The sequence below is a fragment of the Scyliorhinus torazame genome, chromosome 5, assembly GCF_047496885.1.
Source record: "Scyliorhinus torazame isolate Kashiwa2021f chromosome 5, sScyTor2.1, whole genome shotgun sequence".
NCBI lineage: Eukaryota > Metazoa > Chordata > Chondrichthyes > Carcharhiniformes > Scyliorhinidae > Scyliorhinus > Scyliorhinus torazame.
In genome coordinates this window covers 129,169,467-129,241,555 of record NC_092711.1, presented here as the reverse complement: position 1 = coordinate 129,241,555, position 72,089 = coordinate 129,169,467, and the positions used below count along the sequence as shown (strand labels likewise).

At 48.5% G+C, this 72,089-nt stretch overlaps 1 protein-coding gene across 1 annotated transcript; it reads left to right on the top strand.

The window, feature by feature from the left end:
- Positions 1-27,142: 27,142 nt before the first annotated feature.
- On the top strand, positions 27,143-68,938 carry LOC140417909 (uncharacterized). Its single transcript, XM_072501342.1, has 4 exons — positions 27,143-27,901; positions 32,559-34,129; positions 55,838-55,892; positions 61,821-68,938. Exons 2-4 carry the CDS (start codon positions 32,563-32,565, stop codon positions 63,193-63,195), a joined length of 2,997 nt encoding a protein of 998 aa, XP_072357443.1. The 5' UTR covers positions 27,143-27,901; positions 32,559-32,562; the 3' UTR covers positions 63,196-68,938.
- The last annotated feature ends 3,151 nt before the right edge of the window (positions 68,939-72,089 follow it).

Here is a 72,089-nt window from a genome sequence, read left to right as displayed (position 1 = left end):
TCCGACCTGATGAAGGTCCTGTCCTGGGCACTGTACTGTCTGCTCCTGGTGGCTTTGGGTTTGCAATCTGGGGTGAGATTCGCAAACAGGGAAGGTGGGTCGACCTTAAGGGTCGTGAGGCCGCAGACGGTGAGGGGGGGTAGGGGTCCGCCAAATTTTAAGGTTAGGCTTTGGAGGTGGCACTGAAAATCCAGGCCGAGTAACAGGGCAGCGCAGAGGTGGGGGAGGATGTAGAGCCGGAAGTTGCTGAACTCTATGCCTTGGACGGTGAGGGTCGCGATGCAGTACCCCCGGATTTCCATAGAATGGGATCCGGAGGCCAGGGAGATTTTCTGGGTGACGGGGTGTACCGGGAGGGTGCAGCGGCTTACAGTTGTAGGGTGGATGAAGCTCTCTGTGCTCCCTGAGTCAAAAATGCAGGTCATCTCGTGCCGATCGACCTTCACCATCATCGTCGCGGTCGCAAGGTTGCGGGGCCAGGACTGATCCAGGGTGATAGAGGCAAGCTGCGGCAGATGCTGGGACGTCCCGGGCTGGTGAGCGGTGGCGGAGGTACCGGCGGGCGATGAACGGCCAGCCGAACAGGGGTCCTAAATGGCGCCGAAGATGGCGGCGCTCACGGCGGGCGGCATCAAAGATGGCAGTGCCCACGGGCCGCACGTGGCTTGCAGTCAGGAAGATGGCGGCGCCCCTGGGTCGCACGTGGGGGGTGTAGAACCGCCAAGCCTGGAAACAGCGACGACCGACCGGGCCTGGCAAACAGCAGCGAAGTGTCCTTTCTTCCCACACCCGTTGCAGGTTGCGCTCCGCGCCGGGCAGCGCTGCCTGGGGTATTTGTTTTGCCCACAAAAATAACACTTGGGCCCCCCAGAGTTGGCTGGCTGCCGCGCAGCGCAGGCTTGCGGTGAGCTGGAGTCGGCAGCTGGTGGGGCCCACGATGCCCACGAGGGTGCCGCGCGGTCGGGGGCAGAGGACTGAACATTACGGGAGGCCACTTCTAACGAGTTAGCGAGCTGCCTAGTTCCCGCAAGATCGAGCGTACCCCCTTCCAGTAGCCGCTGGCGGACGTATGCAGACCTCATGCCCGTCACGTAAGCGTCTCATAGAGAACATAGAACATTACAGCGCAGTACAGGCCCTTCAGCCCTCGATGTTGCACCGACCTGTGAAACCACTCTAAAGCCCATCTACACTATTCCCTTATTGTCCATATGTCTATCCAATGACCATTTGAATGCGCTTAGTGTTGGCGAGTCCACTGCTGTTGCAGGCAGGACATTCCACGCCCTTACTACTCTCTGGGTAAAGAACCTACCTCTGACATCTGTCCTATATCTATCTCCCCTCAATTTAAAGCTATGTCCCCTCGTGCTAGACATCACCATCCGAGGAAAAAGACTCTCACTGTCCACCCTATCCAATCCTCTGATCATCTTGTATGCCTCAATTAAGTCACCTCTTAACCTTCTTCTCTCTAACGAAAACAGCCTCAAGTCCCTCAGCCTTTCCTCATAAGATCTTCCCTCCATACCAGGCAACATCCTGGTAAATCTCCTCTGCACCCTTTCCAATGCTTCCACATCCTTCCTATAATGCGGCGACCAGAACTGCACGCAATATTCCAAATGCGGCCGCACCAGAGTTTTGTACAGCTGCAACATGACCTCATAGCTCCGAAACTCAATCCCTCTACCAATAAAAGCTAACACACCGTACGCCTTCTTAACAACCCTCTCAACCTGGGTGGCAACTTTCAGGGCTCTATGTACATGGACACCGAGATCTCTCTGCTCATTCACACTGCCAAGAATCTTACCATTAGCCCAGTACTCTGTCTTCCTGTTATTCCTTCCAAAATGAATCACCTCACACTTTTCTGCATGAAACTCCATTTGCCACCTCTCAACCCAGCTCTGCAGCTTATCTATGTCCCTCTGTAACCTGCAACATCCTTCCGCACTGTCCACAACTCCACCGACTTTAGTGTCATTTGCAAATTTATTCACCCATCCTTTTACGCCCTCCTCCAGGTCATTTATAAAAATGACAAACAGCAGTGGCCCCAAAACAGATCCTTGTGGTACACCACTAGTAACAGAACTCCAGGCTGAACATTTCCCATCAACCACCACCCCCTCAATCTATAAAGTACACGATCTATAGCATTTCCAGTCAATATTTGGAAAGTTAAAGTCACCCATAACAACTACCCTGTTACTTTCGCTCCTATCCAGAATCATCTTTGCAATCCTTTCCTCTACACCTTATAGCGAGCCAATTTCTGATCCAAACTGTTAAATCACCCTGAATCCCATGCCTCCTTATTTTCTACAATAGCCTACTGTGGGGAACCTTATCAAACGCTTTACTGAAATCCATATACACCACATCAACTGCTTTACCCTCGTCCACCTGTTTGGTCACCTTCTCAAAGAACTCAATAAGGTTTGTGAGGCACGACCTACCCTTCACAAAACCGTGTTGACTATCCCTAATCAAATTATTCCTTTCTAGATGATTAGAAATCCTATCTTTTATAAACCTTTCCAAGACTTTGCCCACAACAGTAGTAAGGCTCACTTAGTTACCGGGGTTGTCTCTACTCCCCTTCTTGAACAAGGGGACAACATTTGCTATCCTCCAGTCTTCTGGCACTATTCCTGTAGACAAAGATGACTTAAAGATCAAAGCCAAAGGCTCAGCAATCTCCTTCCTAGCTTCCCAGAGAATCCTAGGATAAATCCCATCAGGACCAGGGGACTTATCTATTTTCACACTTTCCAGAATTGCTAACACCTCCTCCTTATGAACCTCAAGCCCTTCTAGTCTCGTAGCCTGAATCTCAGGATTCTCCTCGACAACACTGTCTTTTTCCTGTGTGAATACTGACGAAAAATATTCATTTGGCACCTCTCCTATCTCATCAGACTCCATGAACAACTTCCCACTACTGTCCTTGACTGGCCCCACTCTTACCCTAGTCATTCTTTTATTCCTGACATATCTATAGAAAGCTTTAGGGTTATTCTTTTTTTTTAAATTCTCCTCCTTTTTCACATTTTTTCCCACATTTACACCCATCAACAATAAACATTAATCAGCAAGATATGTCAATCCCCATAATAACAACGATCCCATCTGCCCACCAACCCCCAAACCTCAGCCCACATGTTTACATAAACAAATGACAAAAAGGAATCAGGGATTACCCAGAGTCACCCTTAATATACACAGCCCCCCTCCCCCCCTCCCCCACCCACTTGTACAATCTCTCATAAAACCCCTCAAAAACCTTGTTAATCAGCACTGGGGCCACCACCAACTTCCCTGCCCTACCCTTCACCTGAAGAATTTCCCTTGCTGCTGCCTCCCTCCGGAGCTGACCTGCTAACATACGCCTTATCTCCATGTTCAGAAACTGCACCCCTTGCTCGTCTCAGTTGGCGCACCGCCTTCCTGGTGGACAGTCGGTCGAAGCTCGCCTGTAGTTCCTTCCTCTTTTCCAGCTTTGCCGGGTCCCCATCCTCTGCATACCTCCTATCTACCTCCAACATCTCATCTATTACCCTCTGCCGCTCTAACCTCTCCACCTTATCCACCCTAGCCTTAAACGAAATTACCTCACCTCTCACCACCGCCTTTAGAGCCTTCCAGACGACTGCCTTCGACACCTAACCCATACAATTGAAACCTACATATTCCTTAATTACCGTTTCAATTTTCTCACAGAATACTTGGTTCCCCAAAAGCCCCACATCCAGTTTCCACCCCGGTCTCTGCGCTGCCCCCTTCTCTAGCACCATATCCACCCAATGTGGAGCGTGATCTGACACTGCAATTGCAGAGTATTTCGACACCTTGACTCCAGCCAGCAAAGCCTTCCCCACCACAAAAAAGTTGATCCGCGAGTATACCTTATGGACCGCTGAGAAAAACGAATACTCCCATTCCCTTGGGTGCAGGAACCTCCAAGGGTCCACCCCTCCCATTTCCACCATTAGCCCAGCCAGCGCCTTCGCCCCCCCCCCCCCGATGGGACCAGCGAGCGTGGTCGTGATCTGTCCAACCTTGGCTCCTGCACCAGGTTCCAGTCTCCCCCCTCACAATCAGCTAATGCGTGTCTAAGTCGGGAATAGCCCCAAACACCTTCCTCGCGAATCCCACATCGTCCCAACTGGGACCGTATACACTTAACAGCGCCACTAATCTCCCCTCCAATGCCCCTGTCACAATCACATATCTACCCCCCTGATCTGCCACCACCTTCTCCATCTGGAAGCGTACCCTTTTGCTGACCAGCACCGCTACCCCTCGAGCCCTTCCATCAAATCCAGAGTGAAACACTTGGCTAACCCAGCCCCTTTTAAGTCTCACCTGGTCCTTCACCCTCAAGTGAGTCTCCTGCAGCGTTGCTACATCGGCTTTCAAACTTTTAAGATGTGCAAGCACCCTTGACCTCTTGACCGGACCTCCTAGCCCTCTCACATTCCACGTGATTATCCTTACTGGGGATCTCTCACCCCCCCCACCTTTCTTATCCACCATGACCATACCACCGGGCCCTGCCCCATAAGCCTGACCCGCCCCTGTCCATTGTTAACATCGAACCCCTTCCCCCCTCCCAAGAACCCCCCCCTACAAAAACATCCCCCAACATCCCTCCCTCCACCCCCTCTTGCTCGCCTCGTAGGCCCATTGAAGCCTGCTATCCAGGCTCCAACATCCACAGTCCTCCTCTCACCTCACCCCCGTTCACTAACTGACTCGAGTTAGCTAGCGCGGGTGGCTCCCCCCGCCAAGACCTCTCGCCCCCTTCCGCCCAGTCCCAGAGAAAGAAACACCAAAACAAACCCAACAATCCAATCCCTACAATTCACTAACATAACATTGAACCGTCGCAACACAGAACGCCATTAACTTGAACTCTGTAACAATGCAAAGAGAAATAAATTTCAAATTTCAATACAAATCAGTAAAAAGAAAGTTGTAACATTTGTACTTTTTCCAGCCGCTCAAACACAGTCCACAGTCTCTCTTCCAGTTCCGCTCTTCACGTCTGTCCCAAGCCTTCTGCCCTCACGAACGCCTCAGCCACCTCCGCTGTCTCAAAATAAAAGTCTTTGGCTTTATATGTTACTCTCAACTTCGCCGGGTACACCACACCAAATCGCACCCCCTTCTTGTACAAAGCCGCCTTCACTCGCCCAAACGCCGCTCGTCTTTTTGCCAACTCCACCGTCCAGTCCTGGTAGATCCGAACCGCATTACCATCCCACAGCACCTCACGCTTCTGCTTCGCCCAGCTTAATACTTTCTCCTTCATGCAAAACTTATGGAAGCAGATAATTACTGCCCTTGGCGGCTCGTTCACTTTGGGCTTCGGCCTTAATGACCGATGAGCTCGGTCTAGCTCGTACAGGGTGGGGTTCTCACCCTCCCCCATCAGCTCCGCCAACTTCTTAGCAAAGTATTGCGTTGGCCTTGGGCCCTCTGCCCCTTTGGGCAAGCCCACAATTCTCAAATTGTGCCGCCTTGAGCGGTTTTCCAAGTCTTCCAGCTTTGCTCGGAGTCCTCTGTTAACCTCCACCACCCTCCGCAGCTCGTCCCCCATCGAGGTGACCTGGTCGCTGTGTCGTGTCACGGCCACCTCCACCTCCTTCATCTTCTCGCCCTGCTCCCTCACCTCGGCCAATGCCTTTGCCACCTCCACCCTGATCGGGCCGATTGCCTCCTCCAACAATGACCTCAACACGACCACCATCTCTTTCCTCAGGATCTCCATGTGCCTCATCAAGCGTTTTTCCAGCTCCACCACCATCACCTCGGTCATCTTCTCCACCGTAAGTAGTGCGGTCCCCCCTTGCAGTTCGGCTTCCATCATCCTGTCAACACTTTTGCTTTTGCTCATCTTCTCCTTCGGCGAACCCGCGTTTCCTCCTTTCTTTGACGCTGTTTTTCGCATCTTTTAGCGGCTTATTGTTTTTTATCTTCTTTCCTTTCTCCTCCCTCCCCCTTCACCCTCCTGCCCTTCATCAATCTGACATTCTTCTTTTTTGAGAACAAAAAAACTTTTACCAAACTTCCATAAATCTTCTTTCTTTCTCCTCTGCATTCACCTGGGACCGGGCTTCAACCTTCTTCTTCCTAGGTGGGAGCCATCCGACGTGGAGCACCCTCCCTACATGGCGCCCTGGCCTCGGGTCTGCCGCCTCGGCCTCCTCGTAGCTCCGCCCCCGTTGCTCTGACCTGCCGGGCCCGGCGCCTCAGCCTCCGCCGCCCGACACCCGCGCGGGTTCTTCGCCGGCTTTTAAACCGCTGGCTGCTCGTGGCGGCCCCAAAGGCCAACGATAGTCGGGGAGTGCGTGGGGTCTCGGGGATTTCCCCGAAATCGCTGCGAATCGCGGCCACCGGCAGGAGCTCTTTTTTTTGCGGCTGCCCTGCCCCACCGGAAGTCTCTTTAGGGTTATTCTTAATCCTACCTGCCAAAGACTTCTCATGTCCCCTCCTGGCTCTTCTTAGCTCTCTCGTTAGGTCCTTCCTAGCTAACTTGTAACTCTCGAGCGCCCTTACTGAACCTTCACGTCTCATCTTTACATAAGCCTCCTTCTTCCTCTTGACAAGTGATTCAACTACTTTAGTAAACCACGGTTCCCTCGCTCGACCACCTCCTCCCTGCCTGACAGGTACATACTTATCAAGGACACGCAGTAGCTGTTCCTTGAACAAGCTCCACATTTCCATTGTGCCCATCCCCTGCAGTTTTCCTCTCCATCCGATGCATCCTAAGTCTTGCCTCATCGCATCATAATTGCCTTTCCCCCAGATATAACTCTTGCCCTGCGGTATATACCTATCCCTTTCCATCGCTAAAGTAAACGTAACTGAAATTGTGGTCACTATCACCAAAGTGCTCACCTACCTCCAAATCTAACACCTGTCCTGGTTCATTACCCAGTACCAAATCCAATGTGGTCTCGCCTCAGGAAACCCTCCTGCACACATTGGACAAAAACGGACCCATCTAAAGTATTCAATCTATAGCGTTTCCAGTCAATATTTGGAAAGTTAAAGTCCCCCATAACAACTACCCTGTTACTTTCCCTCCTATCCAGAATCATCTTTGCAATCCTTTCCTCTACATCTCTGGAACTTTTCGAAGGCCTATAGAAAACTCCCAACAGGGTGACCTATCCTTTCCTGTTTCTAACCTCAGCCCATACTACCTCAGTAGACGAGACCTCATCAAATGTCCTTTCTGCCACCGTAATACTGTCCTTGACTAACAATGCCACCCTTCCCCCTCTTTTACCACCTTCCCTGAGCTTACTGAAATATCTAAACCCCGGCTCCTCCAACAACCATTCCTGTCCCTGCTCTATCCATGTCCACAACATCGAAGTCCCAGGTACCAGCCCATGCTGCAAGTTCGCCCACATTGTTCCGGATGCTCCTGGCGTTGACGTAGACACACTTTAAACCACCTTCCTGCCTGCCGGTACACTCCTGCAACCTTGAAACCTTACTCATGACCTCACTACTCTCAGCCTCCTGTATACTGGAGCTACAGTTCAGGTTCCCAAGCCCCTGCTGAACTAGTTTAAACCTTCCCGAAGAGCATTAGCAAATTTTCTCCCTCTGGTCCAGGTGTAGACCATCCCATTTGTAGAGGTCCCACCTACCCCAGAATGAGCCCCTATTATCCAGGTATCTGAAACCCTCCCTCCTGCACCATCCCTGTAGCCACGTATTCAACTGCTCTCTCTCCCTATTCCTCGTCTCACTAGCACGTGGCACGGGTAACAACCCAGAGATAATAACTCTGTTTGTTCCAGCTCTAGGTTTCCACCCTAGCTCCCTGAATTCCTGCCTTACATCCCTATCCCTTTTCCTACCTATGTCATTGGTGCCTATGTGGACCACGACTTGGGGCTGCTCCCCCTCCCCCTTAAGGATCCCGAAAACACGATCCGAGACATCTCTAATTAAAAGTTCTGTGTGCTGGACTGCCGAAACTGCCTGGCAGTCACAGTTCCTACCTAAGATGTGCAGGGCACGGCAGAAATCGTCCAGAGACTCCCCGGGGAGTTGCTGTCTCGTAGCCAGGTGGTGCCTGGCGTATACTTGATTTACTGGTCAAACGTAATGTCCCTTCAGGAGCTCCATCGCTTCGGAGTACGTGGCTCATCCCGGATGAGGGGAAAAATGTCAGGGCTCACCCGCGAATAGAAGATTTGGAGCTTCTGCGAGTCCGAGGGTTCGTCAGCGGCTGTTCTGAGATAGCTTTCGAAGCAGGCTAGCCAGTGGTCAAAGGTGGACATAGCGTTGGCTGCTTGAGGGCTCAGCTACAGGCGATCAGACTTGATGCGGAGATCCATCGTTTAAAACATCTTACTCAATAAATTGATGCACTATCAATTACCACAAAGACGAGAGTAGTGGGATAATCGAAGCTTTATTGAGCAAAGATGTTGTGCCTCCTGTAGCTGGAACCAGAATGGCTGCAGCACAGGAGAGCACACACATTTATACACCGCCTACTGGGCGGAGCCAACAGGCAGGGATTTACCCTGTACCTCTAATATACAGGCAGTGCCGTAATACATGTAATATACTACTACTGGTGACTACCACAAAAGAGTTATGTTTTTTCTCCTCAATTGGCAAAGTCTTGTATGAACGGAAGTAAATTTAGAAAAGTCACTTGCAAATTGCTGGCACAATGGAGGTGGCTAAACTGAGTGAAATTGCAGATAACACAATCGGAGCGAATCAGATGAAGCTGGACAAATCCCTGATGAATGGTTTCACTTCAGCACTCAGCACTGTTCAAAGTCCGATGAACTTTTAAGTCTTATCCCACTTTTTTAAGTGTGTCAATGGGAACTCTCTGGTCACTGAACATGGTGACCGATGCAGAGAATGGCTGCTGTCCAGTGTGAAACTGCTGGTGTTCCCCCAGCAGGCAGTTTGACTGAATCTGTTCCTTCCTGCACTGCCAGCAGGGGGAATTGGTCACTTTCTTCTTCAGAGTGGCCGCTGCTCCAGCTAGTCGGCTAACTGCGACATTCGCTCGCTTCCACGGAGTCGGTGAACGGTCCCTGGACAGTGTGAATTCTCTGGTGTGTCAGCAGATCGCCCGAGTTCACCAAGCTCTTTGGGCAGCCAAGCACAGCTAAACGGTCTCTCTCCAGTCTGTATCCGCTCGTGCTTCATCAGGAACTGGGAGATTTTGAAGCCCTTCCCATGGTCCGAACATTGAAACGGCCTCCTGTCAGTGCGAACTTAAAAGTGTGTGGTAATGGGGAGAAGGGCTGAGCGATTCCCTTCCCTCACGGGGCGCAGGTGAACAGCCTCTCTCCAGGATGAGCCTCCAGGGCACGCAGGTGAAGATGTCCCTTTCCACAGTCCACACATTTATGGTCCTTACTGTGCGTGTGTTTGTGGCAATTGAGCTTGGCCAGGTTGCTGAATCCCTTCCCACAGTCCTCACACTCGTACCATGTCCAAAGGCCGACAGTGCTCAGTTCCCGATGAACTCTTGTCAAATCTTGACCCGATGATTGGTCTGATTTCTATCTGCCAATGCCCAGCTGTAAAATATTAAAGAAATATTGGCATCGATTCAGTGCCCACCCACGAGGGAAGGACAGGGGGCTGGATTCTCCACTTTTGAGGCTATGTTCACACGCCAGCTTGGGGACAGTGGTGTTTTACGACAGAACAATCGGCCACCGATCCACCGTTTGGCTGGGGGCCAGCATCAAGGCAGTGTAGAGCACCCAGCTCTAGCTGCTGATACGGCCCGGAGAATTGTCGGGTCCATGGCCGCGGCCCGTGCAACATGGCGCCGGCTGCTTGCGTACCCGGCCTGCGAAATACTGGCTCGCGCGTCCCGGCCCACCCCCTAGAAAAAAGTCCCCCCTGCCCGCGGATTGGCCCTCCCCCGACAGTGACGGCACTGGACTGAGTCCGCAGCCGCCACGCCACGTTCCCGACGGATGAGACCACACGCGACCGACGCCGTCGGGAACTCGGCTGGTTGGGGCGGAGCATTGGGGGGGCGGGCCTCAGGCAATGTCCTGAGTCCATCGATACAGCGCAGGGCGTACTCTCTGAGTACACCACTTTGGACGGGGCAGAGCATCGCGCAAGCGACGCCGCCCCTAATTCGGTCGTGAACGGGGATTCTCAGGCCGATCGCCGAACACGATTTCAGCGTCGGCGACCGGAGAATCCAGCCCCAGGTTTGTGATACTGAAATTTTCCATCAAATATACAGCAGACACAAACAGGCCATTATGGTCATTCCGATGGTGCTCCTCAGCTTCCACCTGTCAGATATCTTTCTCTTCCCTTTCCCCTTCGTGGACCCATTGTGTGTTTACTTCTGAAAAGTCTCTACACCTTAATTCCTGATTGGATTCATCAGTAACTATCCTGGCCGGAACTCTCTCGCCGTTCCGATTCACTTTTCCCACCAGCAGCGCACCCCGGCTAGGTGGGGTGGCCTCAATGGGAAATCCCATTGAGGAGCAGTGGGAAGACAGCCGCCAGCGAATGGCACGGAGCTGGGGGAACGGAGAATCCAGGCCATTGTGTCTGCGGCTCATCCAGTTATGGACTCTCCCACATTTTTGCCACATCATTGGAACAAGTAAAAGTAAAGTCGCCATAGTGTCAGATGACCAGAGGCTGCCTTCTCCTTTGAAGGGGAGAGCTGACTGACTGGGTGGTATTCGTTTTCAGAAATAAATTTAAAGTATCCAATTATTCTTTTCCAATTAAGGGGAAATTTAGCGTGGTCAATTGACCTATCCTGGGCACTTCCGGTGGTGGCCATGAGGGAGTAGGTCGCACATTTGGTGGCTCCCGCTCGTGACGGACTTTTTGGACCTTTCTCCCCTGACTTTTTTCGGAATTTGGCTGAGGGGTCGGTGGTGGATGAGACTGTGAGGAGGAATCCTACCCAGTATATGGAGACACGGTACAGAAGTGGACGTAAGGGAAGGAAGAACCGAATCGAGCAGGCATGTGTAGATTCTGCAGCAAAGGAAAGCATGGCGGATCTGCAGTGTTCTGGCTTGGCGGCCCAGTGGACACCGGACCAGCTGGTGGAGTTCATTCGGGAAGGCTTTGCCAAGCAGAAAAAGGAAGCAGAAAAAGGACCCAATCAAGGAAGTGATCACTCGGGTGGAGCAGAGACTGGAGGCCCAAGATCGAGCAGTCCGAAAGGTGGAGGAAACAGTGGCTGAACAGGAGGAACACCTAACTGCGCTGGAGGCGCAGGTGGGGCTGATGAAAGAGCAACAGAAAAGTCTGCAAGACAAGGTGGAGGACCTAGAGAATAGGTCCCGTGGGCAGATCTTGAGATCGTTGGCCTCCCTGAGGGAACGGACACAAGGGCTTATGTGGCGAATATGCTCGAGACGTTAATGGGCGAGGGGTCGTTTTCTAGACCCCTGGAAGTGGACAGAGTGCACAAAACACTCACGAGGTTGCCGCGGGTGAATGAGCCACCGAGGGCGATGGTGGTACAAATGCACATATTCCTAGATAAGGAACAGACTTTGCGTTGGGCCAAGCAGACACGGAGCTGTAAGTGGGAGAATAACATTCTGTGCATTTGCCAAGATCTGGGTCCGGACCAGGCCAAGAAAAGGGCGGGAAATCGACGTTTTTCAAGAGGAAGTTGAAGTTTGGTCTACTTTATCAAGCTCGTTTATGGGTCACCTACGAAGAGCGGCAATTTTACTTTGAGTCGCCGGATGAAGCAATGGACTTTGTGAAAAGCAAGGGTCTAGATAGAGACTGAGGTGACTGATATTTGCTGTAGGGCCTCAGCTAAAATTTATTCTTACTTTTTCACTGTATGAGAAGTGCCCTTTGTAACGTTTTTTGGGCTGTTGCGATGTTTTGTGAGTTAACTTTATACTGGTGGGGGAAGAGTGTGTGAATATTTGATGTTATTTCTTTGGGTCTGTTGGGGTGGAAATGTGCCTTTTGAATAGGTATATCTGAGCGGGGGGAGGGAACAATAGGAGGTAAAATGTCTGCCGCCATGGGGGGGGGGGGGGGGGGGGGGGGAGTCAGCTGGGCGGGTTGGCTCACGGAAGCTCAGTGGGGGGTGAGCAGATGTTTTGTTTGTTGAAGGGGGTTGCATTTATTGTGCTGTTAACAGGCAGGGATGGGTGAAATTGCTCTGCTGGGGGAAGCCTCCCAACCAGACTGATCACGTGGAACGTCAGAGGGCTGAATGAGCTGGTTAAGAGGGCTCACATTTTCGCACATTTGAGAGGATTGAAGGCGGACGTGGTAATGCTACAGGAGACACACCTGAGGGTAACTGATCGGACCAGATTGAGGAAGGGACGGGTATTTCACTCGGGGCTGAATTCTAAGACTAGTGGGGCCGCGATCCTGATTAATAAGCGAGTGTCATTTGAGGCAGGGAGAATAGTTGCGGATGTAGGGGGTAGATATATCATGAAAATGAAATGAAAATCGCTTATTGTCACAAGTAGGCTTCAATGAAGTTACTGTGAAAAGCCCCTAGTCGCCACATTCCAGCGCCTGTTCGGGGAGGCTGGTACGGGAATCGAACCGTGCTACTGGCCTGCCTTGGTCTGCTTTAAAAGCCAGCGATTTAGCCGAGTGTGCTAAACCAGATGGTTAGCGGGAAGCTGGAAGGGTTGCCGGTGATGCTTGTGAATGTCTACGCACCAAACTGGGATGATGTGGAGTTTGTAAGACGGATGTTAGGAAAGGTCCCAGATCCGGATTCACACAAGCTGATCATGGGGGGGCGGGGGGACACTTCAATATGGACATTGACCAAACTAGTGTTCAACGCTAGGCAAGGTCGGGTTCAAGGACAGGCAGGGTGCCGGCAATGGCGAAGGACCTAAAGGGGTTCATGGAGCAAATGGGTGGGTTAGATCCATGGAGGTTTGGACAGCCAAGAGCGAAGGAGTTCTCCTTCTCACATGTACATAAAGTATACTCCCAGATCGACTTTTTAATTTTGAACAGGGCTTTACTGGCGGGCGTGGTTGACACCGAGTATTTGCCGATTGCTGTGATGGACCATGCCCCACATTGGGTGGACCTACAGGTGAGCAAGGAGGGTGGTCAGCGCCCGCAATGGAGATTGGATGTAGTGTTGCTATCTTTTAGTGGCTATCAATATGGCGGTTAATAAGGTCGCGTTCCTTAATCTTAATTATGAATATGCTTTTCAGAGTCAGCAGGTATCTCTTTATACCGCCACAAGGTTCAACCGAATATCGATCAAAGAGCCAATACACCAGTTAGTTAGTTAAAGTCAATGGTACTTTATTTACACACAGTATGGTTTACTCATGCACAATAACACTATAGGCTAAACTATGTCTATCACTAACACCTACACTTAACTTCAGGAGCCCGCCTAGGTCAGAGGAACAGTGGCCGTTGTTCGGATCTGAGGCTGTTGTGTTCGAAGAGGTAGCAGGAGTGTAGCTAAGGTTTGTCCGTCTGGTAGCGAGCGTTGAACTTGAACTTGCTTCTGGTGGTGCAGGTGGAGGGGTCTCTCCAGTTGAGAGCCGATTCCAAGAGAGCGAACACATGGCAGGGGGTTCCTGCTTATACTCGGGGTGGGTGGGGGGAGTTACGTGGGCCTTAAATTTGGTTCCAATCAATTGGGCAGCTTCTCAATCACCGCCATCGATCTGAACCAATAAAGGGGCGGGTGCCTTGATGGCTGGGCGTGTCCTAAGTGGCCGTTGGCCTTGCTTTATTTGTGTCTTCTTGCTGGGGTAGTGGCGCCGGAATGTCTGGGACGGTATCGGCTACCTGAGCACTAGTCTTTGTTCATCGGAGATGGGCCACAATGTGCAAATCGGCCAAGAGTTTCGGTTCCGTCTGCAGTCTGTCTTCTAAATACACATTCAGGCTCTGTGCCTGCTTGTTGCTTTGCATTGTCCATTTTTCCCTGTATGCTCTGCGAGTATCCATTTTATATGCTGAAAGTGGCTATCCCAGATGGCTACAGTAGGACTGTTAGCGGACGAGGGGGTGTGCAGGGGGGTGAGGGAATCCGAGAATTACCTGGAGATTAACGATACGGGAGAGGTCACAGCAGCAATGGTTTGGGACGCACTGAAGGCAGTGGTCAGAGGGGAGCTGATTTCGATTCAGGCCCATAGGGAGAAGGAAAAGAGGGCAGGGACGGATAGGTTGGTCGGGGAAATACTTCAGGTAGACAGGAGGTATGCGAAGGCCCTGGAGGTAGGATTACTGAAGGAAAAGGAGGCTACAGGTGGAATTTGGCGTGTTATCTACGGGGAAGGCGGTGGAGCAGTTCAGGGGGGTGTGGGGCGATATACGAGTATGGAGAGAAGGCTAGTAGAATGCTGGTGCACAAGCTCAGGAAAAGGGAGGCAGCTAGGGAGATCGAAAGAGTGGAGGACAGAGGAGGGAACACAATATTGGATCCAGCAGGGGTCACGGGGTGTTTAAGGAGTTTTACAGCAGGCTATACGAGTCAGAACCTCCAGCTGGAGTGGAAGGAATGAGGCAATTTCTGGGAGGGCTGTAGTTCCTGAAGGTGGACGAAGGGTTGGGAGAAGGGCTGGGAGCCACGATAGGGATTGAAGAAATAGCAGATGGACTGGAGGCCATGCAGTTGGGCAAGGCCACGTGGTACCCAGTGGAACTTTATAAAAGGTTCTCTGAGATGCTGGCCCACTGTTGGTGAGGTCGTTTAACAAGGTAAGGGAGCACAGTGTTCTTCCCCCGACAACGTCACAGGCCTCGATCTCACTGATCCTGAAGCAGGAGAAGGGTCTTACAGGCCGATCTCCCTGTTGAAAGTTGATGCCAAACTGTTAGTTAAAATCTTGTCCTCAAGGAGAGAAGACCGTGTCCCGGGGGTGATAGGGGAAGACCAGATGGGGTTTGTTAAGGGTAGGCAGCTAACGGCCAACGTTAGAAGGCTCTTGAATGTAAGCATAGTGCCCCCAGAGGGAAGTGAGGTAGAGGTAGTGGTCACAATGGACGCAGAGAAGGCTCTTGACTGGGTGGAATGGAACTATCTGTGGGAGGTGGGGCGGTTCGTTTTTAGTCAGGGTTTCATTGACTGGATCAGGCTGCTGTACCAGGCACCAGAGGCGAATGTTCAAACGAACCGGCTGAGGTCGGGCTATTTTAGACTGCACCGGGGGACTAGGCAGGGATGCCCCCCCCCCCTTTCTGTTGCTGTTCGCTCTGGCCATTGAGCCACTGGCTATGGCATTAAGAGCTTCCAGGGGCTGGTCTGGGGTGGGGTGCAACACAGGATCTCGCTATACGCCGCCAACCTGCTGCTGTATGTGTCCAACTCATTAGAGGGGATGGGAGAGATCATGAGGATTTTCGGGGAATTTGGCCGTTTTTCGGGGTACAAATTGAACATGGGGAAAAGCGAGATGTTTGCGATCCAGGCAAGGGGGCAGGAGAGGAGGCTGGGAGAGCTGCCGTTCAGAGCGGTGGGAGGTAGCTTCCGTTATTTAGGGATCCAGGTGGCACGAGACTGGGGGCTGTTACATAAACGAAACTTGACCCGGTTAGTGGAACAAATGAAAGAAGACTTCCGAAGGTGGGACATGCTCCCGTTATCACTGGCGAGGAGGGTACAGACAATGAAAATGACGGTCCTCGCGAGATTCCAGTTTGTTTTTCAGTGCCTCCCCATCTTTATCCCAAAGGCCTTTTTCAAGCGGGTAAATAAGGTGATCTCCGGTTTTGTTTGGGCGGGTAAAACCCCGCGAGTGAAGAAGGTGATGCTGGAGCGTGGTCGGGGGGGGGGGGGGGGGGGGGGCGGTGCTGCCGAACTTTAGCAACTATTACTGGGCGGCAAATATAGCCATGATTAGGAAGTGGGTAGTGGGGGAAGGGTCGGTGTGGGAGCGAATAGAGGCAGCATCTTGTAAGGACACAAGTTTCGGGGCATTGATCACGGCACCTCTGCCGTTCTCGCCGACCCGGTACTCCACGAGCCTGGTGGTAGCAGCGGCCCTGAGAGTCTGGAGGCAGTGGAGGAAACATGTGAGAGCGGAGGCAGCATCGGTTTGGGCTCCAATCTGTAGCAACCATCGGTTTGCCCCAGGGAGACTGGATGCAGGGTTTCGGGGATGGGAGGGTTCGGGAGGATGGGAGATTTGTTTATAGATGGGAGCTTCCCCTGTTTGAGGAAGTTAGAGGAGAAGTTTGAGTTGACGGGTGGGAATGAGTTTAGATATCTGCAGATTTGGGACTTCATGCGAAGGCAGGTTCCAACCTTCCTGCTCCTACTGCCACGTGGGATACAAGATAGGGTAATCTCTAGAACATGAGAGAGGGGAAGGTCTCAGATATCTATAAAGAACTCATGGAGTCAGAGGAAACGCAGACAGAGGAGCTAAAGCTCAAATGGGAGGATGAGTTAGGGGGAGAGATAGAGGCAGGTCTCTGGGCGGATACGTTACGCAGGGTCAACAAGTCCACGTCTTGCGCCAGGTTCAGCCTGATACAATTTAAGGTTGTTCACCGGGCACACATGACGGTGGCCCGGATGTGAAAGATTTTGGGATAGAAGACAGGTGTGCAAGGTGCGCGGGAGGGCCAGCGAACCATGTTCACATATTTTAGGCATGTTCAAAGCTTAGGGGATTCTGGCAGCTGTTTGCAGATGTCATGTCCACGGTGTTAAAAACAAGAGCGGCACCGAGTCCAGTGGTGGCGATTTTTGGAGTCTCGGAGGACCCGGGAGTCCAAGAGCCGAGAGAGGCCGATGTCTTGCCCTTTGCCTCCTTGGAAGCCCGGTGATACGGTTAGCTTGGAGAGACTCAAAGCCTCCAGACCTGGGTCAATGACATGGCTAGCTTCTTCAGTCTTGAAAAAATTAAGTTCACCCTAAGAGGGCCAATGCTAGGGTTCGTCCGGAGGTGGTAGCTGTTTGTCGACTTCTTTAGAGAAAATTAACTGTCAGCAAGTGGGGGCGGGGGGGGGGGGGGGGTTAGTCTAGATTACTGTTCTAGGAAGGTGGGACCTGTGAGGGAGGTAGTACATCTTTGCACTATGTTTATAGTTGTTTGTATATGGTTTACTGTTATTGTTATAAAATCACAAAAGCCTTCATAAAATATTTTACAAAAAAAAAATTGACCTACCCTGCACATCTTTGTGTTCTGGGGGTGAGACTGACCTAGACACGGGGAGAATGTGCAAACTCCACACAGACCGTGACCCAGGGCCGGGATCGAACCCGGGTACTCAGTGCCGTGAGGCAGCAGCACTAACCACTGCACCAACATGCTGCCCTTACTGGTTGTGATTTAACCTGAGGGTCACCGCACCCTCAGCGCACTGGTGCTCCAGTTTCCTCCCACAGTGTGCAGGTTCGATGGATTGGCCATGATCAATTGCCCCTTAGTGTCCAAAGATTAAGTGGAGTTACTGGGATGGGGCAGTGGATTAGATTTCAGTAAATTGATCTTTCAGAGGGTAGGTGCAGCTTGATGGGCCGAATGGCCTCGCTCTGCACTGTAGAGGGATTCTATGATTAAGGCAGGAAAGAGATGTTCACCCAGAGGTGGCTGGCGTCTGGAACAAACTTTCTGAGAGGGTGGTATAGAGGTTCGATCGAGCTATTCAAAAGAGGAATTCATAGAATCCCTCTGGGACAGAAGGAGGCCATTCAGCCCATCAGGTCCAAGAGCACCCTACTTAGGCCCCCCCCTATCCCCGTAACCCCCACCTAACCTTTCGGACACTAAGGGCAGCTGGTGGTATTTATATTCAACACATTTTTTTAAAATTGCAATATAAAGTCTCAATAATAGTGACCATAAATCCATCATGGATTGTTGTAAAGGCCCATGTGCTTCACTCATATCCTTTTGGGAAGGAAATCTGTTGTTGTTACCCAATCTGCCATACAGGTGACTCCAGAGTCAAAGCAACGTTGTTGACTGTTAACTGCCCTCTGAAACTGCCCAGCAAGTCACTCAGTTCAAGGGGCAATTTAAGGATGGGCAGCAAAAGCTGGCCTGGCTTGCAACACCCACATTCAAAGAATGAAAACTCGCTGTATGAAAGGGTGGGAGAGGCAGAAACTCTCACTGCATTTAAAAAGTACTTGGACACCAACTTAAGGAACCGTGGCTTGCAGGGCAGCTGGACGAATGCTGAAAGTTGGATTATTACGATCCCGGACTAGACCCCAACAGTTACTAGCATAACGGACAGAAGCCCGGATACTTTATTTAATTTGTGAGACTGTGAGGAAAGCAAACTTCGTTCCAGCAGTGATTCTACGCACAAACAGGGGTATGGTATATTAAAACACATTTATCACCATCAGTATTACTAGCTTTAGTATCATAAAGGCAATAACTTCCAATTACCAGTTAAATAATGCTCAATAATACAATGAAACACCAACTCCTAACTGCTATATGGGCGACACGGTAGCACAGTGGTTAGCACTGTTGCTTCCCAGGTTCGATTCCCGGCTTGTCTGTATGGAGTCTGCACGTTCTCCCTGAGTCTGCGTGGGTTTCCTCCGGGTGCTCCGGTTTCCTTCCACAGTCCAAAGAGGTGCAGGTTAGGTAGATTGGCTATGCTAAATTGCCTTTTGTGTCCAAAAAGGTTAGGTGGGGCTACTGGGTTATGGGGATAGCATGGAGGTGTGGGCTTAAGTAGAGTGCTCTTTCTAAGGGCAGGTGCAGACTCGATGGGCCAAATGGTCTCCTTCTGCACTGTAAATTCTATGATTCTATGCTCTCTTTATCTCCACTCACACAACACACATCTCAGGTCAGAATCCACTTTTAAATAAAGTTAGCAGAACCAGGAATATTTGCTGAACACAGATGTCTTGGATATGGGGAGGCGGTGGTGTAGTGGTATTGTCACTGGACCAGTAAACCAGAGACCCAGGGTAATGATCTGGGGACCCGGGTTCGAATCCCGCCACTGCAAATGGTGAAATTGGAATTTAATAAAAATCTGGAATCGAATGATGGCCATGAAACTATTGTAGTATAAACCCATCCTTTAGGGAAGGAAATCTGCCGTCCTTACCCAGTCTGGCCTACATGTGACTCCAGACCCACCGCAATGTGGTTGACTGCCCCTTCAAGGGCAATTTGGGATGGACAATAAATGCTGGCACAGCCTGCAATGCCATGCCATGTCAACAATAAAAAAATAAATAAATAAACCACTTTGAGAAAGAGAGATCCTTCAGGAACCAGCTTGCAGATTCTTGCCAGCCTCAGAGAAACCGCTTGTTTTCTGTTCACAGGCAAAATCATTAATTCACTGTTTTGAGAGAAACTGCTCCTGTTCGCAGACAGATCAAAACTCACTGGTTTCAGAGAAACGGCTGGTCTGTCCATATTCCAACCTTAAACTAAATTTGAAAACAGAAAACTCAACACCTGACTCATCCCATTAACTACAACATCGTATGAAAGCTAAGCACAATCGGTGGCACAGCGATCCCTCACAGCACCAGGGATCTGGGTTCGCTTCTGACCATGGGTGACTGTATGGAGTTTGCACGTTCTTGCATGGGTTTCCTCCGGGTGCTCTGGTTTCCTCCCACAGTCCAAAGATGTGCAGGTTAGGTGAATTGGCCATGATAAATTGTCCCTAGGTGAGGTGACAGGGATAGTGTGTAGTTTGGACCTAGGTAGGGTGCTCTTTCAGAGGGCCGGTGCAGACCCGATGCACCGAATGGCCTCCCTCTACACTTTAGGGATTCTATGAATGTTGTTACTTATTTAATCCCCAGGGAGCCTTCTTTATCATAGAATTTACAGTGCAGAAGGAGGCCATTCGGCCCAACGAGTCTGCACCAGTTCTTGGAAAGAGCACCCTACCCAAGGGCAACACCTCCACCCTATCCCCATAACCCAGTAATCCCACCCAACACTAAGGCCAATTTTGGACACTAAGGGCAATTTATCATGGCCAATCCACCTAACCTGCACATCTTTGGACTGTGGGAGGAAACCGGAGCACCCGGAGGAAACCCACGCACACACGGGGAGGATGTGCAGACTCCGCACAGACAGTGACCCAAGCCGGAATCGAACCTGCGACCCTGGAGCTGTGAAGCAATTGTGCTATCCACAATGCTACCATGTTTATATGAACAAAATTCCATGAGATCAACTTTTACGATGGTTTAATTGCACCTCTATCCACCAAAAAGTGGCTGCTACATTTCAAACCAGGATTTTAAAAACATGACTGCAGCAGTCACACACACACTAACCCAGGCTTTGAACCCTGACTGCACCAAATACATACAATACAATATATCTGAAATTCGCACATTCATCACAGGATTACGCTGGAGTAGATCCTCACTGATGTGCACAGACATGATAGATTAAATGGCTTCCTTTTGAGTAGCAAGTCTTTTTAACAAATTTATGCACAAGAACATAGTGGTAATGTCACTGGTCCAAGGTTATGCTCTGGGGACACGAGTTCAAATCCCACCAGGGCAGCTGGTAGAATTTAAATTCAATTCATAAAACCTGGGACAGAAAGCGAGTCTCAGTAATGATGGCCATAGCATAAGACTACCATTGATTGCTGTAAAAATCCAATCTGGTTCACTAATATCCTTTCGGCTAAATAATACTAGCCAAACTTCTGAAATGGTCCAGCAAGACTCAGTTCAAGGCAACAAATCCACAACATCCACATCCCCAGCACAAATACAGAAAGAAAAAGCACAAAGAGAATTACTCGATTGATCAGAAATGAAATGAAAATCACTTATTGTCACGAGTAGGCTTCAAATGAAGTTACTGTGAAAAGCCCCTAGTCGCCACATTCCGGCGCCTGTTCGGGGAGGCTGGTACGGGAATTGAACCTTGCTGCTGGCCTGCTTTAAAAGCCAGCGATTTAGCCCTGTGCCAAACCAGCCACTGGGAATTGGGAATCTGGACACTATTTGTAATATTTATTCTCCTCATGAGCTGTGAGTGTCACCGATCCCGAGTTACCCTTGAACTGAGTGCGGAGGGCTGCTCAGCGTCAGCCTCATTGCTGTGGGGTCTGGAGTCATATGGAGGCCAGACAGGGTAAGGACGGTGTCATAATATACACCAGTATATCATGGTGCAGACACACACCGATGGACACACAGTGGGATCAATCAACATACACAACACCGCAGCCAATCACCAGTGAGAGCACACGCACTATAAAGACAGGGGGTATCAGAGTTCCCGCTCATTCGAGCTGCAGCTAGCTAGGAGGACAGAGCTCACAGCCTGCAGCACAGACATTCACCATGTGCTGAGTGCATCGACTGGTTAGGACAAGGCAAAGGTCTTTAATTAAAGCTAGTATCGTATTAACCCACAGTCTGAGTATGTTTAAACAGTTAATGATTCAATAAAATAGTGTTGCACTATTTCAAGTGTTGGTGACCTGTATGTGTTCCACGGATCCAGAACACCCAACACAACAGACGGCAGATTTCCAACCCGAAAAGGGACATGAGTGAACCACATGGGGTCGTTACGACAATTGACGATGGTTTCATGGTCACCATTACTGAGCCTGTTGGCTGGACGGCTGGTTTGTGATGCAGAGCTAGGTCTGCGGTTTGACTTTCCAATTAAGGGGCAAATTAGCGTGACCAATCCACCTACCCTGCACATCTTTAGGTTGTTGTGGTGAGACAGTGTGCAAACCCCACACTGACAATGACCCGAGACCAAGATGGAACCCGGGTCCTCGGCACTGAGGCAGCAGTGCTAACTACGGCATCACCGTGCTGCCCGACTGGCTGAGGTTTTCCATGAAGGCACCCTGCAATCTCAAACTTGCCCCTTGCCCAAGGGTGTGGTGACCCTCGGGTTAAATCACCACCGGTCAAATCTTCCCCCACTCAAAGCGGAAGTCAGCCTCTGGTCATCGGAGACGGTGGCCACTCTTAATTACATTTAAAATTTCACCAGCCGTTCCAGCAGGATCGGAATATGCACGGGGCACAGCGTTATTCAACTTAGCCCAGGGGCGTATAGTCCTGCTGAGCAGCATAGCAGAGCTGATTGCAATGGTGGCCGTACCTATCAACAACAGCACAGTTGCTTCGCAGCTCCAGGGTCCCAGGTTCGATCACTGTCTGTGCAGAGTCCGCATGTTCTCCCAGTGTCTGCGTGGATTTCCTCCGGGTGCTCCGGCTTCCTGCCATTGTCCAAAGATGTGCAGGTTAGGTGGATTGACCATCATAAATTCCCCTTGGTGTCCAAAAAAGTAGAGGTTAAAAGGGCTGGTTTAGCACAGTGGGCTAAAAAACCTGGCTTGTAATGCAGAACAAGGCCAGCAGCGCAAGTTCAATTCCCGTACCAGCCTCCCCGAACAGACACCGGAATAAGAACATAAGAACTAGGAGCAGGAGTAGGCCATCTGGCCCCTCGAGCCTGCTCCACCATTCAATGAGATCATGGCTGATCTTTTGTGGACTCAGCTCCACTTTCCGGCCCGAATACCATAACCCTTAATTCCTTTATTCTTCAAAAACATTTAATGAAGGAGCCTCAACTGCTTCACTGGGCAAGGAATTCCATAGATTCACAACCCTTTGGGTGAAGAAGTTCCTCCTAAACTCAGTCCTAAATCTACTTCCCCTTATTTTCAGGCTATGCCCCCTAGTTCTGCTTTCACCCGCCAGTGGAAACCACCTGCCCGCATCTATCCTATCTATTCCCTTCATAATCTTATATGTTTCTATAAGATACCCCCTCATCCTTCTAAATTCCAATGAGTACAGTCCCAGTCTACTCAACCTCTCCTCGTAATCCAACCCCTTCAGCTCAGGCATTAACCTAGTGAATCTCCTCTGCACACCCTCCAGTGCCAGTACGTCCTTTCTCAAGTAAGGAGATCAAAACTGAACACAATACTCCAGGTGTGGCCTCACTAACACCTTATACAATTGCAGCAGAACCTCCCTAGTCTTAAACTCCATCCCTCTAGCAATGAAGGACAAAATTCCATTTGCCTTCTTAATCACCTGTTGCACCTGAAAACCAACTTTCTGCGACTCATGCACTTGCACACCCAGGTCTCTCTGCACAGCAGCATGTTTTAATATTTTATCATTTAAATAATAATCCCTTTTGCCATTATTCCTACCAAAATGGATAACCTCACATTTGTCAACATTGTATTCCATCTGCCAGACCCTAGCTCATTCACTTAGCCTATCCAAATCCCTCTGCAGACTTCCAGTATCCTCTGCACTTTTTGCTTTACCACTTATCTTAGTGTCGTCTGCAAACTTGGACACATTGCCCTTGGTCCCCAACTCCAAATCATCTATGTAAATTGTGAACAGTTGTGGGCCCAACACTGATCCCTGAGGGACACCACTAGCTACTGATTGCCAACCAGAGAAACACCCATTAATCCCCACTCTTTGCTTTCTATTAATTAACCAATCCTCTATCCATGCTACTACTTTCCCCTTAATGCCATGCATCTTTATCTTATGCAACAACCTTTTGTGTGGCACCTTGTCAAAGGCTTTCTGGAAATCCAGATATACCACATCCATTGGCTCCCCGTTATCTACCGCACTGTTAATGTCCTCAAAAAATTCCACTAAATTAGTTAGGCACGACCTGCCCTTTATGAACCCATGCTGCGTCTGTCCAATGGGACAATTTCCATCCAGATGCCTCGCTATTTCTTCCTTGATGATAGATTCCAGCATCTTCCCTACTACCGAAGTTAAGCTCACTGGCCTATAATTACCCGCTTTCTGCCTACCTCCTTTTTTAAACAGTGGTGTCACGTTTGCTAATTTCCAATCCGCCGGGACCACCCCAGAGTCTAGTGAATTTTGGTAAATTATCACTAGTGCATTTGCAATTTCCCTAGCCATCTCTTTTAGCACTCTGGGATGCATTCCATCCGGTCCAGGAGACTTGTCTACCTTTAGCCTCATTAGCTTGCCCATCACTACCTCCTTGGTGATATCAATCCTCTCAAGGTCCTCACCTGTCATAGCCTCATTTCCATCAGTCACTGGCATGTTATTTGTGTCTTCCACTGTGAAGACCGACCCAAAAAACCTGTTCAGTTCCTCAGCCATTTCCTCATCTCCCATTATTAAATCTCCCTTCTCATCTTCTAAAGGACCAATATTTACCTTAGCCACTCTTTTTTGTTTTATGTATTTGTAGAAACTTTTACTATATGTTTTTATATTCTGAGCAAGTTTACTCTCATAATCTATCTTACTCTTTATAGCTTTTTTAGTAGCTTTCTGTTGCCCCCTAAAGATTTCCCAGTCCTCGAGTCTCCCACTGATCTTTGCTACTTTGTATGTTTTTTCCTTCAATTTGATACTCTCCCTTATTTCCTCAGATATCCATGGTCGATTTTCCCTCTTTTTACCGTCCTTCCTTTTTATTGGTATAAACCTTTGCTGGGCACTGTGAAAAATCACTTGGAAGGTTCTCCACTGTTCCTCAACTGTTTCACCATAAAGTCTTTGCTCCCAGTCTACCTTAGCTAGTTCTTCTCTCATCCGATTGTAATCTCCTTTGTTTAAGCACAAAATACTATTGCTTGATTTTACCTTCTCACCCTCCATCTGTATTTTAAATTCCACCATATTGTGATCGCTCCTTCCGAGAGGATCCCTAACTATGAGATCCTGAATCAATCCTGTCTCATTACACAGGGCCAGATCTAGGACCGCTTGTTCCCTCGTAGGTTCCATTACATACTGTTCGAGGAAACTATCGCGGATACATTCTATAAACTCCTCCTCAAGGCTGCCTTGACCGACCTGGTTAAACCAATCAACATGTAGATTAAAATCCACCATGATAACTGCTGTACCATTTCTACATGCATCTGTTATTTCTTTGTTTATTGCCTGCCCCACCATAATGTTACTATTTGGTGGCCTATAGATTACTCCTATCAGTGACTTTTTCGCCTTACTATTCCTGATTTCCACCCAAATGGATTCAACCTTATCCTCCATAGCACCGATGTCATCCCTTACTGTTGCCCGGATGTCATCCTTAAATAACAGAGCTACACCACCTCCTTACCATCCACTCTGTCCTTCGGAAAAGTTTGATACCCTCGGATATTTAACTCCCAGTCGTGACCATCCTTTAACCATGTTTCAGTAATGGCCACTAAATCATAGTCATTCACGATGATTTGCGCCATCAACTCATTTACCTTATTCCGAATACTACGAGCATTCAGGTAAAGTACACTTATGTTGGCTTTTTTTTTACCTCTGTTCTTAATCTTAACACCTCGATCAGTAACCTCTCCTAAGTTATATTTCCTCTTAACCTTTCTCCTAATTTTCCTGGTCGGCGAACCCACATCTTCCTGTAACAACCTGCCGCGTCGCTTACCATTAATGTTTTCACATCCCGTTTTATTTCTTTTAGTATTCCTGGTCCTATTCACTGAGCTCCCCTCAGTCACTGTACCTTGTACTGTCGCCCTTTTTGATTTTTGACTATGGCTTCCCTGCCTTACACTTTCCCCCTTACTGCCTTTTGTTTCTGTCCCTGTTTTACTACCTTCCAACTTCCTGCATCGGTTCCCATCCCCCTGCCACATTAGTTTAAACTCTCCCCAACAGCTCTAGCAAACACCCCCCCCTAGGACATCGGTTCCAGTCCTGCCCAGGTGCAGACTGCCCGGTTTATACTGGTCCCACCTCCCCCAGAACCGGTTCCAATGTCCCAGGATTTTGAATCCCTCCCTCTTGCACCATCTCTCGAGCCACGTATTCATCCTCTCTATCCTGACATTCCTACTCTGACTAGCTCGTGGCACTGGTAGCAATCCTGAGATTACTACCTTTGAGGTCCTACTTTTTAGTTTAACTCCTAGCTCCCTAAATTCAGCTTGTAGGACCTCGTCCCACTTTTTACCTATATCGTTGGTGCCTATGTGCACCACGACAGCTGGCTGTTCACCCTCTTCCCCCCCCCCCCCCCCCAAGAATGTCCTGCAGACGCTCCGAGACATCCTTGACCCTTGCACCAGGGAGGCAACATACCATCCTGGAGTCTCGATTGCGTCCGCAGAACCACCTGTCTATTCCCCTTACAACTGAGTCCCCTATCACTATAGCCCTGCCATTCTTCTTCCTGCCCCGCTGCGCAGCAGAGCCAGCCACGGTGCCATGAACCTGGCTGCTGCTGCCTTCCCCTGGTGAGCCATCTCCCTCAACAGTATCCAAAGCGGTATATCTGTTTTGCAGGGAGATGACCGCAGAGGACACCTGCACTGCCTTCCTACTCTTGCTCTGTCTTTTGGTCACCCATTTACTATCTCCCTCAGTACCTTTCACCTGCGGTGTGACCAACTCACTGAATGTGCTATCTACAACTTCCTCAGCATCGCGGATGCTCCAAAGTGAGTCCATCCGCAGCTCCAGAGCCGTCAAGCGGTCTAACAGGAGCTGCAACTGGACACACTTCTTGCACGTGAAGGAGCCAGGGACAGTGGACGTGTCCCTGAGCTCCCACATCGCACACGAGGAGCATGACACGGGTCTGAGATCTCCTGCCATGTCTTAAACCTTCGGTTAACTTGAACAATTTCAATTTCCCCCCCCCAAAATTTAACTAAATAAATAAACAATGAAGAAAAAAATAAATAAATATACCAATGAAAAGAAACAGAAAAACAGAAACACTACTTACCAGGGATAAAACGCACTTCCTCCCCACCCAGCTTCGAATTCCCACCTCAATTCAAATTCCCACTCACTCTTTGCTGTCTCACTCCTGGCCGTCTTCTCTGTCTCACTGGGAGAACTCGAGTGGAATGTGGCGACTCGGGGCTTTTCACAGTAACTTCATTGAAGCCTACTTGTGACAATAAGCGATTATTATTAAAAGTTAGGTAGGGTGAAGGTGTGGGCTTAAGTAGGGTGCTCTTTCCAAGGGCCAGTACAGACTCGATGGACTGAATGGTCTCCTTCTACACTGTAAATTCTATGGTACCCTGCAAGAAGGAAAGCGCCCCTCAGCGCAGCCCCGCCCCCTCACGGGGCCACGTCACCGCCAGCTCCCCACAAAGCGGCTCCGCATCACGCATGCGCCGCCCAGCAAAGCGCCTGGCAACTGCGCATGCCCGCCTAACCCACCATCGGGCACCTGGCGCGCTTGCGCAAGAGTCGCGGGGGCGACCGTTGGGATACCGCTATCAGCGGCCGGCCGGCGGAAGGTGAGTCTCGATGTGGCTCCGATAACGCGTGCAGGAATCGTATGGAATAACTAAGAGAAAATGGGAAGAGGAGCCTCTAACTGGTCTCCTCCTCCTCAACCCCAGGCTTCTGAGTGGGGCGGCGCCTTCTGTCCGTTTGCGGTCGGATACGTAACTGGCACCACGCCGATGATTGACGGAGGCCTCGGCCAATAGAAGGAGCGACCGACTCTCGGAGGACCCGGGCAGACTCTTGGTCCTCCAACCAATAGAAGCGCGGGGGAGAGGCTGGGAGCCTTGCGCGTCCGCCGGCGGCCCGGCTGGGTGTCACGTAACCGCTGCCGCACCAATGATTGACGGGGTCCACGACGAATAGGAAGGAAGGGCGGCCGCTTGATCCTCCAACCAATAGAGGCGCGGGGGAGGAGCTGTCAGCACGTAACCGCCACCGCACCGATGATTGACGGGGTTCACGATCCATAGAAAGAAGTGGTGTCCAGAAGGACCTGGGCGGCCGCGTGATCTTCCAACGAATAGAAGCGCGAGGGAAGGGCGGGGCTTCCAGAGCCAGCTGCTGCTCAGACAACAACAACTTTGCATCTTCAGAGCGCCTGTTATTGAGGAAACCCATCCAGACAGTGCTGTGAAGCAAACTTTGACACCCTGCCATGTGAGGAAATATTTATAATAATTTTTATTATTGTCACAAGTAGGCTGACATTAGCACTACAATGAGCATAGAACATACAGTGCAGAAGGCCATTCGGCCCATCGAGTCTGCACTGACCCACTTAAGCCCTCACTTCCACCCTATCCCCGTAACCCAATAACCCCTCCTCACCTTTTTTGGACACTAAGGGCAATTTAGCATGGCCTATTCACCTAACCTGAACATCTTTGGACTTGTGGGAGGAAACCGGAGCACCCGGAGGAAACTCACGCAGACACGGGGAGAACGTGCAGACTCCGCACAGACAGTAACCCAAACTAAATCCCCTCATTGTCACATTCCAACGCCTGTTTGGGTACACAGAGGGAGAATTCATAATGTGCAATTCACCTAACAGCACGTCTTTCAGGACTTGTGGGAGGAAACCCACGCACTCATGGGGAAAATATGCAGACTCCGCACAGACAGTGACCCGAGCTGGGAAGCAATCCTGGGACCCTGGTACTGTGAAGCAACCGTGCTGACCACTGATACTTTAACTCGAAGCTTGTTCGAATAGGTGAAGATTCGGCAGTGTCATACGGAAAGAAAGCAATTATTATTTATCATTCTTTTTAGTTCCGGAGGGGTAGGGTTGAGTGGCTGAGGCTCAGCATTTCTTGCCCTATCCAGAATTGCCCCTCGAGACAAAGAACAATACAGCCCAGGAATAGGTCCTTCGGACCTCCAAGCCTGCGCCGACCATGGTACCTGCCTGAACTAAAACCATATGCACTTACGGAGTCCGTATCCTTCCATTACCACCCTATTCATATATTTGTCTAGATGCCCCTTAAAAGCCGCTATCGTACCTGCTCCCACCACCTCCCCAGGCAGCGCGTTCCATATATTTACCACCCTCTGTGTAAAATAATGTGCCTCGTACACCTGTTCTAAACTTCTCCCACGCACTTTAAACCCATGTCCCTTAGTACTTGACTGTCGTACCATAGGAAAGAGCATCTGAGTATCCACTCCATCCATGCCACTCATAATCTTGTAGACCTCTATCAGGTCGCCTCTCAACCTCCGTCGTTCCAGTGAGAACAGACCTGAGTTTATCTAACCTCTCCTCATAGCTCTCCCCTAGCACCCTGTGTTACTGACTGTATCTCTAATGATATTAATGATGTTAATAACACAATCAGAATCAGACAGAAATAATGCAGCCGGCAATAATATATCCAGCTCATAAGCAGTTCTTATCAGTAGCCCCAACATCCTGTGCTCAGACAATCCATGGTACAAAGAGGAACCAGCTTCAATGTCCTGCGCCCAGACAAACAATGATACAGGCATAAACCACTGAGATAAGTGAAGATGGGTGTAGGAGAGACCAAGAGTTAGCGGACACACAAATCCTGGAGAACAACAGATGGCCAGGGAACAGGATGGGGGTAAATCGTGAGCTGATCACGCAGTCATCAAGCTGCCTGAAGTACGATTCATTGGTCAAGGTAAAATCGACAGCTGCAAGGATTGGATCAAGTCCAACTGGGGTGGGCTACTGATTTTTGGAAATTGTATAACTGTTGCACCTGAAACAATGTAATGTAAAGTGGTTTGGCATTTATCCAAATCGCTCTCCCTCGTACATTGACCAAGTTTGGAAAATAAAGCCGCCTTAACCAGAGTTGGTGTGTCCGCAGGTCTTTGTGTTTAGCTGAGTCGTAACTAAGAGGGAGGAACCCCACGTAAAGGGTACTCAATACTCAGTCCCTGAAAACGCTCCTACAGACTATTAACAGGGTTGATGTAGAGAGGATGTTTCCTCTTGTGGGAGATTCTAGAACCAGGGGTCGCTATTTAAAAATAAGGGGGGTCACCCCTAAGACGGAGATGGGGAGAGATCTTTCCGTTAGAGGGAGGCAAGTCTCTGGAATTTTCTTCCTCAAAAGGCAGCGGAGGTGGAATCTTTGGATATTTTTATGGCAAAGCTGGACAGGTTCTTGATTAACGAGTGGGGGGTGAAAGGTTATCGGGGCTATGCCCTTATGGGTTGAGGTCGCCAGCAGATCAGCCATGATGTTATTGAATGAAGGAGAAGGCTAGAGGGCCCGCATGGCCTTCTCCTGCACCTTGTTCCTATGTTTAATTCATAATATGTTCCGGACTTGGCATTTTTTCCGGTGAATGTCACGTTGACGTCTCAGTCCCCCCCAGCCACTGCTGGCTCCCCATCGGTCAACAGGATGAATCATTTATTCTTTCTGGGGATGTGGGCGTTGTTAGCTGGGTCAGTATTTGTTGCCCTTTCCGAATTGCCCCTTTAATTGAGCATCTCGATTGGCCACTTCAGAGGGCATACATAGAAAATAGAAGCAGGGGGAGGCCATTCGGCCCTTCGAATCTGCTCTACCATTCATTATGATCATGGCCGATCATCAAGTTAAGTACCCTGATCCCGCCTTCCCCCCCCATATCTCTTGATCCCTTTAGTCCCAAGAGCTATATCTAATTCTTTCTTGAAACTGCACAACTTTTTGGCCTCAACTACTTACTGTGGTCGTGAATTCCACAGATTGACCATTCTCTGGGTGAAGAAATTTCTCCTCACCTCAGTCCTAAAAGGTTTACCCCTTATCCTCAAACTATGACCTCTAGTTCTGGGCTCCTCCGCCATCGGGAACATTCTGAATCTACCCTGTCTAAACCTGTTAGAATTCTGTAAGTTTCGATGAGATCCCCTCTCACTCTTCTAAACTCCAATGAATATAATCCTAACCGACTTAGTGTCTCCTCATATGACAGTCCCGCCATCCCAGGAATCAGTCTGGTAAACCTTTGCTGCCTCCATAGCAACAACATCCTTCCTCAGATAAGGACACCAAAACTGCACACAATACTCCAACAATGCCCTATACAATTGCAGTAAAACATCTCTATTCCTACACTCAAATCCTCTCGCTATGAAGGCCAAAATACCATTTGCCGTCTTTACTGCCTGCTGTACCTGTGCGCTTACTTTCAGCGACTGATGCACGAGGTCACCAAGGTCTCGCTGAGTATCCACCTCTCTCAATTTACCCCCCTTTGGATAATAATCTGCCTTTCTAATTTGTGCTGCTGAAGGGCAGTTAAGAGTTGACCACATTGCTGTCGGTCTGGAATCATATGTAGGCCAGACCAGGTAAGGACAATAGGTTCCCTTCCCCAAAGCACATTAGTGAACCAGATGGGTTTTTACAACATTCAATAATGGTTACACAGTCCACCGTCACCATCTCGGAGACTCTCTTTTCAATTAAAGTTTGCCAGCTTCCATGATGGGATTTGAACCCGTGCCCCCACATCATTAGCCTGGGCCTCTGGATTATGAATGGAAGGTCTGTTGTGGGGTTTTATCAGTGCTTGGACCACCGCTTTCCTCATTCCTGTTGGTGACCTGCTCTAAGTTGTGGGGGCCACAATTTAAACATTTGCAAATGAAATAGAGCAGATATCGGAATACTAGAGGAGCAGGTGTCGGTAACTCAGCCCCTCGATCCCATTCCGCCATCCAATATGATCATGGCTGATCTCCTCTCAGCCTCAACTCCACTTTCCTGCCCGTCCTCCATTCAGACCCTGTGATCAGTCAGATCACAGCAAAATAATCATCATCCCTTTTCGATCGTGATCTTTAACAGACACCAGATTTACAGAGACATCTTCATCCCTTAAACCTAGCGACCCAGGGGAGACTGGCTTTTGGAGGTGGCATGGTGGCACAGTGGTTAGCGCTAGGGACTCGGGTTCAATTCCATCCTGGTTTAGCACCGGTCTAAATCGCTGGCTTTGAAAGCAGACCAAGGCAGACCAGCAGCACGGTTCAATTCCCGTACCAGCCTCCCCGAACAGGGCGACTAGGGCCTTTTCACAGTAACTTAATTTGAAGCCTACTTGTGACAATAAGCGATTTTCATTTCATGTCATATTTTTCATCCTTGGGTCGCTGTCTGGGTGGAGTTTACACGTTCTCCCCGTGTCTGCGTGGGTTTCCTCCGGGCGCTCTGGTTTCCTCCCACAGTCCAAAGATGTGCAGGTTTGGTGGGGTTATGGGGATAAGGTGGGGGAGTGAGCCTGGGTAGGGTGCTCTATCAAAGGGTCGGTGCAGCCTTAATAGGCCGAATGGCCTCCTTCTGCACTGGAGGCATTATATGGTTCTACTGAGCGCGTGTAATGTAAACCAATCAGGACAGGCTGTGGGACAGTGAGTGAGAGTTTTTTTTTCCTAATCTTTATTAGTGTCACAAGTAGGCTTACATTAACACTGCAATGAAGTTACTGTGAAAAGCCCCTAGTTGCCACATTCCGGCGCTTGTTCGGGTACACTGAGGGAGAATTCAGAATGTCCAAATTAACTAATAACTTTTGGGACTTGTGGGAGGAAACCGGAGCCCCCGGAGGAAACCCACGCAATCACGGGAGAACGTACGGACTCCTGGGCTGGCTGGCATTGGGGGGTGGTGGAGGCAGCTAGGCATTAGTTGGGTTGGTGAGTGACCATGTGTCATGCTGCCCTCAATTAGTTGCACTTTCTGTTCTTGCTGATCCATTTAACCAACTTGTTCAACAGTTGGTAGCCCCCAAAATATCTTCCTCTATCATATCCCTTTTCCTGTGGTCATTTTTGCAGAGTCATGGAAATGGATCCATTACAGACGGGAAACTCTGACCAGTTGTCACGTCGGGATCTGCCAGAGTCGCTCAATTCGTTTGGACCTGGATATTACTGGCCCCTGCATGTGGAAGGAGAAGGCAGCATTCGGCAGGCTGGCAAACCGTACCATTGTCCTCTGCGTGGACCCGCCTTCAGCCGATCACCTGACCTCGAGAGGCACGTGCACTGCCACAGGGAGGGGGGCCTGAGTAAAGGTGGGGGGGACTGCGAGATGGGGTTCAGCTCCCCGACTGTGTTGGACCTCCATCGACACCCTTACAGTGGGGGGAACCGCTTCACCTGTGCTGTGTGTGGAAAGGGATTTGTGTGCATCTCCCACCTACAAACACACCGGCTCGTTCACACCGAGGAGAGGCCGTGTATGTGCTCCGACTGTGGGAAGAGCTTCAAAAGTCCCCGGGATCTGACTGCGCACCAGCTCGTGCACACGGAGGAGAGGCCGTTTGAATGCTCCATCTGCAGGAAGAGCTTCAAAAGGTCCCAGAATCTGAGGGAGCACCTGCGAGTGCACACCGGGATGAGGCCGTTTATCTGCTCCGAGTGTGGCAAGGGGTTCACCCGGTCCTCCAACCTTCTGGCCCACCAGCTCCTGCACTCCGGCGAGCGGCCGTTCACCTGCCCTGTGTGCGGCAAAGGGTTTGCTCGGTCCTCTAATCTGCTGACCCACCAGCAGGTCCACAGCGACGAGCGGCCCTTTATCTGCTCCGACTGCGGCAAGTGTTACAAACTCTACCAGGAGCTGAGGAGGCACCAGCGGCTCCACACCGGGGAGAACCTGTTCCCCTGCCCCGAGTGCGGGATGGAGTTCACCCGCTCCTCACACCTGCTCCGACATCAGCAAGTCCACACCGGGGAGAGGCCGTTCACCTGCCCAGTGTGCGGGAAGGGCTTCTCTCAGACGTCCCACCTGCTGAGACACCAGCCCATTCACAGCCCAGGACCCCTCAGAAGTCCCGACTGCGGGAAGAGCTGCCAGGAGGCCCAAGCGCTGCCGGATCGGCGGCCGGAGGGAGCCAGAAGGAAGCCGTTCTCCTGCTCGCTGTGCGGGAAGGGATTCACTCGCTCTTCCAATCTGCTGGCCCATCAGCTCGTTCACACGGATGAGAGGCCGTTCCCCTGCCCCGACTGCGGCAAGAGCTTTAAGACCCGGCGGGATCTGAAGAGACACCAGCGGCTGCACAATGGAGTGAGGCTACCCGCCTGTTCCCTGTGCGGCAAGCGCTTCGCTTACACGTCCCACCTGCTGGTGCACCAGCGCGTTCACGCCGGAGAGAGGCCCTGCAGCTGCTCAGTGTGTGGGAGGGAGTTCAGCCAATCACCCACTCTGCACAAACACCAACGCCTCCACATTGGGGAGAGGCCATTCATCTGCTCGGTGTGCGGGAAGGGCTTCACCCGCTCCTTCAACCTGCTGACCCACCAGCAAATCCACACTGGAGAGAGGCCGTTCACCTGCTCCGCTTGTGGAAAGGGATTCACTCGGTCGTCCCATCTGCTGAAACACCAGCGAGTTCACAACGCTGCGTAACGCACGGTTCTGCAGTTAGGGTGGAGGGTGGATCAGAGAAACGTTGCATCCATTTTGAACTGATATTTAATCTTCCAAACTGTGTTCCCTCAATTTGACTATTGTGGCGTTGCAAATCGCTGGAACCCCCACTATCAACATCTTGGGGGTTACCATTGACCAGAAACTGAATTGGACCCAGCCAGATAAATACTGTGGCTACAAGAGCGGGTCAAAGGCTGGGAATCCTGTGGGGAGTAACTCGTGCCCTGACTCCCAAGAGCCTGTCCATTCTCTACAGGGCACAATTCAGGAATGCAATGGAATACTCTCCACTTGTAATATCCCTAGAGTGCAAAGGATGCCATTCAGCCCATCGAGTTTGCACCGACCCTCTAAAAGAGCACTCTAACGAAGCCCACTTCCCCGCCCTATCCTCGTAACCCGTAACCTAACCTTTACATCTTTGGACACTAAGGAGCAATTTAGCATGGCCAATCTACCTAACCTGCATATCTCTGGACTGCAGAGGAAACTAGAGCACCCGGAGTTAACCCATGCAGTCATGGGGAGATCTTGGTGCAATAACCATCACTAGGGAGAAGGTTTTGAATAAATTAATGGGACTAAAGGCAGACAAGTCTCCAGGAATGGTGGGCTGCACACTAGGGTATTAAAGGAGGAGGCAGCAGAGATAGCGGATGCATTGGTAAGATATTTAAAAATTCCTTTGATTCTGAAAAGGTCCCAGTGGATTGGAAACACGCTAATGTGACGCCCCTATTTTAAAAGAGTGAGAGGCAAAAAGTAGGAAACTATAGACTGGTTAGCTTGGTCTCTGTTCCAACAGCTTGGAAGCTGTTGGAATCAATTATTAAGGAGGAGATGACTGAATATTTGGAAAAACAAAGCTCCATCCACCATTGTCAGCAAGGTTTTATGAAGGGTAAATCTTGCTTGACAGAATTGCTTGGGAGTTCTTTGACGATGTAACCAGTAAGGTGGATAATGGGGAACCTGTGGATGTGGTACATCTAGACTTCCAGAAGGTGTTTGACAAGGTGCTGCACCAAAGACTGATCCAGCAGGCAAGATCGCAGGGGATTGGGGATAGAATATTGGATTGGATTGAGGTTTGGCTGACTGACAGAAAACAGAGGATCGGGTTAAATCAGTCTTTCTCTGGCTGGCGAACTGTAACTAGTGGAGTGCTGCAGGGTTCAGCGCTCGGACCTGAACTGTTTACAATCTATATAAACTATCCGCAAGCAGGGAGAGTGTAACATAGCAAAATTTGCGGATGATTCTAAAATAGCTGTGAAAGCAGGCAGTGAAGAGGAGATACAGATTTTACAGACGGATGTAGAGAGGGATTTTACAGACTGATATAGAGAGGCGAGAAGATTGGGCCAAAATTTGGCAGATGGAGTTTAATGTGAATAAGTGTGAGGTCATCCATTTTGGCAAATTATTATCTAAATGGAAAGCAGATTCAAAATGCGTCTGGGCAGAGGGATCTAAGTGTCTTTGTTGATAAATTGCAAAAGGTCGATATGCAGGTACAGCATGTAACTAAAAAGGCAAATGGAATTTTAGCATTTATTGCAAAAGGACTGGAGTATAAAAGTAGAGAAGTATTGTTGCAATTGTGTAGGGTGTTGGTGAGACCACATCTGGAGTATTGTGTCCAGTTTTGGTCTCCTTATTTGAGGAAGGATGTGATAGCATTGGAGGCAGTTCAGAGGAGGTTCACCAGATTGATTCCAGGGATGTAGGGGTTGACGTATGAAGAAAGATTAACCAGTTTGGGCTTATACTCACTGGAGTTTAGAAGGTTGAGAGGGGATCCGATCAAAGTATAAAAGATATTAAGAGGGATTGATAAAGTAAACGTAGACCAAATGTTCCCCCTTGTGGGGCAATCTAGAAAGAGAGGTCACGGATATAAGATGAGAGGCGGTAGATTTAAAACTGAGATGAGGAGGAACTACTTCTTGCAGAGGGTGATGAATTTGTGGAACTCACTACCCCATAGTGCGGTGGAATCGGAGTCGTTAAATTGTTTCAAGAAGGAGATAGATATATTTCTGATAAAAGAAACGGATTAAAGGGATATGGGGAGCAAGCAAGGAGGTGGATTTGAGACCAGGAAGAGATCAGCCATGATCTGATTGAATGGCGGAGCAGACTCGGAAGAGCTGAATTACCTACTTCTCCTAATTCCTCTGTTCTCCATAACCCTTCAACCCATTACCAATTTAAAAATCTATCTCCTCAAATTTACTCAATGTCCTGGTATCTACCGTACTTTGGGGTCGCGAATCCCACATATTCACGACCTTTTGGGAGAAATAATTTCTCCCCATTTCTGTTTTAAATCTGCTACCCCTTCTCCTAAAACTATAACCTCCCGTTCTTCATTGTCGCTCCTTACTGGGGCTATTGGTACCGTTTAGCTGTTCCCTGGCAGCCTTCAAGCCTCCCTCATCCACATCTCAATGTAATCCACCCATTCAATTTTTCCTCATCCTCTTCTGTTTTGAACCCTTCAGCTGGGGCCGAGATAAGGTCAGCGGGTCTTTGTTTCCAGTGTCCGTACTCTACTCTCTTTATATATTTCTCGCTCTCAGTGCACTTAACCGTAACCCACTCATTTGTTTTTCTGTCCCCTCAGTTAATTCCGAGCATCCTCCTCCAAACCCGCATATCAAACCCTGTTACCCTTCTTTCAGCCACAGAGAGCGACACTTCACACTTGTGACTGTGCTGGACAATTATTCAGCACCGTGCTAACACCTTTGGGCTTCCGGATGCAATTGAAGTCACAAATCGATTATGTGGTACTTTATCAAATGCCTCGTCCACTAGCACACATCAACCACACTGTCCTTATCAACCTTTTCCTTTTATCAGCAAAGAACTCAATTGTTAGTCGAACACAATTTTTCTTCGTCAGATCCTTCCATTTATTTATGTTTTCCCACCAGCAGTAGGCTGATTGGCCTTGAAGTTTGAACCCCCTCTTCATAGAATTTTTTTACAGTGTAGAAGGAGGCCATTCGGTCCATTGAATCTGCACCGACTCTTGGAAAGAGCACCCCACCCAAGCCCAACTCTCCAACCCATCCCAGCAACCCCACCTAATCTTTTGGACACCAAATCATGGCCAATCCACCTAACCCACTCATCTTTGGACTTGTGGGAGGAAACCGGAGCACCCGGAGGAAACCCAAGCAGACACAGGGAGAAAGTGCAAACGCCGCAGAGACAGTGACCCGAGGCCGGAATTGAACCGTGACCCTGGAGCTGTGAGGCAGCAGTGCTAACCACTCTGCCCCCTCTTTTTAAGAATGTAAGAAATAGGACCTACCCTGCCGTTCTGTATGATCATGCCTTATCCTCAGCGTCAAATCAGTTTTCCTTCCCCTCCCCGTATCCCTGAATTCTCTAAGAGACCAAGAATCTGTCTGTCTCCGCCTTCAATATATTCACCAACGGAGCATTTGCAACCCTCTGGGGAATTGCAACGGTTCACCATCCTTGCACGGCACGGTAGCATAGTGATTGCTGCTGTTACTTCACAGTGCCAGGGTCCCAGGTTCAATTCCCGGCTTGGGTCACTGTCTGTGTCATTCTCCCCATGTCTGCGTGGGTTTCCTCCGGGTGCTCCGGCTTCCTCCCACAAGACCCGAAAGACGGGCTTTTATGTGAATTGGACATTCTGAATTCACCCTCTGTGTACCCGAGCAGGCGCCGGAGTGTGGCGACTAGGGGCTTTTCACAGTAACTTCATTGCAGTGTTAATGTAAGCCTACTTGTGACAATAATAAAGATTGTTATAAATGATGGACCCTTTAACCAGCGATCATACTTTTGTGTTCAAGATTCCTCCCCCAATGGAAACTACCTGTCTCTCCCCTGTCAAGCGCCTTCAAGATGTGGAGATGCCTGTGTTGGACTGGGGTGAGCACAGTACGAAGTCTTACACCAGGTCAAAGTCCAACAGGTTTGTTTTGAATCACTAGCTTTCGGAGCGCAGCTCCTTCATCAGGTGAATGGTGTTTGAAAGCTAGTGATTCGAAACAAACCTGTTGGACTTTAACCTGGTGTTGTAAAGCTCTTTCAAGATCCTGTATGTTTTAATGAGTTCAAGTCTGATGCTTCTGGACTGCAGAGGACATTTTGCTCAACCTCTCAGCAAAGGACGACCATCTTCTCGCGCCCCAGCCTTGAGAACGGTCGCTGTACTGACTTGAATGCAGGCATATCCTTCCTTCAATAAGGAGCTGGTATTCCACTGCAGTACTTGAGTGGCTTCACTATAGCCTTGTACAATTCTAGAAAGTCTTCTTTTTTCTTGTGTTCCAATTCCCTCGCAATAAAGGCCAAAGGGCCATTTGGATGCCCAAATTGCTTGCTGTATTTCTGTGTTCCTTGTACGATTACACCCAAAACATCAACGTTTTCAAGTATCACGCCTTTTAAAAAATATTCTGCTTTTCTATTCCCCCTGCCAGTTCCCCACATTATACTCCATTTTCCATCTTTTTCTGACTCACTCACTTGTCCAGGGGAAGAATTTTTCATTGCTCAGGAGGGCATGCGCCCACTGGGAGGACGTCTAGTGTGCGACCCAATGTCATCGTACCCGAGATTTGAAAGCGTACTTGCTGACAATCAAGGAGACAGACAGCTTAGCCCATGAAGGGGCCAATTAAACACGGGTTTTACGTGACCACTCTGCTTTTATGCTTGTTGGCTGGCCAGACAGCCTTTAACGTTTTAGATTCTACCTCGATCTGGGGCGGGATGACATACAAAGGTGTGTGGGGACTGAGGTTTGTGTTTGAATGAGCTGCCGGGACACGCACTGCAGAGATTTCCGACACAGTGCAGAGGAGATTTACTAGAATAATACCAGGAATGAGGAAGTATTTTTTAAATCTTTATTGTCACAAGTAGGCTGACAGTAACACTGCAATGGAGTTACTGTGAAAAGCCCCTAGTCGCCACATTCCGGCGCCTGTTCGGGTCACAGCGGGAGAATTCAGAATGTCCAAATTACCTAACCGCCCGTCTTTCGGGACTTGCGGGAGGAAACAGTAGTACCCAGAGGAAACCCACGCAGGCACGGGGAGAATGTGCAGACTCTGCACAGCGACCCAAGCTGGGAATCGACCCTGGGACCCTGGAGCTGTGAAGCCATAGTGCTAACCACTATGTTACCGTGCTGCCCTTTAGATACAAGGAACGATTGGCGAAATTGGACTTGTTCTCCTTGGAGCAGAGAAGATTAAGAGGCGACCTTATTGAGGTGTTCAAAATTCTGAACCTTTTTGACAGGATAAAGAAGAATATTATGTTTCCACTAGTTGGCATGTCAGTGACTACGGGTCACAATTTCAAGATGGTCAGCAAGAGAGCTAGAAGTGAGATGAGGAGAAACTTCTTTACTCAGAAAGTTGGGATTTGGGATGCATTGCCTGGGAGAGTGCTGGAGGTGGATTCCAGAGGAGGTTTCAAAAGAGAGCCGGATATATACTTGAAAGTGATGAATTTAGAGGTATGGAGATAGAGCTGGAGAATGGGACTGGCCACGTCGCTCTTTTGGGAGCCGGTGCAGACACGATGGGCCAAATGGCTTCCTTCTGTGCTGTAAATAACAAAGAAACAAACAAAAAAATATTTTTGACAGGTCTTCAGCTCTCTGAGACAACTCCCTCCTGAAGGAACACATTAGAAGTGCCAGCCCGCACCCTTCTTTTTTCTCACTGCCTACCCTCCCAGGGCAGCTCTGAGCCTTTCCCAGTGCATGTTTCACATTGACTGCCCATTAATTGGCCATCCAGCGTGAAAAATCCAGCCTCATATCTCTGCAACCTCTTTTTGTCCTCCTCACAGCTTGCATTTCCATCTAGCTTCGTATCTTCAAGAAACTTGGATGAAGCGACAAAGAATAACGTATCCAATTCATTTATATAGATTGTAAATAACTTTGGCCCAGCACTGATCCTTACTAGTCGGCACAGTAGCACAGTGGTTAGCACTGTTGCTTCACAACGCCATGGTCCCATGGTCTTGGGGGTTACCATTGATCAGAAACTGAACTGGACTAGCCATATTAGTGGCTACCAGAGCAGGGCAGAGGCTAGGAATCCTACGGAGAGTAACTCCCCTCCCGACTCCCCAAACGTGTCCACCATCTACAGGACACAAGTCAGGAGTGTAATGGAATACTCTCCATTTGCCTGGATGAGTACGGCTCCAACAACAGTCAAGCTCAACACCACCCAGGAGAAAGTAGCCCGCTTGATTGCTCCCCCTTCCACAAACATTCAAACCCTCCACCGCCGACGAACTGTGGCAGCCGTGTGCACCATCTACAAGGTGCACTGCAGGAACTCACCAAGGTTCCTCAGACAGCACCTTGCAAACCTACAACCACTACCATCTAGAAGTACAAGAGTAGGAGATACTGGAGGACACCATGACCTGGATGTTCCCCTCCCAGTCACTCACCATCCTGACTTGAAAATATATCGCTGTTCCTTCACTGTCGTTGGGGCAAAAATCCTGCAATTCCTGTCCTAACAGCTCTATGTGTGCAGCTGCACATCCGGGACTGCAGCAGTTGAAAAAGACAGCTCACCACCACCTTCTGAAGGGAAACTAGGGAAGAGCAATAAATACTGACCAGCCAGCCTTACCCACATCCTGTTGGGCAGGTAGCACAGTGTTAGCACTGTTGCTTCACAGCACCAGGGACTTGGGTTCGATTCCCGGCTTGGATCACTGTCTGTGTGAAGTCTGCATGTTCTCCCTGTGTCTGTGTGGGTTTCCTCCGGGTGCTCCGGTTTCCTCCCACAAGTCCCAAAAGACCCGCTGTTAGGTGAATTGGACATTCTGAATTCTCGCTCTGTGACCTGAACAGGCTCTGGAATGTGGCGACTAGGGGCTTTTCACAGTAATCTCATTGCAGTGTTAATGAAAGCCTACTTGTGACAATAAAGATTAATATTAAATGAATAAAAAAACAAAAGAACGCTCACCAGCTACTGGAAATAGAACAAAAAGAATGAAAATCTGTACCTCCTTCCCCCTCTGCACCAAATTCCCAACTTAGCTCTCAGTTCACAAAGCCTATGCTTCCCCACTGTGTGGTAGCAAAACTTGTCACTGTCTGTGTGGAGTCTGCATGTTCTCCTTGTGTCTATGTGGGTTTCCTCCGGATGCTCCAGTTTCCTCCCACAAGTCCTGAAAGAAGCGCTTGTTAGGTAATTTGGGCATTCTGAATTCTTCCTCCGTGTACCTGAACAGGTGCCGGAATGTAGCGAATAGGGACTTTTCAGAGTAACTTTATTGTAGTGCTAATGTAAGCCTACTTGAGACAATAAAGATTATTATTATTTTAAAGTTCTCAGTCAAAGTCTGTCTGTTGAGCTAAATTGCAGCTAAAGAGATCCCACTTATCCTGAATCCCCGACTGATCAAAAATGCTTTGTTTCAAGATTTATAAAGATGAAGCTGCAGTGAGATCCGGTTAGCCAAGCGTCGCGTTTGTTACCTAACCAATCAAATCCGGATATGCTTTTACCAAAGGATCCAGTAGGGCTGGATGCCAGAGACATGCCATAGAATCCCTACAGTGCAGGAGACCATTCAGTCCATTGAGTCTGTACCAACCCTCTGAAAGAGCACCCTACCTAGGCCATCCCCGTAACCCCATCTAAGCTGCACATCTTTGGACACTTAAGGGGCAATTTTGCATAAGAACTAGGAGCAGGAGTAGGCCATATGCCCTTTGAGCCTGCTCTGCCATTCAATAAGATCATGGCTGATCTTCTAGTGGACTCAGCGCCAATTACCCGCCAGCTCACTGTAACCTTTTATTCCTTTACTGTTCAAAAATCTATCTTAGCCTTAAAAAACATTTAACGAGGTAGCCTCAGTTGTTTCACTGGGCAGATTCACAACCCTTTGGGTGAAGAAGTTCCTCCTCAACTCAGTCCTAAATCTGCTCCCCCTTATTTTGAGGCTATGCCCCCTAGTTCTAGTTTCACTCGCCAGTGTGAACAACCTTCCTGTTTGTATCTTAGCTATTCCCTTCATAATTTTATATGTTTCTCCCCCCCTCATTCTTCTAAATTTCAATGCGTATAGTCCCAGTCTCCCCTCATAAGCTAATCCCCTCAACTCCGGAATCAACCTAGTGAATCTCTTCTGCACCCCCTCCAGTGTCTGCTCATCCTTTCTCAAGTAAGGAGACCAAAACTGGACACAGTACTCCAGGTGTGGCCTCACCAGTGCCCTATACAGCTGCAACACAACCTCCCTGGTTTTAAACTCCATCCCTCTAGCAATGAAGGACAAAATTCGTTTTGCCTTCTTAATTACAGGCTGCACCTGAAAACCAACCTTTTGTGATTCATGCACAAGGACACCCAGGTCCCTCTGCACAGCAGCATGCTGCAATTTTTAAATAATAGCTGTCATTCCGACCGAAATGAATGACCTCACATTTATCAATATTGAACTCCACCTGACAGACCCATGCCCATTCACTTAAACTATCTATATCTCTCTGCATACTTTCAGTGTCCTCTGCACATTTGGCTCTACCACTTATCTTAATGTCATCTAGAAACTTTGACACATTACACATGGACCCAACTCCAAATCATATATGTAAGTTGTAAACAATTACGGTCCCAATACTGATCCCTGAGGTACACCACTAGCCACTGATCGCCAACCAGAAAAACACCCATTTATCCCCACTCTTTGCTGTTAGTTAACCTTTCCACTGTACTTCGGTACATGTGACAATAAATCAAATCAAATCAAACTAATCCTCTATCCACGCTAATACATTACCCGTAACGCCGTGCACCTTTATCTTATGCAGCAGCCTTTTGTGTGTCATCTTGTCGAATGCCTTCTGGAAATCCAGATACACCACATCCACCAGTTCCCTGTTGTCCACCATGCTCGTAATATCCTCAAAAGAATTCCACTAAATTATGACCTGCCTTTCATGAACCCCTGCTGCGTGTGCCCAATGGGACAATTTCTATCCAGATGACTCGCTATCTCTTCCTCAATGATAGATTCAAGCATTTCCCCACAACAGAAGAAGCTAACCGGCCTATAGTTACCCGCCTTTTGTCTACCTCCTTTTTTAAACAGTGGCGTCACATTTGCTTTTTTCCAATCTGCCGGAACTGCCCCAGAGACCAGCGAATTTTGGTAAATTATCACAAGCGCATTTGCTATTTCCCCCACCACCTCTTTTCGTACCCTGAAATTAGCACGGCCAATCCACCTAACCTGCACATCTTTGGACTGTGGGAGGAAACCGGAGCAGACACAGGGAGAACGTGCAAACTCCACATAGTCACCCAGGGCTAGAATCGAACCCGGTTCCCTGGAGCTGTGAGGCAGCAGTACTAACCACTTGCCACCGTGCAGTCAGAAGTGAGGACGTAACATACAGATGAGAAATCAGTCAGCATTGTGTGTTTGCCCGCATGATTATGAGCAAAATTGCTATGTCTGGATTGTAATGCATCATCGAGACTTGAGGGGATCTCTTCTGATTAAAAAAGATGCACAAAAGGATTGAAAGTTGTCGTGTCAACCAGACTGGAAACTAGAGAAGGAAGTAGATAATTTGTATTTGACTTGCTCGTCACCATCTTGCTCGAAAGGAACAATCGGGCCACTGATGGCATAAAGGATGAGAACGATTGGTGTGAGCCCTTACATTTGACGGGAAAAGGAGCAAAGGCAAGACAGAAGCAGCAACTTGACCAACTAACTGACTGCATTGAGTTATGGAGGAGATACCGCCAATGTGATTGTCAGTGAATTGAACCCTCAGCCACGATATTGTCAACTATTCCTCCGATGTCTGAATTCTAAAATTCAAACAATAAACTGAATTTATAAACGATACAGAGTCACAGATAATTTTGTAATCCTAGAGAAAAGGACTTGTAAAAGCACTGGGCGTGGATTTAACTAATGAATGAAAATCGCTTATTGTCACGAGTAGGCTTCAATGAAGTTACTGTGAAAAGCCCCTAGTCGCCACATTCCGGTGCCTGTTCGGGGAGGCTGTTACGAGAGCCATGCTGCTGGCCTGCCTTGGTCTGCTTTAAAAGCCAGCGATTTAGCCCAGTGAGCTAAACCAGCCCTGGGTGACTATGTGGAGTTTGCACGTTCTCCCTGTGTCTGCTCCGGTTTCCTCCCACAGTCCAAAGATGTGCAGGTTAGGTGGATTGGCCGTGCTAATTCCAGGGTACGAAAAGAGGTGGTGGGGGAAATAGCAACTATTTGTCATTGGTGTAACATTCTCCAACCTCTGGCATCACTGCCCTTTCTAAGGAGGATGGGAGACTTGTGTCACCTGCAGCGAGTCCAACAGAGACTGCCAGGCCAGAGTGGGGCTACTGAGCTTCGTCAGGCAACAACCAAGGTGTGAGCCATCATGTTAAGGAATGCTGCCCTGTAACTTGTACCCAAAGATGGTTAATGTCATCCTTAAAAGGATTACAATCTACATTACCTTCAATTTACAGCCTTTACCCCCACTGTTAACCATTCTGTATGCCACAGAAAAAAGAGGCCCTGTACTGACCCCTGCCAGAAACTGCATTCTGGTCACAAAAGCTCCCCTCGACCATTATCACGTCCACGGATCAATTTTTGGAGCCCCCTTGGCATTTTCCCTCGAACCCCATGGGCTTTTATTTTTCTGACCAAGTGGGGCTTTTTCAATAGGTCTTGCTAAAATTCATTTGTGCTGCAGCAAACACGCTGCCCTCATCAAACCTTGTTACTTCCTCAAAAATTCCAATTACTGTCGTCCAACACAGCCTCCTTTCCACCAAATCCATGCTGACTGTCCTTCATTAGTCTTGCCATTTCAAACCAGCAGCTTGCTCTCATGCCCACACCTCCGCCCTCCTAGTTAGGCGTGTTTCTGCCCTCGGGACTCAACATTGAGTTCAACAACTTTAAACTGTGATCTTTCTGCTCCAACTTGATGCTCTTTTAAAATCCAAAATCTTTTTTGCCCCAACACAACCCCCCCCCCCCCCCGCAACTGCTCAGTTCACAGGGTTATCAGAAAAAAATGAAAATGAAAATGAAATGAAATGAATGAAAATCGCTTATTGTCACAAGTAGGCTTCAAATGAAGTTACTGTGAAAAGCTCCTAGTTGCCACATTCCAGCGCCTGTTCAGGGAGGCTGTTACGGAAATTGAACCATGCTGCTGGCCTGCCTTGGTCTGCTTTCAAAGCCAGCGATTTAGCCCTGTGCTAAACAGCCCCTAACACTATCTGTCACTTGTTCTTCTGTTTTGCTTTAACTGAGCACTGTGCTGCAGCACCCTGGGCTAGTGTGCGGTCAATTCCAGCCCCACGTGCCCCAGAGTCACAACACAAAGTGAAGTAACCAATAGTTTTTACAAAAAAAACCCCAAAATCTTTGGCCCTTGGCTGTCCGTTAATTACAGTCACCAGGTTTGTAAGTTTAAACACAATTATTGTTTATTTATAACTAGAACAAATCTGAAATAGGCAGTGAATACAGTTGATCAAATGTCCTTTAACAGCAGATCCCCTTAACTGCCCCATCCTCTACCCACATTCAAGACAGACAAACACAAAACAATTGACTTTTAACTCCAGATTTTTACTGAATTCAAATTCCACTATCTGCCATGGTACAATTCGAACCAGGTCTCCGGATTACTAGTCCAGTGATAATGCCACAATGCCACTGCCTTCTCACCAGTATTTTCTAGCTTTGTTTTTTTTCCAGAATATTGACCCATAATGACTTACTTCCCCATCTTCTGAGGCAAGATCCTTTCTCACTTTGGTCCTTCGCGATCAGGATTGCTCGTCCTCCTTTTCCATTCTGTTTGCCTTTTCCAAATGTTGTTCACCCTGGAATATGTCATCATTGGGGGTATCCTTCCAAGGGGCTGTTGAGCACAGGGCTAAATCGCTGGCTTTGAAAGCAGACCAAGGCAGGCCAGCAGCATGGTTCAATTCCCGTACCAGCCTCCCCGAACAGGCGCCGGAATGTGGCGACTAGGGGCTTTTCAGAGTAACTTCATTTGAAGCCTACTTGTGACAATAAGCGATTTTCATTTCATCTACAAAAGATCATGGATATGCAGGAGCAAGGCAGCCATTGTGGATGGGGAGTCTCCATTTAGCATCTGATTGCTAAAAGAGGCCAATCCTTGAGAGGCCACACATGCACAGTGGTTAGCACTGTGGCTTCTCAGCGCCAGGGTCCCAAGTTCGATTCCCGGCTTGGGTCACCGTCTGTGCGGAGTCTGCATGTTCTCTCCGTGTCTGCGTGGGTTTCCTCCCTCTAGTCCAGAAAGACATGCTGTTAGGTAATTTGGACATTCTGAATTCTCCCTCTGTGTACCCGAACAGGCACCGGAATGTGGTGACTAGGGGATTTTCACAGTAACTTCATTGCAGTGTTAATGTAAGCCTACTTGTGACAATAAAGATTACTATTATTATTATGAAGCTACCAATTGTGGTTGTGGGTTGTTGTTTCTGGCATTGGAGCCCGTTGCCAAGCTCCAGTAGCCACTGGTCATCACAGTGGAATATTTAAGACTCGTGTGTCTCGGAACTTTGTATGGAGTGAAGTACTGTTTATGAATTTTTAAATTAGCCACTTTAAAATAGTTCAATTTGAATTTTTGTTAGACAATTAACAATTAAGGTAATTGGGGAACTGGAAGGCAGCTACTTGCATGGAACTACACTTAACTGAGGTTTATGACTTCAATGGCAGCTCTGGGTCTGGAGTCAGGAGTTGTCTGCTTTGAAGGAATAGTTAGAAGTGTTGAGTTGAACAGTTTGAACTTAGGATGACACCTTATATTTAAACAAACTATGCATTGCTTTCATTGATCTGTCCGAGAGGGAACCTTTTACATTCTGACATAATTGTAGGAAGTATGTTTAACATTTGTTCTTGTTTGATTTTAGTGTTTGTAGAGATGAGTTGGAGTATATTGATGTAAATGTTTACGATAGATGTTCTGTTGAAAAGATGATGTGACATTGGTTATTCGTTGGTAATTTCTATCTAAAGGACCTGGATGTGTATGTGCGTAGATCATTGAAGGAGAGCGCAGTATTCTGGGCCAGGGTTTGGAAAACTCCAAAGTATATCATGGAGTTCACCTGACCTACAACTGTTTATTCATTTTGGTTCCGATGAGCACAAGGGCCTGCCTTTCAGGTGTTATTCAACAGAGGCCTTAAGCACGTTTAATCAAAAACAAAGTTTATTCTACGAATTTAGTTAACATTTTCATAAACACATACAGTAAGCATTTTTATCGACTACCAACATAAATACCCCACGGAGCTACAGTACTCTATGTATAACCCTCAGTAAGTTTCCCCCTTAAGCTGTTCCAATTTAATAACAATTCGGCACTCAAGACCTGGTATGTATACTCGTTTCCTTTTTAAAACAGCAGGTTTCAATTCCTACCAGAAAGCAATTATTTATTTTCAAGTTATCAAGCAGTCTGGAAACAGCTTTTAAACTGAAGGTAGAGAGACACTCCAAGACACTTGTCTGTCTGAATACAGCAGCCAAAGGGGCTGTTTAGTACAGGGCTAAATCGCTGGCTTTGAAGGCAGGCCAGCAGCACGGTTCAATTCCTGTAACAGCCTCCCTGAACAGGCGCCAGAATGTGGCGACTAGGGGCTTTTCACAGTAACTTCATTTGAAGCCTACTTGTAACAATAAGCGATTTCCATTTCATTTCATTTCAAATGTGAAAACAAAAGCAAAATACTCAGAGCCACCAAATCAAGCCCAAACCAAAAACAAAAGTAAAACTCAGAGCCACAGCCCAGCTCCACCCACACAATGACATCACTGAAGCCATGTGATAAGACAAAACACTTCTTAAAGGGACACTCCCATGACAAGCAGTTAAAAAAGCAGACAGTAATCTGGGCTTTATTAACGGGGCACAGAGTAGAGGAGTTATGTTATGTTCCTGTACAGAGACAATTATTGAGTTGGCGACTAAAGAACATCTAGTTCAAGACTGGTTAATTTTATTATCGTATAATAATTGTATATAGGAAACTAATGCTATAAAACTGGAATTAATACAAACATGACTGACTATGATGATTTCTCCACAAGATACCGCCCCCCAGGCTCCAGTGTCATGTGCTACTACTTGCCCAACACCGACTGGTCAGAGGCTATACATATTTACACATACTCTTTGTCATAATATACACATCAGTATATGATGGTGCAGAGACACACACTGACTGACACACTGCAAAACCAATCAACACACATAACACGGCAGCCAATCACCAGTTAGGGCACGGTCACTATAAAGACAGAGGGCACCAGTTGTATAGAACCTTAGTTAGGCCACACTTGGAGTATAGTGTTCAATTCTGGTCGCCACACTACCAGAAGGATGTGAAGGCTTTAGAGAGGGTGCAGAAGAGATTTACCAGAATGTTGCCTGGTATGGAGGGCATAAGCTATGAGGAGCGATTGAATAAACTCGGTTTGTTCTCACTGGAACGAAGGAGGTTGAGGGGCGACCTGATAGAGGTATACAAAATTATGAGGGGCATAGACAGAGTGGATAGTCAGAGGCTTTTCCCCAGGGTAGAGGGGTCAATTACTAGGGGGCATAGGTTTAAGGTGAGAGGGGCAAGGTTTAGAGTAGATGTACGAGGCAAGTTTTTTACGCAGAGGGTAGTGGGTGCCTGGAACTCACTACCGGAGGAGGTAGTGGAAGCAGGGACGATAGGGACATTCAAGGGGCATCTTGACAAATATATGAATAGGATGGGAATAGAAGGATACGGACCCAGGAAGTGTAGAAGATTGTAGTTTAGTCGGGCAGTATGGTCGGCACGGGCTTGGAGGGCCGAAGGGCCTGTTCCTGTGCTGTACATTTCTTTGTTCAGTTTTCTCGCTCATTCGGGATGCAGCCTCTGAGACAGACAGAGCCCGCAGTCAGTAGCACAAACATCCACCATGTGCTAGCAGTATAGGCTGGTCAGGTTAGGCATAGGTCTTCAGTCAATCTAACATAGTGTCGACCCACAGTGCAAGTATGTTTAACTGCTCTTAGGTAAATAAAATAGAGTTGTACTATTACAAGTGTTGGTAGTCTGTCTATGTTACTGCTAAGGTAAATGCAGTCTCCACAGATCCAGAACATCCAACACATCACTCTTGTTAATGCACATCACTAAATCCCCTTTCCTTGAGATTTTGAAAAAAACAAATAATACATTATTTCAGTAAATATTACATTTGAAATGCATAACAATGTACTTTGCATCATGTATAAAGAACAAAGAACAGTACAGCATAGAAACAGGCTCTTCGGCCCTCAAAGCCTGCGCCAATTACGTGTCCTATCTAGACCAACCGCTTGTATCCTTCTATACCCTGTCTGTCCATGTGCCTATCCAGATAAGTCTTAAAGGTCGCTAATGTATCTGCCTCAACCACCTCACTTGGCAGTGCATTCCAGGCCACCACCACCCTCTGTGTAAAAAACTTACCCCACACATCTCCACTGAACCTAATCTCCCTCACCTTGAACTTGTGCCCCCTTGTAATTATCATTTCCGCCCTGGGAAAAAGCCTCCAACTGTTCACCCTATCTATAACCCTCATAATTTTAAAACTTTATCAGGTCGCCCCTCAGCCTCTGTCTTTCTCGGGAGAACAATCCCAGTTTATTCAATCGCTCCTCACAGCTAACACCCTCCATACCAGGCAACATCCTGGTAAAACTTTTACTATACACTCTCCAAAGCCTACATGTCCTCCTGGTAGTATGGTGACCAGAATTGGGCACAGTATTAATAATTTGTCCGAGTCAATGTTCTGAATACCTGTAACATAATTTGCAAACTTATATACTCGATGCCCCGCCTGATGAAGACAAGCATGTCATATGCTTTCATTATCACCATTTCCACCTGCGTTACAGTTATATTGTCCATTCACAGATCCAACCGTTCTGGTATCTTTCTGTTTCTCGTTGATCGTCTCAACTTTGGTAAATCTTGTGAATCTGTGTGAAAGTTCTGAACCTCTGTAGGTACATCTACTATGATTGTATCATTGTTCTGAACACCATTCTGCACATTGGCATTTAACTCGTTCACTGCATGTGTCAGTTTCGATGAATGTACACACCCTCGTCTTGCTGTTCAGCAACAGGTTGTTTCACTTTTAGGAGTGTTCGTCTATTCCTCCTTAAAACCTGTCCTTGCTCAGTTCTCACAATGTGGGACCTTGGCCTGTTTTCTGCAATATCTTAGCATGTTTTGGCCAGCCAGCAGGATCCTCCACTCTCACCATGTCATTTGGTTTCAAAGGTTGTAGACTTGCCATAATATTCCTTTTGCTTCTTCTTCTGAGATTCCATTTGATCTCTTTTCGTCTCATTCAGTCTTTGCTTGGTATGGCATGGCAGAGATTTTCATCGTTTCCGAATCATCATCATTGCTGCTGGCGATAAACTTAATGGAGATGCTCGATAGCTTAGCAATGCTAAATATGGATAATCTTTGCTGTCCATAGCCTTCTTCAGTAATCGCTTGACTATCTGAACCCTTTATTCTGCTTTGCCATTTGATTGCGATATAATGGACTTGACGTTACATGCTTAAAATCATATTGCCGTGCAAATTCCTTCCATTCTTTGCTGGTAAAGCATAGTCTATTATCACTCATTACTACCTTATCCTATGTCATGCAAATGTTGCTTTTGTATGCATTATTAATAATAATAATTTTTATTATTGTCACAAGTAGGCTTACATTAACACTGCAATGAAGTTACTGTGAAAATCCCCCAGTCACCACATTCCGGAGTCTGTTCGGGTCACAGAGGGAGAATTCAGAATGTCCAATTCACCCAACAGCACGTCTTTGGGACTTGTGGGAGGAAACCGGAGCACCCGGAGGAAACCCACGCAGACACTGGGATAACGTGCAGACTCCACACAGACTACTCTACAAGCCGGGAATCGAACCTGGGACCCTGGAGCTGTGAAGCAACAGTAGTACCCACTGTGCTACCGTGCTGCCCACAATTTGCTGATGAGCTAGATAATTGCGCTACCCTCTGGATAATTTGAGTAATTAGCTACCACTACCAAACATTCTTTACCATCAAGGTAGAATAAGTCTGTCCCAACCTTTTGCCAAGGAACTGACACAATTTCAGCAGCTGGTTTAGCACATTGGGCTAAAGAGCTAGCTTGTAATGCAGAACAATGCCAGCAGCGCGGTTTCAATTCCCGTACCGGCCTCCACCAACAGACACCGGAATGTGGCGACTCGGGGCTTTCCACAGTAACTTCATTGAAGCCTACTTGTGACTATAAGCAATGATTATTATTATTATTCACCGGTTTTCATAGATTCCTTTGCTTGTCGATATTGATATCGTTGACAAATGGCACACTTTTCCACCATGTTATGTATAGCTTTGTTTATTTCTGGCCAATATACAGTATCTCACTCTTCACTTGCATTTCTCGATTCCAAGGTGGCCCTCATGGCAGTAACTCCTTTTGTCTTCTCCATTCTTGTTCATGCTGTTCAGTCCAAGTGAAGTTGTTCACTTCCTTCAGGATATCTCGAAGACATGCTGTCTTTGCTTCGAGATTTGGAATGAACTTTCCAATGAAGTTGATCATGCCCAGTACTCTTAGTACTCCCTTTTTATCTGTAGGTTGAGGCATATTTATGATGGCTTGTATCTTTATGTCATCCAGTTCTATTCCTTGACCAGATAATGTCTCCTCGGAAGGTTATTTCCGTTACACCAAAGTGACATTTGGCCTTATTGAGTATAGCCCATTTCTTATCTTTTGCAATACCCTAATTAGCTTGTTATTGTTTTCTTTGGTGGAACCCCCAATTATGATATCACAACGTATACTTGAACACCCTGAATGCCTTCAATAAAATGTTCCATCGCTCTATGGAATATCTCTGACGCTGAGATTATGCCAAAGGGCATACGAAGAAAGCAATATCTGCCAAATGGAGTATTGAATGCACAGTACTTCGTACTTTCTTCATTTAGCTTGAGCTGCCAGAATCCTTGCGAAGCATCAAGTTTGCTGAAATATTTCACACCGGACATCTCATTTGTGATCTCCTCTCTTTTAGGTATCGGATAGCGTTCCCTTTTTATATTCGCATTTAAATCTTTGGGATCCATACATATTTGAAGATCATTTTCTTTTTTTTTTTACACACATACCATCAAATTGACCCAATCTGTCGGCTCTTCAATCTTTTTTATAATACCAAGACGTGTCATCCTGTCTAATTCTGTCTTAAATGGTCTCGCAATGGTGCTGGAACTCTTCTCGGAGCATGTATCACCGGTTGAGCATTCTTTTTAAAAAATTAATCTTGTAAGTGAAAGACAACACATCAAAACCCTGGAATATTTTGGGAAAAGCCTGCACAATGGACTCCACTGATCCACTGTGTGTGTTCAGTGCACAGTCAGTGCTGTACACTCTTCTCACCAGCTCCAGTGCTTCACACTCTACTTAATAAAGATTCACCACCTTCAGCATCTATAATTTTAATTTGTGCACTTCTGTTTTCTTGTCCGTTCAATTCACACATTTCCAATGTGTTAATTTTCGGACCATTATAGTCCTTCAACAAGACTGTTTTATTCAATATTCTCGGTTTTAATTTCATAGTCTTGATATCACTGGATCTTATGAGATTTACTGTTGCTCCTGTATCTAACTTTACAGTGATAAGCAATCGACTCATCAACAAAGAAACTGTCCATTTGTCACTATTACAATATCACTTTTATACCTTTTGTTCTTTTCGGTGACATTTTATTCTATTTATCTGTGTTTGCCCTGTCTTCATCCTAGACAACATCAACAAAAAATGTGCCTTCCAAATTAATGTCATCAATTGCATTAATTGATTGACTTCCCTGCATTAACCTTTTTGCCTGTGAAACATTGTTTCGCAAAATGATTTTTTCTTTTGCATTTAAGCTGCACATTGCCTCTGTAGGTGCCTGTTTCCACATCTTTTGCATGTAATGGCTGCTTCTGCCGAGTGTTTAAAATGGCCACCGCTGCCAAGACCACATTTTATTTTTCAGTGCATCACATCGATGGCGTCTGCATCTCTCCCAATTCTCACCCCAAAGCTTTGTGCATTGAATGTGCTCATATGTTGCGCAGCTAGTTCACTCGCGTGGCAAATCTTAATCGGTTTTTTAACTGAAGTTCATTCCTGTAGGAGACCTTCATGCACCTTATCATCATTTACTCCAAAGACAATTTGATCCTGAATCATTGAGGATTTTAAAGGCGTGGAATTACACACTTGTGCTTTTAACTTGAGATTGGTAAGAAAGCTATCAAATGACTCGCTCATCTTCTGCATGCGCGTTCCAAACATACATCGCTCGCTCAAACGTTTCATTCTTTTTCGGTGTGCAATGCTTATCAAATTTTTTTATGATAGCATCAAAGTTTTTACTATCGTCCCCTTGTTCATATACAAAGATGTTATAAATTTCAATCACCTGCTATGGTTAGCAACAACGCTATCTTTCTTTCATCGAGCTGCACCTGAATCCTAGAGCTTATATACAGTGAAACTGTTGTTTAAATGAGCACCAATTGCCATCAATATTACCGGTTATTAGAAGTTGTTCAGGAGTTTTTAAACTATCCATCTTCTGCACTGTAAATTCTATGATCTTCTTGCACTGGTGTTGCGTTTTCAGATTACCTTTGATGTTCCATGTTTTCCTTGTAGCACCGTTTCGCCAAATTTGAAGACTGTGTCCTTCAAATCTTCACACTTCTGATCTTTTAGTTTTTGACCACTTCTGGGACCATGTTATATTCTTGTACAGAGACAATTACTGAGTTGGCGTACTAAAGAACATTTAGTTCAAGACTAGTTAATTATATTATAGAATAATAAACTGTGGGTAGGAAAGTAATGCTATAAAACTGGAACTAATACAAACACCACTGACCACAATAGTTTCTCTTCAGGATCAACCCCCCCCCCCCCCCCCCCCCCGACCCCCCTGACGCCCCTTAAGGCTCCAGTGTCACGTGCTTCTACTTGCCTGACACCTACTGGTCGGAGGCTTCACGTATTTACACAGACACTTGTTAATGCATATCATTACAATGTTAAACTTAGACAAGATACTATTTGGACCTCAGCTAGAATACTGTGTTCAGTTCTGGGTGTCACATTGTAGGAAAGATGTGAAAACATTGGAGACAGTTCAGGAGAGGTTTACAAGAATGGTTCCAGGGGTGAGAAACTTCAGTTGAGGATAGATTGGAGAGGTTGGGACTGTTCTCCTTGGAGAGACGAAGACTAAGAGGAGTTTTGATAGAGATGTTCAAAATCACGAGGGGGCTGCACAGAGTAGATAGGGAGAAACTGTTTCCACTCATAAAATGATCGAGAACGAGCCCGCGCTGATTTAAAGTGATTTGGAAAAGGGAGAAATTATCATAGAATTTACAGTGCAGAAGGAGGCCATTCGGCCCATCGAGTCTGCACCGGCTCTTGGAAAGAGCAGCACACCCAAGGTCAACACCTCCACCCTATCCCCATAACCCAGTAATCCCACCCAACACCAAGGGCAATTTTGGACACTACGGGCAATTGATCATGGCCAATCCACTTAACCTGCACATCTTTGGACTGTGGGAGGAAACCGGTGCACCCGGAGGAAACCCACGCACACACGGGGAGAACGTGCAGACTCCACACAGACAGTGACCCAAGCCGGAATCGAACCTGGAGCTGTGAAGCGATTGTGCTATCCACAATGCTACCGTGCTGCCCCCAATGTGATGTGAGAAAAAACGTTTTCGCACAGCGAGCGATTGGGGTCTGGATTGTACTGTCTGCAAGTGTGGTGGAGGCAGCTTCAATCGACGCGTTCAAGAGGCCATTAGATGATTACTTGAAAAGATGTGGAGATGTCGGCGTTGGACTGGAGTGAGCACAGTAAGAAATCTTACAACACCAGGTTAAAGTACAACAGGTTTGTTTCAAACACTAGCTTTCGGAGCACTGCACTCACCTGAGGAAGGAGCTGCCCTCTGAAAGCTCGTGTTTGAAACAAACCTGTTGGACTTTAACCTGGTGTTGTAAGACTTCTTACTGTACTTGAATAGAAACAATGTGCAGGGGTACGGGAAAAGACAGGGGGGTGGCGCTAAGTCACAATGCTGGTTTGGAGAGCCGGTACAGACACGGTGGGCCGAAAGGCCTCTTTTTGCACCATTTTCTGTGAAATCTGGACCCAAATGGTTGGGGGACCGGCTGCCCTTGGGTCCCACAGGCTCGGTCCGCTCTCCCATTGGTTGGAGGACCCAGCACCCGCTCAGGTCCTCCAGGCTGGGTCCGCTCTCCCATTGCATGGAGCACCCAGCTCGAATCTGGTCCTCCAGGCTCGCTCCGCTGTCCCATTGGTTGGAGGACCCAGCTCGAATCAGGTCCTCCAGGCTCGCTCCGCTGTCCCATTGGTTGGAGGACCTAGCACCTCCGGTCCTCCAGGCTCAGTCCTGCCTTCGTATTGGTCGGGGCGCTGCTCCATCCTCGCCACCGTGGCGGCCATGACGGTCTCCGCTGGGCCTTCGAACCGGAGCAGCTCCGCTCGGCGCGGGAAGCTCCCGGTTTGTATTTCGCTTTACCCATCTTCCCGCCGTTAAAAACACCCAAACCCGCAGCATCGCCTCCCGCCGCGACACCGACGGGGTTTCCCGGACCGGCCCCTCATTCTGGCGCCCCAGTGCGCAGGCGCGGCAGTCGCTCGGTGAGGCGGCTTCTGGCGCGCGCGGCATTGTGGGGAGGGTCGTCCCCAACGTCACAGGACATAGAATATCACTGAATCCCTGTAGTGCAGAAGGAAGCTATTCGGCACTGCACTGACCCTCTGGAAGAGCACCCGACGAAGGCCCTCTCCCCCCCCCCCCCCCCCCTCCCCCCCCCCCCCTTGCCCGATACCCTAATAGCACCAAACAGACACATCCCTGGACAAAAAAGGGCAATTTAGCAAGGGAATCCCTGCAGACACGGGGAGAAAGTGCAGACTCCGCACAGTCAGCGACCCAAGGCCGGAATTGAACCCGGGTCCCTGGCGCTGTGAGACAGCGGTGTGAACCCACTGTTCCAATGAGAGAACCACCCTGCCAGTAAGGTGTGTCTGTTTATGTTTTGCTCGTTCATGGGTCATGTGGCCACAAACCTCCCAAACCCACGACCGTTACCATCTGGAAGGATATGGGGCAGTGGAGACATGGGGAACACCACCACCTGGACGCTCCTGCCACGTCACTCACCATCCCGACTTGGAAATATATTGGCCGTTCCTTCACTTTTACCAGGGTCCAAATCCTCTCCAACAGCATGGTGGGTGTACGTACACCACACTGGACTGCAGTGGGTTCAAGATGGCGACTCACCACCAACCCCTCAAGGCGAAATTAGGAATGGGCAATAAAGACTGGGCCTAGCCAGCGATGCTCACATGCCATAAACAATTTTTAAAAACTATCATTGTTGGCACCCCTAGTCTCTTGCACATCCCGAATTGCCGGGACATTGCTCAAATATTCAAAAGGCTTTAAATTGAATTGAGAAGTTACATTAATCAAGAAATTGGTCTTGTACTGAGTAAGTGCAGCAGTTTGTAGTGGGTGAGAAAAAGAGGGGTTGCCATGAGGAATGCACCAGGGAACAGTTATCTGCAAAGCTTTTGTTTAATTAAGAAAGGTGCACTGCCAAGACTATTCTTTCTGTTTACAGAGGACAGGGCCCTGCGGATGAATGTAAGTAGCTTCTCGCGACTGAGGGGCCGAATGGGCCTACTTGTGTTCCTGTTTCATCCATGAGCCAAGCTGCCAACCTGACTGATCATCGTAATCAAAATTTCTGCAATTGAAAGCGAGTCTCCGTGATGATGACCGTTAAACTAGCATTGGTGGTCATGAAAGCCCACCTGGTTCATCAATATCCCTTTTGGGAAGGAAATCTGCCATCCTTACCTGGTCTGGCCTGCATGTGACTGCAGACCCGCAGCAGAGTGGGGTTGGCTCTCACAAGGTCAATTTAGGGATGGGAAACAAATTCTGGCCTTGTGAGTGACACCCACAGCCCATGAATATACTCAAAAACTACCTTCCTAGCCAATGGTGACTGGACTCTGCACACCGCCTTTGCCCCATTCACTCAATAGCTCTGATTCACAGCAACCAATGTCAGATTTCAAATTCGGGATTGAGCCAGCCTTTGCTGGTAAGAGTTCCAAACTTTTATTGCTCTTTTTGGTTAGATGTATTACCGAGCTTCATTCCTGAAAAGTCTGGCTCTAACATTTGGACAATCTTCCTTCGTCCTCGACTCTCCGACCAACAGAGGGAGATTCTCTGAATGAGCCTGATCCGTTCCCCCTCAATATGTGGAATAATGAATCAAGCCGTCCTCAATCTTTTACGTTTGTGTGATTTCACTCACGGCACCCAGATATTTTCTTCCCTGGGATGTGGGTGTCGCTGGCTGAGACAGCATTTGTTGCCCATCCTGAATTGCCCCTTGAACCAAGGGGGTTGATCAGTGTCACAATGGTTAGCACTGCTGCTTCACAGCGCCAGGGACCAGGGTTCAGTTTCGGTCTTGGGTGACTGTGTGGAGTTTGCACGTTCTCCCCGTGTCGGTGTGGGTTTCCTCCGGGTGCTCTGGTTTCCCTCCACAGTCCAACGATGTGCAGGTTAAGTGGATTGGCCATGATAAATTGCCCCTTCGTGTCCAGGGAGGTGCAGGTTAGGTGGGGTTATGGGAATATGGCAGGGCAGTGGGCCTAGGCTTGGTAGACGTGGTGCAGACTTGGGGTCAATGCTGAGGGAGCGCCGCATTGTCGGAGGGTCAGTACTGAGGGAGCGCCGAGAACTGAGCGAGCACCGCACTGTCGGAGGGTCAGTGCTGAGGGAGTGCCGCACTGTCGGAGGGTCAGTGCTGAGGGAGCGCCGCACTGTCAGAGGGTCAGTAGTGAGGGAGCGGCAGACTGTTAGAGGGTCAGTGCTGAAGGAGCGCTGCACAGTCGGAGGGTCAGTACTGAGGGAGTGCCGCACTGTCAGAGGGTCAGTGCTGAGGGAGCGCTGCACAGTCGGAGGGTCAGGGCTGAGGGAGCGCTGCACAGTCGGAGGGTCAGTACTGAGGGAGTGCCGCACTGTCAGAGGGTCAGTGCTGAGGGAGCGCTGCACAGTCGGAGGGTCAGTACTGAGGGAGTGCTGCACTGTCAGAGTGTCAGTACTGAGGCAGTGCTGCACTGTCAGGGGGTTAGTGCTGAGGGAGCGCTGCACAGTCGGAGGGTCAGTGCTGAGGAAGCACCGCACTGTCGGATGGTCAGTATTGAGGGATTGCCGCACTGCTAGAGGGTCAGTACTGAGGGAGCACCGCACTGTCGGGTCAGTACTGAGGGAGCACCGCACTGTCGGAGGGTCAGTGCTGAGGGAGTGCCACACTGTTAAGAGGGTCAGTGCTGAGGGAGCGCCACATTGTTGGAGGGTCAGTACTGAGGGAGCAGCGCACTGTCAGAGGGTCAGTGCTGAGGGAGTGCCACACTGTCAGAGGGTCAGATCTGAAGGAGCGCTATACTGTCAGAAGGCCAGTACTGAGGGAGTGCCGCACTGTCAGAGGGTCAGTGCTGAAGGAGCGCCGCACTGTCAGAGGGTCAGTACTGAGGCAGTGCTGCAGTGACGGAGGGTCAGTACTGAGGGATTGCCGCACTGTCAGGGTCAGTACTGAGGGAGCTCTGCACTGTTGGAGGGTCTGCTGAGGGAGCGCCGCACTTTCAGAGGGTCAGTACTGAGGGAGCGCCGCACTGTCAGAGGGTCAGTACTGAGGGAGTGCCGCACAGTCTGAGGGTCAGTACTGAGGGAGTGCTGCACTGTCAGGGTCAGTACTGAGGGAGCTCTGCACTGTTGGAGGGTCTGCTGAGGGAGCGCCGCACTGTTAGAGGGTCAGTAGTGAGGGAGTGCCGCACAGTCTGAGGGTCAGTACTGAGGGAGTACTGCACTGTCAGAGGGTCAGTACTGAGGGAGCGCCGCACTGTCAGAGGGTCAGTACTGAGGGAGCTCCGCACTGTCAGAGGGTCAGTACTGAGGGAGTGCCGCACAGTCTGAGGGTCAGTACTGAGGGAGTACTGCACTGTCAGAGGGTCAGTACTGAAGGAGTACTGCACTGTCAGATGGTCATAACATCCACGGATATTTCCCGATGCTCTTCAAACAATTCACTGTGAAGCGTTGGGCTTGACCTACCATTTACACTGTTGTTCTTATTAGCCTTAGTTTTATTAGCTCTAATTCTGTCACCTTTGCTCACGAGTCGCCAGGTATCTTTCTGATACCGCCACGTGGTTCAAGCTCGAGTTATGATTAATAAGACAGCACACCGCTTAGTAAGATTAAAATCAACGGTCATTTATTATGTACAGCAATAAATACTTATACAATAATCCTATTTTCTATATCACTACCTACCACTACTGGCCAATACTTAACTTTTGGGAATGGCCCACCAGGTCAGGGAAACAAATGGCTTATTGAATTGGGTCTGGCCTGCGGGATTCCAAAGGATGATACAGGTCGATGGCTAGGAGTCTCTATCGAGTAGCGATCGCTGGAGTCAAACTTACGGTTGCTGGTCGATGGTTCTTGCGAAGGTTGCGAGCAGGAGAAGAAGGGAGAGAAGAGTCGATCTGAACTTGGCCCCTATCTTTATCGTTCCCAGGGGCTTCCCGCCTCTCGGGGAAGACCTTGACCCTGGTCCCAAGTAATTGGACTTGTCCCCAATCACTGGGTTCGATATGCTCCAATAATGGGGCGATTCCTTGATCAGGGGGTGGTCGTTCACCTGTCTCTGTCCCGGCCACTGCTGGCGGCGAGAGGTCTGGATCGGCATTCAATTGCTAATATGTTGCAATTGTTCCCGGGGATAGCCAATTAAACTGCAGATGTCTGTGTTGATGGGCTGCTAATGGTCGCAGGTATCGATCTGGGCCGACTTCCCCAGAGCCGAATACGCTGTTCTGTCTGCAGCTGTCCGTTTGTGCCCTGTTGGCTGCTTTTCCCATCAGCCTTTTCGGTTAGCCATTTTACATCGGACTTTGGCCAAGTTAATCGGGAATCAGCCATTTTAGGTGGGTCCTCTTATTTGCGTTGTCGGCAGTTCAGAGGAGGTTCACAAGATTGATTCCAGAGATGAGGGGTCTGTCTTATGAAGAGAGATTGAGCAGTTCAGGCCGATAATCTCTCAAGTTCAGAAGAATCAGAGGAGATCTAATTGAGGTGTATGAGATGGTAAAATGTATTGACAAATTAGACGTGGAGTGGATGCTTCCTCTTGTGGAACAATCTAGAACGAGAGGTCATTGTTTTAGGATAAGGGAAAGCAGATTTAAAACCGAGATGAGGAGAAATTGCATCTTTCAAAGGGTTGTGAATCTATGGAATTCGCTATCTCAGAGTGGTGGATGCCGGGACTGAGGAGACAGACAGACTTTTGATTAGGAATGAGTTGAAGGGTTATGGACGACGGGCAGGAAAGTGGTGTTGAGGCTGAGAGGGGATCAGCCATGATCGTATTGAGTGGCGGAGCGGGATCGAGGGGCTGAATTGCCTCATCCTGCTCCTAGTTCTTATACTCTCCGTCTTAAATAAGCAACCTCTTATTTTTTTTAAAGTGACTCCTAGTTCTAGATTCTCCCACAAGAGGAAACACCCTCTCCTCATGCACCCTGTCAATAATCCCCTCAGGATCGTAACGGTTTTGATCGATTCGCTTCTCACTCTTCTGAACTCCAGTGGACACAAACTAACCTCTCTCCAACCTTTCCTCATCAGACAACCCCGCCATTCCTGGAATTAGTCCAGTAAAATGTCTCCGAACTGCTTCTAATACATTGTCATCTTTCCTTAAACAAGGAGGTCAACACCGTACACAATACTCCAGACCTGGTCTCACCAATGTCCTGTACAACTGAAGCATACCCTCTCAATTCCTCTCACAATATTAGTTTTCCTAATTACTTGCTGTACCTGCTCACTAGCCTTTTGTGATGCAGACACTAAGACACCCAGATTCCTCTGCATCTTAGAGCTCTGCATTCTCTCACCATTTTGGATAATAATTTCCTTTTTATATTCTTCCTGTCAAAATGGAAAGCAGTGTTGTCAGGGAGGGAGTTTGAGGTGAGTGACTTGGAGGGGAACCTCCAGGTGGTGGGGTTTCCAGCTATCTGCTGCTCTTCTCCTTCTAGATGGTGGCAGTCGTGGGTTTGGAAGGTGCTGCCGAAGGATATGTGACTCCTTTGAAGATCTCCAATAAATTGTTTAAACATGATTTCCCTTTCCCAAAACATGTTGACCCTGCCTGAACTTTTCCAAATGCCCGCTGTCACAATCTTTAATCTCTCAGCAACCTTCCCTTCCTCTGACTCTCCACTTCCCAGTAATGTCTCCGTCTTTCTTAATGCTCATTGGGGCAGAATTAGCCACTGAATAAGCATGCTCCCTTTTACACCTCCTTCACTCCTTTTGCAGGCTTTTAGAAATGGAGGAATTGCAGAGCAGACCAGACCTTGCCGAAGCAGTCGATTCATCAGGACCTAAGTGTTTGGACATGGATGGAGAAAGCAGCGATCACCAAGGGGATAAACTGCACACTTGTTCTGTGTGCGGACTCTCCTTCAGCCGATCGTCTGACCCAGAGCGACACCGACACTGTCACACCGAGGGGGGTCAGGGTAAAGGTGGGGATGGCGGGGAGAGTCTCAGCCCACAAAGTGTGTCGGACCCTCATCGCGCTCCTACCGACAGAGAGGCCCGCTTCGCCTGTTCCGTCTGCGCAAAGGGATTTGCTTTCCCATCCCATCTCCAAGCCCACCAGCGGGTCCACTGTGACACAAGACCGTGGAAGTGCTCCGACTGTGGGAAGAGCTTTAAAAGCAGGCAGGAGCTGAAGCGACACGGGCGCCTGCACGCCGGGGAGAGGCCATTCGCCTGCTCGGTATGCGGGAAGGGATTCACTCAGTTATCTGACCTGTGCCAACACCAGAAAGGTCACGCCACCCGGCAGCTTCTGACATGCTCGCTCTGCGGGAAGGGGGTCACTCGGCCCTCCGCCCTCCTGAGACACCAGCGGTTCCACGCTGAGAAAAGCGCTTCTCAATGCTCCGAGTGCGGCAAGAGATTCAAGTGTGACCAGGAACTGAGGAGACACCAGCTGGAGGGAGTGGGCGGGAGGTTATTCAGCTGCCCCATGTGCGGGAAGCGCTTTGCACGCTCCTCCAACCTGCTGACCCACCAGCGCGTCCACACCGGGGAGCGGCCGTTCAGCTGCTCCGTGTGCGGGAAGGAATTCGCCCAGGCTTCCAACCTGGAAACCCACCAGCGGGTTCACTCTGGCGAGCGGCCGTTCAGCTGCCTGGTGTGCGGGAAGAGCTTCGCGCGCTCCTCTGCCCTGCTGACCCACCAGCGTGTCCACACCGGCGAGAGGCCGTTCACCTGCTCCGTGTGCGGGAAGGGGTTCACCCAGTCCTCCAATCTGCTGACCCACCAGCGAATCCACACCGGGGAGCGGCCGTTCACCTGCTCGGTGTGCGGGAAGGGATTCATTCGTTCCTCCAAGCTGCTTGGCCACCAGCAGGTTCACACCGACGAGAGACCGTTCCCCTGCTCGACCTGCGGGAAGCGTTTCAAAAGCAGCGGCAGCCTAATGGTCCACCAGCGCTATCACACCGCCGTCAGGCCCTTTGCCTGCACCGTGTGTGGGAAGGGATTCACCGACTCCTCCCACCTCCTGAGGCACCAGCGGGTCCACACTGACGAGAGACCGTACACATGCTCCGTGTGTGGGAAGGGCTTCATCCGCTCCTCCCACCTGGTGAGACACCAGCAGATTCACCCTGTTCCCTAGCACTGGGCTGAAGTGTCGACTGTTATATAAATGTCTGCACCGCTGTGTGACTTTCTCATCCCTTCCTTCAACTTTTCATCACCTTGCGTCAGATCTAAAGCAGAGAACCGGGCAATTTGTCCCAGCACTTGGCCCACAGCCTTGTATGTCCTGGGATCGCAAGTGCACATCTAAATACTTCTTAAATGTTAGGAGGGTCTCTGTCTCCACCACCCTTTCAGGCAGCGAGTTCCAGACTCCCACCACTCTCTGGGTAAAATGTTTTTTCTCAGATTTCCTCTAAACCTCCTGCTCCTTAACTTAAACCAATGCCCCCTGGTCATTGATCGCTCCACCAAGAGGGCAAATTTCTTCCTGTCTACTCTTTCTGTGCCCCTCATAATTTTAGAAATCTCAATCATGTCCCCCCTCAGTCTCCTCTGCTCCAAGGAAAACAATCCCAGTCTATCCAATCTTTCTTCACAGCTAAAACTCTCCAGTCCAGGCAGCATTCTGGTAAATCTCTGCACCCTTTCCAGTGCGATCACATCCCTCCTATAATATGGATTTGAGAACTGCACATAATACTCTAGCTGTGGCCTAACCAACATTTTATACAGTTCCAGCATAACCTCCCTGCTCTTAAACCATATGCCTCGGCTAATAAAGGCAAGTATACCAAGAATGCTTTCTTAACCACTGTATCCACTGCTATCCTAAGGGACCGGTGTACTTGCTCACCAAGGTCCCTCTTGGTACTTCCCAGGGTCCTGCTGTTTATCGTGTATTTCCTTGTTTGTCCTTCCCAAGTGCATCACTTCACACTTATCCGGATTGAATTCCATTTCCCACTGATCAGCCCATCTGACCAGCCAGTCTACATCCTCCTGCAATCTAACACTATCCTCCTCACTATTTACCACCCCACCAATTTTCATATCATCTGCAAACTTAATGATCAACCCTCCTAATTCATATCTAAATCATTTCTATAAACCACAAACAGCAAGGACCCCGACACGGATCCCTGCGGGACCCCATTCAACACAGGCGTCCAGTCAGAAAAACATCCCTTCGACCCTCGGCTTCATGCCACTCCCCCAATTCTGGATCCAATTTGCCAAATTTCACCATCAGTCTCCATGTTGGGTGAGTTTTCAAGATTTTATCCCTTCGAAAGGGACCATTAGTTTAATCAAATAGTGAGGAGACATAAGTCTTGCATTAAGTTTATATCTTAACTGTTGAAACTACTTAGTGCAACCACCGATAACAGTTGAAAGATTTTTATAAACTTTAAACCCAGTTAGTTAGATGAAACTAAAGGGTGGCAGGGTAAGTGATGTGTTGCAGCTTTAGTATGTGGGAGCTGTTGGACACTAGCATGATTCATGGTCACCACATCTGCAGTATATATCTGCAGCTCGAGGATGTTCAACTCTGAGTTTCTGATGGAGTCTGCGTTTTGGACACTGATGCATCAGGGAGCGGGAAGGTTACCTCGACATTGTGTTCCAGGAAGTAGCCACGCCCCTTCGGCTGGGTACTTCCGATTTGATCCAAGGCCAGGACAGTAGGATGCGTCTATGAGTGGTAAAGGTATGGGATCCCGAAGGTAACAATGGAGGAGCCTCAGCCCTTGCAGGTGTCCCCAACAGATTTGAGGTTCTTGCAACTTGTGTGGATGAGAGCAGGGAGGATGAGTATCATCAAGGAGGGAAGTGAAAAGGAATGGAGTTGCAGTAGGGCACAGCACAGATAGGGGGATAGATACTCTTTCCTGAAGCTTAAGTGCATAAGCCCCAAAGGCTATCTTGCCTGCCTGGTGCAAGGGTTAAGGACATCTCAGGATGGAGAGAAAGTAGGAGGAAAAGGGTCCAGTTGCTGTGGTCCACGCGGGTACCAATGACATAGATGGGAGTAGTAAAGATGTTGTCCTGAGGGATTATATGCAGCTAGGGACAAGAAAAAGCCAAACCACAAAGTTTGATCCACAAGCAAATTAGCATCGGGTAAATAAGATTATAGAGTTGACTGCGTGGCTCAAAGATTGGTGTGGGAGAATGGGTTTCGATTGATGGGACATTGGCACCAGTACTGGGGCAAGAGGGAGCTGTACCATGGGGATAGCCTTCACCTGAACCACACTGGGACGAGGGCTATAGAGAGGATTTTAAATGAAACACTGGAGGGAGATTTGGAAATGTTAAAGAAAACAGATAAGGAAATAATGCAGGGTAGCAATGCAGGTTATGATAACTAGCACATGACAGGAGGGACAGCAGACAAATATAAAACTGCACCAGTAGAATATGATCAGAGTAGGACAAATGACAAAAGAAAGAATGAATAACTCATTGTGAATGTCTGCAACATTTGTGACGAGATAGCTGTTGCAAAGATGTGATTACAAAGTGGTTGAGAGCTGGATATGAGACATAAGAGCAGAATTAGGCCACTCAACCCATTGAGTCTGCTCCACGATTCAATCATGCCTGATATATTTCTCATCCCCATTCTGCCTTCTCTCCAGATCCCCTGATCCCCTTATTAATCAAGAACCTATCTAACTCTATCTTAAAGACACTCAGTAATTTGGCTTCCACGGCATTCTGTGGCAAAGAGTTCCACAGATTCACCACCCTCTGGCTGAAGAAATTCCTCCTCATCTCTGTTTTAAAGGATCGTCCCTTTAGTCTGAGATTGTGACCTCTGCTTTTAGTTTTTCCTACAAGTGCAAATATCCTCTCCACATCCACTCTATCCAGGTCTCGCAGTATCCTGTAAGTTTCAATAAGATCCCCCCACATCCTTCTAAACTCCAACGAGTACAGACCCAGAGTCCTCAACCGTTCCTCATACGACAAGCTCCTCATTCCAGGGATCATTTTTGTGAACCTCCTCTGGACCGTTTACAAGGCCAGCACATCCTTCCTTAGATACGGGGCCCAAAACTGCTCACAATATTTCAAAATGGGATTTGACCAAAGCCTTATGCAGCTTCAGAAGTACATGTCTACTCTTGTATTCTAGCCCTAGAATATTCCAGAGTATTTGACACTGTGGAAAGAAAAGGAGGTGGGGTAGTCTGCTAACAGCAGAAGATATCAGTACTAGATTCAGAAATGATCTTGGTTCAAAAAAATCAAAGCATTTGATAAGGTGCCCCATAAAATGTTATTGTGGGTTATACATGAGCATGGATAGAGGACTAGCTAACCCAACAGGAAAGAACGTCAGGATAAATGGCAAACTAACTGGTGGAGAGTCACAGGGGTCAGCGCTGGGACCTCAATTATTTCCAATCTATATTACTGACTTGGATGAAAGAATTGATCGTATTGTAGCCAGATCTGCTGATGAAATGAAGATAAGTAGGAAATCAAGCCGTGAGGAGGATACAAAGAATCTCCAAAGAGATATAAATAATTTGAGTGGGCTAAATTCTGACAGTTGGGGTGTAATGTGGGAAAATGTGAAGTTGTACACTTTGGCAGCAAGAGTAGAAAACTGGAAAGAGACTGCAGAATTCTGCAGTACAGAGGGACCTGGGTGTTCTTGCGCATGAATCACAAAACATTAGCATGCAGGTCCGGCAAGTAGCTGCTAGATTTCTGATTAACAGTTATGTAAAGGGTTATGGGGATAGTAAAAAGCAGTGTCCGACCAGCCGTGATCGTGTTGAATGGTAGAGCAGGCACGATGGGCTGAATGGCCTATTCTGATGTTCCTACCTGGGCAGTAATGAAGTCAAGGCAGTGTTTCCAATCATTTTATTCTTTAACCTCCACATTGCAACCAAAAACTGCATGTGGTAGCACAGTGGTCAGCTGTTGCTTCACAGTGGCAGGGTCCCAGGTTCGATTCCCTGCTTGGGTCACTGTCTGTGCGGAGTCTGCACATTCTCCCCGTGTCTGCGTGAGTTTCCTTCGGGTGGAGGCTGGTCCAGGCAGCGGCAAGTCATAAACCAATCGGACTTAGCCTGTGGAGGCAGGTCCAGGCAGTGGCAAGTCATGAACCAGTGGAGACAGTGGGAAGTCATAAACCAGTCGGACCTCGCCTGCGTGCCGCCCTACTTTCATGTTTAATTCATGTTATGCATCACTTGACTGTGGATGTCCCAGTCTCTCATTCTGGTTAGTTTTCAGTACATCCAAACTCAATCAGCTGATTATTTTCTGTTGCGCTAAGTTTCTGTGAGGACCACTGTAGCTTCAAACCCGGCAATCTCCCAGTATCTGATCTCTCACAGTTTAAACTAGGATTAAGCCTCGTACACGTGCCAGATGCACAGTGAGAGTGTGGTTTTTATTCTGCCCTCTCTGTGAGTTGCAAGTTGCACACAGCATTTCAAGCTGAAACTAACTCTCCCAGTAAACATCCAGATAAATTGAAACCAGAGAGCCTCCACCCATCAGCAACATAATGCCGCCTGCTCTGGGCTGTCTGGAAACTGACCTTTAGACTAATTATCCTTTGTTTACATTTTCTTATATTCCACAGGAACTAGAAGCAGGAGGTGGCGATTCGACCCCTTCAATTCTCCACCATTCAATTGGATCATGGCTGAGTTTTTACCTCAGTGTCATATCCCTGCACTATCCCCGTTGGCAGCACGGTAGCACAGTGGTTAGCACTGTTGCTTCACAGTGCCAGGGTCTCATTCGATTCCCGGCTTGGGTTACTGTGCGGAGTCTGCACGTTCTCCCTGTGTCTTCGTGCGTTTCCTCCGGGTGCTCCGGTTTCCTTCCACAAGTCCCGAAAGACGTGCTGTTAGGCAATTTAGACATTCTGAATTCTCCCTCTGTGACCCGAACAGGCGCCGGAATGGGGCGACTAGGTGCCTTTCCCAGTAAATTCATTGCCGTGTTAATGTCAGCCTACTTGTGACAATAAAGATTATTGTGACTTCCGGGTGTGGCGATGACCAGCTAAGTCGCACGTTTCGGCAGCTCCCGGTGGAACGGACTTTTGGGCTCTTGATAGGAGCCCCAACGGCAATTTTAATGGCTAAAAACACCGTGCGGTAAACCAGGAGGGTGTTCCCCCTGGACACGGATGGAAAAAGGAGAGGAAAGTGGCCGGATTGCAGCGGATCCTTTGGAACAACGGCAAGGAAGGCAAGCAAAAACCAAGATGGCGTCGGAATGTGGCAGTTTCATATGGGGCCCTGAACAACAAGAGTTCTTGAAATGCTGCGTGGAGGAGATAAAAAAGGAAATGAAGAAAGAGTTGTTGGCCCCGATACTACAAAACTAAAAATAGACACTGGGCAGGGCTGAAAACCAAATAAAGCCGATACAGGGCAGGCCTGAAAATGAAACCAAAAATAGATACACATCAGGGTTGAAAATGAAACTAAAAACAGAGACGGTAGGGCTGAAAACTGAACTAAAAATAAACACAGGGCAGGGCTGAAAACAAAACTAGAAACATGCACAGGGCAGGGTTGAAAATGTAACTAAAAACTGACACAGGTCAGGGCTGTTCCATGACAGGAGACTTCCATTTCAAATAATATCTGCTTCTGCTCTTTTTCAGAGATCCCAGGATCAAATTCTGAGTGGGTAGTGGTGTGGAAGGGGCCCGGCCTATCACATACATATGGGACAGGATTCTCCGACGCCAAAATTGCGTTCGGCGACCAGTCGGAAAATCCACGATGGTGCCGAAATCGGGGGCGGTGCTGCTTTTGCGATGCTCCGCCCCTTCTGAAACGGAGTACTCTAGGAGTCCAGCGCCGCCACAGTCGGGGGAGAGCCGATCCGCGGGCAGGGGGGGCTTTGGTAGGGGCTGGGGCACTGGTCAGGGGTGGTCCGGGGGTGGCGAGCCTGACCAAAGGGGGGCACTATTTGTCAGGCCGGGTCTGCATGCGGCCGGCGCCATGTTGCACGGCGCGGCTGCTGCAGGCCGCCGTCATGTGCATGTGTGGCCACGGACCCAGCAATTCTCTGGCTGTATCCGCAGGTAAAGCCGGGGGCTTTACGCTGCGTGCCTGCTAGCCTCCCACCAGACAGAGGATCGGTGCATCTTCTGATCCATTTCCTCAGGCGTAAAACGCCACTGTTCCCACACCAGTGTCAGCACCAGTCTTCAAATCGGAGAATCCAGCCCGGGGTATTTGGTTAGGGCATTGGTGGTGGGGGGGGGGGGGGGGTTGTGTTGGTTCTACTTTGTGTTTTAAATGTTAAAAACTTTAATAAAAATATTTTCAAACTTTGACTGGGCTAACTGGGGTACAATGTGACTGAGATGACATTCTCGTCATCGGTTCAAATGAACCGGAACACTTGAAGAACTTGGAAGCTGCACCGAAACACCGACAAAACCATAATTTCAGAGTTAAAAACGAAAAGTGCGACATCCATAAATTACCTGGATTACGTCATCGATAAAGATGGCTTACACAAGGAGCCAAAAAGATGAAGGCAATCTTCGAAGCACCATTTCCTCAAAATATAATACAACGGAGATCATTTCTCGGAATAATCAATTATTCTGGCAAATTTGTTCCGGATTTAGCTACACGATTGAAGCCTTTCCCCACTTTCTTATGTGTCAAACAGGTATGACAATGGTCAGAAGAATGCAAGAGTGCATATAATGAGATAAAAGATGTCTCAAAGAAGTGTGAGCTATTGATTCACTACAATCCCAAGCTGAAGTTACAACTTGCTTGCAATGCGTCACTCTATGGGGTTGGTGCAGTTGTCTCGCGCGTTAAGCCTTTAGGAGAAGATGACCGATCGCATTTGCTTCACAAACACTAACGCGGGAACGAATCATGCGCTCAGCTAGAAAAAGAGGCTTTGAGCACCATTTTCGGGGTAAGAAGGTGTTATCGAGTGTTATTATTATGCATCTTCTTATTTAAATCTATTGCTCATGTCATCAGTAAATTGTGCAGTCATTAGTTTTGTTTCCTGTGTATTCGTATTTAACTGCCGTTCTAATTCTATTCTGCTACTGTTATTCTGGTATTCAGATAGCTGCTCCCGTTTTTGAGTCCAAACTGTTTAAAACTTTGTTAGTTTTATACATTAAAGAAGATTAACTTATAATGCGCTTTCAACTACCTTTTTGTGGTCAAGTTATTGCAAAAGATTTCACCACTACCTTTATAGACGTCAATTTCTCTTCTGACGTATCGTCGATCCTTGGGCCATATAAAGGTATTCCTTCTTTAGTAGCTAGTAGTTAGAAAGATGTTCCTTGATATTATCTGCACACATGTAGGATATCCAAGATTGTAAATCAGAGCAAATGCTATTGCTGAGTCAAGATTGCCGTTACAAGTTAAACAAGAACCTGAAGAACATTTTGTTAACATTTAGGCCTGGATTCTCCGATTGGCGATGCCAAATTCGCATTCGGCGATCGGCCGGAGAATGAGTCATGTTGGAATCGGGGTCAGCGCTGTTTTTCTGACACCGCCTCTCAAAAACGGCATACTTGAGGAGTATGCCGCACACCGTCGGGATGGCCTCAGATCGTCACCTGAGGCCCACCCCGATGGGCTGAGTCCCCAACGGCGTGGGGCGCATGTTCTCACAACTTTTGTGGACCGCGCATGGTGGCTGCGGACTGTGTTCAACATCACCACAGTCGGTGGGGGTGCCGTTCTGCTGGCCGGGGGGGTGGGCTTCGGTGAGGCTGGTGGGGGGTGGTGGCGATGGGGGTTACAGGGGGACAGTTTTTGGCAGGCAGGGTCTGCGTGCGGCCAGCGGCATGTTGGTCGGCGCAGCTGCCGCCGTGCGCATGCGCACCCACGCACCTGGCCATTCTCTGGCCGGATCCGCAGGTAAAGCCGGGGGCTTTACACGGCACGGCTGCAAGCCCCCCACTGGGCGGATCATCGGTGCTGGGTCGACGCTGACTTTTTGATCATAAGACCAGATGGATCCTGCGGACAGAGCCGCAGAATTGGAGAATCCAGCCCTCAATATTTCACACTCGTGGATGATGTGCCTGGGTCTTCATTTCAAGTTCAGAGATACACAAGAACTGATCCAGTGATGGGGAGGATGATGGACATGGTCCAAAAAGGAACACTGTCAGAAGTTCATCGTAAGTAGCACAGTGGTTAGCACTGTTGCTTCACCGTGCCAGGGACCCTGGTTTGATTCCATGCGCGGGTCACTGTCTGCGCGGAGTCTGCACGTTCTCCCTGTGTCTGGGTGGGTTTCCTCCGGATGCTCCAGATTCCTCCCACAAGTCCCGAAGGACGTGCTGTTAGGTAACCCAAGTGATTATTCCTCCATGCTTAGGAAATCAAGTCCTTGACCAACTGCACGAGGGGCATCCTGGTGTGAGGATGAAGGAACTACCACCGTTATTTTGGCCGAATTAGATGCTCAAATCGAAGAGAAAGTGGAGCAATGTCAGTCCTGTGTAAAACTAAGGGACACTCCACCACTGCAACCCTGACACATGTGGGAATGTCTGTCACAGTTGTGGCAGAGAATACACGTAGATGGCACTGGTCCAGTGGAAGGACACATGTTCCTAGTGATTGTGGATCCACACTCTCAGTGGCCAGAATAGTGATTTTGAAATCCATGATGACAGAACAAACTATTGAGAAGTTGAATGACACATTTGCACGATTTGGTACATCGGAGCAGGTGGTAAGTGGCAATGGTACTCAGTTCACTTTGAAGACTATCTAAGAGGGAATGGTATATGTGGTAGTATGTATTGGGGGTCATGTGGGACTGGAAGCCCTAATGTCATTGGATGACAGATCCCAGGTCCTGGTTGGCCGTTGACCTCTAGCTCCGCCCTGAAGGTGGAGTATAAGAAGCCGGAGTCCTCCCCCCGCAGGCCATTGTACTATCGAGCTGCGGGGGAACAGACACGCTTAATAAAGCCTCATCGACTTCACTCTATTCGTCTCACGGAGTCTTTGTGCGCTA

Coding starts and splice junctions, on each gene's coding strand:
- LOC140417909 (XM_072501342.1), top strand. CDS start 32,563: ATGGAAATGGATCCATTACAGACGGGAAACTCTGACCAGTTGTCACGT. Junction 34,130..55,837: donor GCGAGTTCACAACGCTGCGT/AACGCACGGTTC, acceptor GGCGGCCATGAC/GGTCTCCGCTGGGCCTTCGA. Junction 55,893..61,820: donor CTCGGCGCGGGAAGCTCCCG/GTTTGTATTTCG, acceptor CTCCTTTTGCAG/GCTTTTAGAAATGGAGGAAT.